The 72,089-nt window shown below is 36.5% G+C and overlaps 1 long non-coding RNA gene across 1 annotated transcript, besides 3 other annotated features; it reads right to left on the bottom strand.

Annotated features, from left to right (window-relative positions):
* Positions 1-20,109: 20,109 nt before the first annotated feature.
* Positions 20,110-22,147, bottom strand: LOC124903240 (uncharacterized). The gene is made up of 2 exons (XR_007063926.1): positions 21,741-22,147; positions 20,110-20,609 (listed from the first exon to the last, which is right to left on the bottom strand). It is a non-coding gene; the product is annotated as an uncharacterized LOC124903240 (long non-coding RNA).
* Positions 25,663-25,832: an enhancer, noted in NCBI's record as "experimental_33432 CRE fragment used in MPRA reporter constructs". NCBI's record gives its function as "activates a minimal promoter by MPRAs in K562 erythroleukemia cells, with activity observed for the introgressed 13:81140534 or rs9593469 variant allele {active_cell/tissue: K562}" and the evidence as "EXISTENCE:reporter gene assay evidence [ECO:0000049][PMID:34662402]".
* Position 25,747: a transcriptional cis regulatory region, noted in NCBI's record as "Neanderthal adaptively introgressed variant 13:81140534 (GRCh37/hg19 assembly coordinates) or rs9593469 in the experimental_33432 CRE". NCBI's record gives its function as "modulates activity of the experimental_33432 enhancer by MPRAs in K562 erythroleukemia cells {active_cell/tissue: K562}" and the evidence as "EXISTENCE:reporter gene assay evidence [ECO:0000049][PMID:34662402]".
* Positions 43,918-44,212: a silencer, noted in NCBI's record as "tiled region #14274; HepG2 Repressive non-DNase unmatched - State 24:Quies". NCBI's record gives its function as "represses a minimal TATA promoter and a strong SV40 promoter by Sharpr-MPRA in HepG2 cells {active_cell/tissue: HepG2}" and the evidence as "EXISTENCE:reporter gene assay evidence [ECO:0000049][PMID:27701403]".

The raw sequence follows: 72,089 nt of genomic DNA, 5'->3' as shown, positions 1-72,089 counted from the left end.
GGGAACATGGTTTGAAATGATCACTTCAATTTATTATCAAATTTATTTTTGAAAGCCACTTCCTCAGTAGAGCATATCTCTTTATCTGTGTTAAGTACAAGCTTTGGTAAACACAGAAACACATAATTGGAGATTTAAAATGGTACTTTTCCACAACTCTCCTGGTAAATCATCTTCTAACAGCTAGAATGTTTATTTTGTCTTAGTGCCTGTTATTTAAAATTAAATTGAAAACAAACTGGACACTACCTTTTCATGGTATTAATAAACTAAGGCAGCAGGAAGTTCTATAACATTATTCCTTTTTAAGGAAGTTAAATAGAACACTCATTTCAACAATCATATCAATCTATATACCATTTGTAAAATTTATTCTTACCTTATCAGCCTCAACTATATATATTTTTTAATGCACACATATATTATGTGTTATTATCTAGTATGGGCTTATTATATATGATTTCCATATACATTTTCCTCTGTCATCGTCTTAATATTCTATTCTATTTTCCCTATTAGTAGTTTTTTTAATCTTATTATGTTACATGTATTTTTGTAAGCCACTTCAATTTGGAGCTAAGAGGACTCCAAATAAATAAGCTAAAAGGACTTAACATCATACAAAAAAAAAAAAAAACATATTGCCTTGTTTTTCAAATACACATACACACACATACACACAATCTTTGTTGCTTTGTGAAATCAGTAATTGTTGTTTTGAGGTCCAAAGTATTAGTTTATAATTACAGTCTGTAATTATATAGACTAGCCATAATGTTCAAAAGAGTTTCAGGGGAAGAAATTACCATGTGCATTTTATATTCCTGTTAGTTTTTAAAAATTGTTTAGACTACACCGTGTTCCACAACAGGATAAGATTTTATTACGTATTAACATAGAATTCATATGTAAATTGTGTCCCTTTGCAGGTAAGTGTGTCTGTCTAGGGAGTCTATATTAGAAAAATAGTTCAGGGTTTTCTCAAATCAATAGTAATAAAGCACTTTAAAAAGGTGTCTTTAAAACTATACTCAGCCAGTATCTATTCATTTAAGATTATTGTGATTTTTAATAAATAACCTCTAAATGTTGTCAAAGTCCACTTAGCAATGTAAACTGGCACATTTTTGCATAACTGAAGTATAGAAACTCTTCTGTGCTGGGCAAAATAATGGCATCCTAATGTTCATATCCTAATCCCCCAAATCTGTTACCTTACATGGGAAATTGATTTTTTCAGATGTGATTAAATTAAAGATTCTGAGATGGGAAGATAATCCTAGATTGTTTAGGTGGGTCTGATGTAATAACGAAAGTCTTTATGAAACCAGAATCAGAAAAGGAGATGTGACAGTGGAGGAAGAGGTCAGAGGAATGCAATTGCTGGTTTTGCAGATGGCAGAGGGCTGTGAACTAAGGAACCTAGGCAGCCTCTAGAAGGTGGAAAAAGCAAAGAACAGATCGTCCCCTAAGTTCTCCTGAAGGAGCGAGGCCCTGCCAACATTTTAACCCAGTGAGACTCCTGAGCTCTAAAATAAACAGCAAGGTAATAAATTTGTATTATTTAAGCCATTCCATTTGTAAAAATTTGTTCCAGCATCAATAGGAAACTAATACACTTGCTGAAATAGTTGGTCTATATTTGACATTTCCATTTTCTTTCCTCCTATTCTCTCTTAACCTCCACTCCAACTAGTCATTCATCCTCACTACCACACTGAAAATGTTCCTATCAATGTCAACAATGACCTCAACATTGCCAAACCTGTGAGTCTATATTCATGGCTCACCTTCTCAACATCTCACCATCTTGCACAATTGATCACACTGTCTTTGAAACATCTTTCTCTGGCTTCCAGAACAAGATTCTTTCTGGGTTTCCCTCCTCTTGCTTCTCAATCTCCTATGCAGGATCCTCTTTCTCTTCCAAAGTCTGAGCATCAGTATGCCTCAGGGCTCAGTCTTCAAATTTCCTATCTATACATTCTTCCCAGGCATTCTCATCAGTGCCAAAAATTTGAATATTTCTGAACCACCACTGGACTGCTAAAAAATTAGAATACTATCTGTGGCATGGTAACTAATAAACTTGGAGCTTTAGATATTTGAAATCTCTTGTTTCTTTTAGGTACCTGAAACCTAACATGTCTATAACCATAGTGTTAATTATTTTTCTATTTCCCCTTTTCTTCCCCATGAGGTGAATCTCAATAAAGGGAACCATCTTTCACTGAGTTACTCAGGTAAACATCTTGTGGCCTGCCTTTTACCTTTCTTCTTGCACATCCCATATAAGAAGATCCCTTTAGCTCTTACTTTTGCAAGGGAGGGTTAATTGCTCATCAAAATTTGTTTTTTTTTTTTTGACTACAGAAACTAGAACAAGGCATCTAAGATCTGTAGAATATTTTCAAGTAGTGTAATATACATATAATTATGATTTCAGAATGAGAAGAACAGAAAAAAATAACAGAACAGAAAAAAAATTGAAGAGATAATATATGAGAACTTTTCAAAACTGATGAAAGATATCAACCCACATGTCCACAAATTTCAATGAAATACAAAAAGTATAAATACAACAAAAGCACACACAACCAAACAAAATCAAAGATTGTAAAAAATGTTAAAAGCAGTAATATGGTTTGGCTGTGTCCTCACCCAAATCTCATCCTGAATTGTACTTCCCATAATCCCCATGTGTCATGGGAAGGACCAGGTGGAGATAATTGAATCATGGGGGTGGTTTCCCCCACCCTGTTTTCATGATAGTAAGTTAGTTCTCACCAGATCTAATGGTTTTATAAGGGGCTTCCTCCTTCACTGGGCATTCATTCTCTCTCCTGCCACTCTGTGAAGTGGTACCTTCTGCCATGATTGTAAGTTTCCTGAGGTTTCCCTAGCCATGTGGAACTGTGAGTCAATTAAACCTCTTTTCTCTATAAATTATCTAGTCTTGGGCATTTCTTCATAGCAGTATAAGAATGGACTAATACAAGCAGATTTAGCCAGCATCACACCATAAATGAAGAAAATACAAATTATGGCTAACTTCTTACTAGAAACAATAGAAGCCAGAGACAATGAAATAACATCCTTAGAGTACTAAAGTTAAAAATAAATTAACCTACGCTCCTATATGCAGAAGAAATATCGTTTTCTATTTATATTTTTTACATTTTTTAATTGACTCAATTGTACATATTTGTGGGGTATGTAGTGATGTTATGATACCTATAATGTATAGTGATCAGATCAGAGTAATTAGCATACTCATGATCTCAAACATTTATCATTTTTTCTTTTGATAAATATCAAAATAGCTTTTGACATTTAGCTCTAGAAATTACAATATGCATCTCTCAGTTATTCCTTTTTACGTATACTCACAGTCCTACCTATAAGCACTCAAGTGAACACAAACAATGTAAGAACTTTAAAAGCACAATTATAATTTTATTCACCCGTCTCTTGCTTTTTGTACTCTTGTTAATCTGTATGGATTTGAGAACCCAAACTGTTAATATTAATGAATAAAAAATACATTTCCACTTTGTTTGTGGCCATCACATGTTTTGGGTTCCACTTGTCACCACAGCTCACTCCAGCCTATATATGAAATACAACCGTCAAAATATAATAATAATTGTGACTGTGACCAAGTCAAAAGATAACAATACAACCATCAAAACATAATAATTCTGACTGTGACCAAGCCTCACCTTCTTCATCTGTATTAGGGCTCCCCAGAGGGTCAGAACTAATAGGATATATGTACATATGAAAGGGAGTTCACTGGTGTAAGTGAACTCCAAGAGTCCAAAGACTGAAGAACCTGGAGTCTGATGTTCAAGGACAGGAAGCACCCAGCATGAAAAAAAGATGAAAGCCAGAAGATTCAGCAAACCAGCTTATCCCACCTTCTTCCGCCTGCATTTCCTAGCCACATCAGCAGCTGATTGGATGGTGCCCACCCACATTGAGGGTGGGCTTTCCTCTCCCAGTCCACTGACTCAAATGTTAATCTCCTCTGGCAACACCCTCACAGACACACCCAGAAACAATAGTTTGCGTCCTTCAATCCAATCAAGTTGACGCCGTCATGCCATCTCTACCACCCTGGCCTAATGTGCTGTCAACTCTTGCCTGAACTTCTATGATAGCCTTCTAAATGATGTCTCTGCTTTGATTCCTTCCATGCCTTTAGTATATTCTGATATTTTAAATTAGTAAATCAGATTGTGTGACATATACTCCCTGCCCATTATCCAAAACCCTCCAGTAACTTTCCATCACAGTTTATTAAAATAGAGACCTGAATCCTCACTGTCAGTGGTTAAATTAAAAACATATAGCAAGTAACTTGATAGTATCAATCATCCCACCTGCTACTGATAAATCAATTCTGAGAAAGAGATCAGGGCATCTGCTGAGGCAGGGAGATAATAAAAGGCTCCAGACAGCTGATGTTTACTCAGTGGTGTGGACATGTTTCACTATTTAAATAATAAGTTTGGTTGTACCAGTGCAAGTAGACTGAACTTACCATGGCTTGCTAGGCCTTCTATATTCTTGCCCCAGATTTACTTTTTAAACTAATTATAACACTATTTTTCCTCTCCCAGTGCTTAAGCTATATTGGTCTTCTCAGCAAACATGCAATGAACATGTCACCTCAGGGCCTTTGCACTTGCTGTTTCCTCTACTGGGAAGCGTACATTATACACTTCCTCATTTCATAAATTCTATACTCAGCTGTTACCTCCTCAAAGAGAACCCCCTTGATTACATGTTATAGGCAGGTCTTCTCCGCTCTACCCCCTTACCATGCTTATTTTTATTCATAGCCCTTATCACATCCTGATATTATTTACTGCTCCTGTTTTTGCTTCCTCTCCCACTGAAATATAAAGGCAGAGACTTGGCTTGCCTTACTTGCCAAGGACTCACTAGCACCTAGAGTAGTTCCTGTGTACATCTGATATGAAATCTACCTAGATCTGATATGAACACTAGAAACACTGAGAGGGTGATCTTCTGATTAACATGTTATGAGGGCAATAGACATAATGCCTTGTAAACTCAGGGGAGGGTGATTCCTTGGAGACTAAGTTTTGTGCAAGATATACTGAAATAGTTCAGAGCCACAAAGAATCAGCCACTAAGTTCCAAAACCCAAGGCATTTATGATGAGGTCAACTGTACAAATATAATACATTTCTTAAAAATTTAGCAGCAAACATCTCCTAGGAACACTTCTGAAACAGACGTTTTCAAGTCCTTATTGCAGATAAAGGCATAAAAGTTATTTACAAACAATGAAGAATATGCAATGTACAGGGTTGCAAAATAATAGATTTAGGACAAAATTTCCTAGCATATGTTCAACACAGACATTTTTAGATTTGCCTTTTTAGAATTTCTTACTCTGGTATTAATTTTAGAAAAGAATAAAACTGGGACTCAAAATATAAAGCAGAAGACATTTAAACACAATATGGCATAGCCTTGTAAATTTGCTAAACAATTTCCCCAGCCTGCCTATATATACCCCAACTTTCCTAAGAAAGCATGATTGCAAAACCATGATTTTTTTTAAAAAAAGATCACTGTATGACTCACCTAGCATGAACTAATACTGAAAATTAACAAACGTATTTCCAGTTTAGACACATCTTGTAGAAAACTGCTAAATGATGTAAGATATTAAGCAGGCAGTATTGATTATCATTTAAATTTTCTAGCGTTTCCAGAGGTTTTAGTCATTGTATATCTGCATGCTTAAATCTAATCAGTTTGAGACAATAAACCATTAAGAGTAATAGCAAAGTTGATTCGCTTCAAAGTGTTGGTTTTGGGCTGGGCGCGGTTGCTCATGCCTGTAATCCCAGCACTTTGGGAGGTCGAGGCGGTGGATCACGAGGTCAGGAGATCGAGACAAGCCTGGCCAACATGGTGAAACCCCATCTCTACTAAAAATACAAAAATTAGCTGGGCTCAGTGGCGTGTACCTGTAGTCTCAGCTACTCGGGAGGCTGAGGCAGGAGATAGCTTGAACCCGGGAGAAGAAGGCTGCACGGTGAGCCAAGATCATGCCACTGCACTCCAGCCTATACTACAGAGCCAGACTGTGTCTTAAAAAAAAAAAGTGTTGGTTTTTCCAGTATCACTACTAAATTTATGAATGCCACACTTACTTGAGAAACTGACAGAAAAAAAATGCAATATGAAAAGAGAAATTTGCTAAAATTTATGAGAAAAAAAGCATTTCTTCATTTCACAAACGGGTGTAGTATTAAAAACTGTAGGAGAAAAAGAGAGCAAAGATTATCTGCAAATTAGCTCAAGTCATGGGGCAGAATGGTGTGAGTTTGGGGGTTGGGGAGACAGTGGCCAAGGAAGGCTGTCCACCTATTCCTCATTGTTGAGTAAAAGGTGGAATGGAAGGTCCTTTCAAAACACTACATCCCTTGCCTAAAGAATGCCAGCCAATTTCCCATGCTAATGAGAGACATCACAACTCCCTAGTATTCTGAAAACTATTTCTCAGAGAAACAGGGAGGATGCAGGCCCCAAATTTAATTTTTTAAATACATAAAAATTTGTAACAATGAGAAGTAAAATGACTAGTAAAATAATTTTTTAAATACATAAAAATTTGCAACAATGAGAAGTAAAATTGCTAGAAAGTAAAATCATAAAGAGGCTACTTCTGATTTTGTGTATATGTGTATACTCTTTGTAATCTTCTTATATTTTACTTATTTTATATTAAAATGAATATTATTTCAAACAAGTGCTGTAGCTGAAGATACACAAAACTAAGACAATCTATACTTTTTTTAAGGTGCTTAAATGAATTTTTCCTGTATTGTTTAGTCTTTCTTTCTACCCTAACTTGTTACTTTGGGAAGGTATGTTGGAAACTTGGAAAAACATTATTTCTATTATCGCATGTAAACTTTCCAAATTTTAATTTATCTTCTCTGTAAGACTTCCTTTACTTTTACCCCTACGGCCCCCTGGTTAGTTTAAGTCTTTTGAATCATATTGTTTTACTTAGTGCTACACATTGTGCACATTCCTGGAAATAACTGATGCTTTTGTCTCATAAAATACTGTGTTTTCCCTTATGCAGGTGGCATTGTGCTTGTGCCAGGCATCCCTGTGTGGCCATCTTGCCTATTTAAATGTAAATTATGTATGTATGTATGAGAATAGAACTGCAGGCACTGTTATAACAACTCACATTAAATAATGCCCTGGTGTCTAGAAACCTACTGCAGGAATTTTTCATTGTTCTGGAATTAAAGTAAGCATTAGGGTGGGCAGAATGTCATTAATGGGTGTCATAAACTGGCCATGACATACAAGCAAAGCAGAACAACAGACTGAAGACAAATTCAGGTTGGGATGTTTACAGCTAGAGCTCCAAAGCACAGATGGAAAAATTAGCTGATCCACAGAGGATAGTGGCATCCTTTTATGCCCTTCTTTCTCCAATTTATATCCTACAATGTGTAAGTGAAATAAGTTCCCCTCTGCTTCCATTGAGTCAAAGCTCTATAGAGTTGTATTTTCCTAAAGTTCACCAAACCACTATTGCAATTTACCTGCTCAGTTCTATTGTCTCCCTCCATCCTCCATCACCATCCCTGTAACCTGCTGAAAGTCTGATGCCTTCTGAGCTACATATGGGATCTCCTCATAAATGAATATCCCAGAGGAGGCACCCAAGGCAATGTTACCTTAACTCCTTTTGGTTCTTTTCCTCAAGATCATGAAAAATCACTGCTCACCAGCCTTCCACCTTGACTTACTGTATATCTAGTTGTTCAGGTTGGCTATCAGCACATTTCCAACTGGATAATATTCAAACAAAAGGGATATATGGAAAGCTCATATTTAGTTTATTATTATAATAAAATATAAGAGAGAGTAAGGAGAAAACATGGAGAGATATTAGAGAAATGATAAATATATGTACCATCATATATTATGTGTTGGGAACTGAGTCTCAAATATAATTTGTTATAAATTAATGATAAAATAAATGAAGAACATACAGAAAGCAGTTTCTTTTTTGTTATAAAATGTCTCTTTCTATAGAAATGTAGATTTGTTTGAACCAATTTTGCAGCTTTCATGAACAACTGTGATCTATTGATGTTGATGGTTAGACAGCGGATGCTGCTTTTCTCCTGGGAAAGTGGGGTTACTGAATAACTTTTACATTGTTTGTATTTCTTCTTTTTTTAAAACTTAACATTTTTTTCCATAAGTTATTGGGGTATAGGTGGTATTTGGTTACATGAGTTAAGTTCTTTAGTGGTGATTTGTGAGATTTTGGTGCACCCATCACCTAAGCACTGCACCATATTTGTAGTCTTCTATCCCTCACCCCCCTCCAACTCTTCCCCCAAAGTCCCCAAAGTCCATTGTATCACTCTTATGCCTTTGTGTCCTTAGAGCTTACCTCCCACATATCAATGAGACCACACGATGTTTGGCTTTCCCTTCCTGAGTTACTTCATTTAGAATAGTAGTCTCCAATCTCATCCAGGTCATTGCAAATGCTGTTAATTCATTCCTTTTTAGGGCTGAGTAGTATTCCATCATATATATATATATATATATATATGATGGAATATATATATATATATAATGGAATATATATACATAATGGAATATATATATATAATGGAATATATATATATAATGGAATATATATATATGATGGAATATACATATATAATGGAATATATATATGATGGAATATATATATGATGGAATATATATATGATGGAATATATATAATGGAATATATATATATGATGGAATATATATATGATGGAATATATATATGATGGAATATATATATATGATGGAATATATATATGATGGAATATATATATATGATGGAATATATATATAATGGAATATATATATATGATGGAATATATATATATATGATGGAATATATATATACCACAGTTTGTGTATATATATATATATATACCACAGTTTGTATATATATATATATATACACACACACACTACAGTTTCTTTATCTACCTATTGATAGGCATTTGAGTTGGTTCCATGATTTTGCAATTGTGAATTGTGCTGCTATAAATATGCATGCGCAAGTATCCTTTTCATATAATGACTTTTTTCCTCTGGGTAGATACCCAGTAATGGGATTGCTGTATCAAATGGTATTTCTACTTTTAGTTCTTTAAGGTATCTCCACACTGTTTTCCATAGTTGCTGTACTAGTTTATATTCCCACCAGCAGTGTAGAAGTATTCCCTATTGACTGCATCCACGCCAACATCTACTGTTTTTTGATTTTTGATTATGGCCATTACTGCAGGAGTAAGGTGGTATTGCATTGTGGTTTTGATTTGCATTTTCCTGATCTTTAGTGATGTTGAGCATTTTTTCATATGTTTCTTGGCCATTTGAATATCTTCATTTGAGAATTGTCTATTCATGGCCTTAGCCCACTTTTTGATGGGATCGTTTGTTTTTGTCGGGATCGTTTGTTTTTGTCTTACTGATTTGTTTGAGTTTGTTGTAGATTCTGGATATTAGTCCTTTGTCAGACGTATAGATTGTGAAGATTTTCTCCCACTCTGTGGGTTGTCTGTTTACTCTGCTGACTGTTCCTTTTGCCATGCAAAAGCTCTTTAGTTTAATTATGTCCCAGCTATTTAACTTTGTTTTTATTGCATTTGTGCCTATTTTTATACCAGTACCATGCTGCTTTGTTCACTGTGGCCTTATAGTATAGTTTGAAATCAGGTTGTGTGATGCCTCCAGATTTGTTCTTTTTGCTTAGGCTTGCTTTGGCTATGTAGGCTCTTTTTTGGTTTCATATGAATTTTAGAATTTTTTTTCTAATTCTGTGAAGAATGATGGTCATATTTTGATGAAAATTGCATTGAATTTGTTGATCACTTTTGGCAGTATGGTTGATTCTACCCATCCATGAGCATGGGATGTGCTTCCATTTGTTCGTGTTGTCTATTATCTCTTTCAATAGTGCTTTGTAGTTTTCCTTGTAGAGATCTTTCGACTCCTTAGTTAGGTATATTCCTAAGTATTTTATTTTATTTGCAACTATTGTATTGATTTGAGTCTGCTTGGTTGCTGTTGGTGTATAGAAGAGCTACTGATTTGTGTACATTAACCTTGAATCTAGAAACTTTGCTGAATTATTTTATCAGTTTTAGGAGCTTTCTGGAGGAGTCTTTAGGGTTTTCAAAGTAAACGATCATATCGTCAGCACACAGTGACAGTTTGACTTCCTCTTTACCAATTTGGATGCCCTTTATTTCTTTCTCTTGTCTGATTGCTCTGGCTAGGAATTCCAGTACTATCTTCAAGAGGAGTGATCAGCATGGGCATCTTTGTCTTGTTCCAGTTCACAGAGGCAATGCTTTCAACTCTTCCCCATTCAGTATTATGTTTGCTGTGGGTTTGTCATAGTTGGCTTTTATTACACTGAAGTATGTCCCTTGTATGCCACTTTTGCTCAGAGTTTTAATCATAAAGCAATGCTGGATTTTGTCAAATGCTTTTTCTGCATCTATTGAGATGATCATGTGATTTTTGTTTTTAATTCTGTTTATGTGGTGTATCACATTTATTGACTTGCATATGTTAAACCATCTCTTTATCCCTGGTATGAAACCCACTTGATCATGGTGGATTATCTTTCTGATATGTTGTTGGATTCAATTAACTAGCATGTTGTTAAGAATTTTAGCATCTATGTTCGTCAAGAATATCGGTCTGTAGTTTTCTTTTTTGGTTATGTCCCTTCCTGGTTTTCGTGCTGACTTCATAAAATGAATTAAGGAGGGTTCCCTCTTTCTCTATCTTGTGGAATAGTGTCAAAAGGATTGGTACCAATTCTTCTTTGAATGTCTGGTAGAATTCTGCTGTGAATTCATCTGGTCCTGGACCTTTTTTGTTGGTAATTTTTAAATTACCATTTCTATCTCGCTTCTTGTTATTGGTCTGTTCAGGGTACCTAATTCCTGATTTAAGCTAGGAGGGTTGTCTTTTTCCAGGAATTTATCCATCTCTTCTAGGTTTTCTAGTTTATGTGCATGAAGGTGTTCAAAGTAGCCCTGAATGATCTTTCATATTTCAGTGGTATCAGTTGTAATATCTTCTTTTTGTTTCTTAGTGATGTTATTTGGATTTTCTCTCTTCTTTTTTTGGTTAATCTTGCCAATGGTCTATCAATTTTATTTATCTTTCCAAGAACAAGCTTTTTGTCTCATTTATCTTTTGTATTATTTCAATTTCATTTATTTCTGCTCTGATCTTTGTTATTTCCTTTCTTCTGCTGAGTTTGGGTTTGGTTTGTCCTTGTTTCTCTAGTTCCTTGAAGTATGACCTTAGAATGTCAGTTTGTGCTCTGTCAGTCTTTTTGATGTAGGCATTTAGGGCTATGAACTTTCCTCTTAGCACTGCCTTTGCTGTATCCCAGAGGTTTTGGTAGGTTGTGTCATTATTGTCATTCAGTTCGAAGAATTTTTTAGTTTCCATCTTGATTTCATTTTTGACCCAGTGCTCATTCAGGAGCAGGTTATTTAATTTCCATGGTTTTGAAGGTTCCTTTTGGAATTGATTTCCAGTTTTTTTCACCTGTGGTCTGAGAGAGTGCTTGATACAATTTCAATTTTCTTAAATTTATTGAGGCTCATTTTATGGCCTATCATATGGTCTATGTTGGAGAAAGTTCCATGTGCTGTTGAATAGAATGTGTATTTTGAGTTGTTGGATGAAACGTTTTGTATATATCTGTTAAGTCCGTTTGTTCCAATATATAGTTTAATCCATTGTTTCTTTGTTGACTTTCTTTCTTGATGACCTGTCTAGTGCAGTAAGTGGAGTATTGAAGTCCCCCACTATTATTGTGTTACTCTTTCTCATTTCTTAGGTCTGTTAGTAATTGTTTTATAAATTTGGGGTCTCCAGTAGTGGGTGCATATATGTTCAGGATTGTGATGTTTTCCTGTCGGACAAGGCCTTTTATCATTATATAATGTCCCTCTTCATCTCTTTTAACTGCTGTTGCTTTAAAGTTTGTTTTGTCTCATGTAAGAATAGCTACCCCTGCTTGCTTTTAGTGTCCTTTTTCATGAAATGCCTTTTTCTACCCTTTTAAGTTTATGTGAGTCCTTATGTGTTAGGTGAGTCTCCTGAAGGCAGCAGATAGTTAGTTGGTGAGTCCTTATCCATTCTGCAGTTCTGTATCTTTTAAAGGCATCATTTAGGCCATTTACATTCAGTGTTAGTATTGAAATGTGAGGTGCCGTTGCATTCATCATGCTATTTGTTACCTGTGTACTTTCATTTTTTTGTTTTTTGTTTTTGCTTTTTAACTTGTATTTCTGTCTCATAGGTTCTGTGTGATTTATGCTTTAAAGAGGTTCTTTTTTGATGTGTTTCCAGGATTTGTTTCAAGATTTAAAGCTCCTTTTAGCAGTTTTTTTTAGTGCTGACTACGTAGTGGCAAACTCTCTCAGTATTTGTTTGTCTGAAAAAGGCTGTATCTTTCCTTCATGTGCGATGCTTAGTTTCACTTGATACAAAATTCTTGGCTGATAATTGTTTTGTTTGAGGAGACTGAAGATAGGGCCTCAATCCCTTCTAGCTTGTATGATTTCTGCTGAGAAATCTGCTGTTAATCTGATAGGTTTTCCTTTATAGGTTACCTGGTGCTTCTGTCTCACAGCTCTTAAGATTTTTTCCTTCGTCTTAACTTTAGATAACATGAAAATGTGCCTAGGCAATGATGTTTTTGCAATGAATTCCCCAGGAGTTCTTTGTGCTTCTTTGATTTGGATGTCTAGGTCTTTAGCAAGGCTGGGGAAGTTTTCCTCCATTTTTCTTCCAAATATGTTTGCCAAACTTTTAGATGTATTTTCTTCCTCTTTCTGCCGCTTATTCTTAGGTTTGGTTATTTAACATAATCTCAGACTACTTGGAGGCTTTGTTCATATATTTTTACTCTTTCTTGTCTTTGTTGGATTGGGTTAATTCAAAGACCTTGTCTTTGAGCTCTGAATTTCTTTTTTCTACTCATCCAATTCTATTGCTGAGACTTTCCAGAGCATTTTGCATTTCTATAAGTGTGTCCAATGTTTCCTGAATTTTTGATTGTTTTTCCTTTAAGCTATCTATTTTCTTGAATATTCCTCCCTTCACTTACTGTATTGTTTTTTGGATTTCCTTGCATTGAGATTCACCTTTCTCTGATGCCTCCCTGATTAGCTTAATAACAACCTCCTGAATTCTTTTTCAGGTAAATCAGAGATTTCTTCTTGGTTTGGATCTATTGCTAGTGAACTAGGGTGATTTTTTGGGGGGTGTTGAAGAGCTTTGTTTTGTCATATTACCAGGGTTGGTTTTCTGGTTCTTTCTCATTTGGGTAGGCTCTGTCAGAGGGAAGGTCTAGTGCTGAAGTCTGTTGTTCAGATTCTTTTGTCCCAAGGGGTGTTCCCTTGATGTAGTAATTTCCCCCTTTTCCTACGGATGTGGCTTCCTGTGAGCGGAACTGCAGTGATTGTTATCTCTCTTCTGGGTCTAGCCACCCAACAAGTATGCCCAGCTCTGGACTGGTACTGGGGATTGTCTGCACAGAGTCCTGGGATGTAGACTGTCTATGGGTCTCTCAGCCGCGGACACCAGCGCCTGTTCCGGTGGAGGTGGAGGGGGGTGCAATGGACTCCATGAGGGTGCTTAGCTTTGGCGGTTTAATGCTCTATTTTTGTGCTGGTTGGCCTTCTGCCAGGAGGTGGTGCCTTTCAGAGAGCATCAGCTGCAGTAGTATGGAGAGGGACTGGTGGTGGGTGGGGCCCTAGAACTCCCAAGATTATATGCCCTTTGACTTCTGTTACCAGGGTGGGTAGGGAAGGACCATCTGGTTGGGGGCAGGGGTAGGCGTATCTGAGCTCAGACTCTCCTTGGGCGTGTCTTGCTGCTGCTGCTGCTGCTGTGGGGGATGGGGTGGGATTCCCAGGTCACTGGATTTGTGTACCCAGGAGGATTATAGCTGCCTCTGCTGAGTCATGTAGGTTGTCAGGGAAATGTGGGAAAACCAGCAGTCACAGGCCTTACCCAGTTTCCATGCAAACCAAAGGCCAGTCTCATTCCCACCGTGGCCCCCTCAACAGCCCTGAGTCTGTTTCCTGGAGGTAGGCAAGCCAGGCTTGAAAACTTGCCCCCAGCTACCTGCCTTCCAGCTGTGAAAGAAAAGGGTTTGGTTCTTCCCCACACTGTGGAGTCTGCACACTGGATTTGTGCCCTCCCCAAGTTCTGGGCAGGAGGCTTCTCATCCTATTCAAATTGTTACACAGTTAAGCTAGAGATGTCCTTCTTCCTGTGGAGTTTTACACCCTGCTCCTCTGGCCACCCTCCCAATCAATTCCTCTAGTGCCAGGCAGGAATGGGCTGCTTCGGGACCCAGCGAGCTCCTGGGGCCTTTCTGCTGCTTCTTCTACCCCTGTATTTCACTCGGCTCTCTAAATTGACTCAGCTCCAGGTAAGGTCGCAGCTCCAGGTAAGATCGGAGCTCCAGATAAGGTTGGAAACTTCTCCTGCAAGCAGAACTTCAGTTTCTCCAGTAGGGGATGTACTGGGGGAGGAGGCTCTCCCCTTCCCACTTGTGCAGTTGGGGCACTCACAGTATTTGGGGTGTCTCCCAGGTCCTGCAGTAGCAGTCTGCTTCCTTTAGAGGGTCTGTGGCTCCTCTTAGGATTGCTGGTTGTTCCTGTATTTCTTTCTTTAGTAAATTTTCTGTATTGTTTCTCAAAGATTCCTGGTTTCCCAAATGTGAAGTTTAAAATGGATAGGTATTGTGACTTCTTGGTGTGACAATATTTCCTCCTCTGATAGTTCAATGATCTAGTCCTAGGGTATTGTGGCTCCTTTAGCAAGATAATAATATGTTTGGTAACTGTGAAGTCCAGCTGGGTGAATAAAGAATACTGGCACAAATTATGAGAAATCTGAATCCAAAACCATTTAAACTTCAGTGGCTATGGTGCCACAAAAAAATGATATTAAGATGATGAATTAAAAGTGATATTTTATGTGAAAAACGTTTTTTCTCAGTTGGAAGACTGAAACAAAATGTTTATCCTTGTATGCTATAGTATGAAGCATGGGGTTTGAGAACAACAATTTAATCAATTTGGCTCAATTTCACTAAAATCCTCATATCCTGACCCTAACTATAAATTGACTGCAAATGTTCCCCACACTAGTCTGCACATTAGAATAATGATGATCGTAATGATTCATCTAACTTTTTGGAGCCTTGATAACAATCTTTATCTAGAAAGATTCTGTCAATGTTTAGTTTTCCTTGAACCTTGGAAAATAGACAGTGGTTGTTTTCAAGAGTTTCCCTATTCAAGAAGGTTAAACACCATTTTGTCAAAACCTATCTCTCCCATTCTATAACCTAAAGATAAATGCGTAAGTACTAAGCTATTACATATAATGTATGGATTGTTTTTGTTTTAATGTATATAGCACAGAGAGGGAAAATTCAAAAGCTTTCCACATCATTTATATAAATGACCAATTGTATTAAACCAATTTTGTACATATACTTCAGGCAATCAGGATAGTTACATAGAATTAAAAACAAACCTCTAGGATTCACGTTAATGAAATATAATGAACATCTGCACTTGGGTATTTTGTTTGATAGTCACTATTAATGCACCATCATGTCCAGATGGTTGGCATCCCTAACCATGTAACTTACAACCAGTTCTTGATGATTTACCCTGCTTTATAGCACGATGATATATATGCCCTTGAGTTTCATTCCCTGAAATGTGCCCCCTGTACTTCATATCCCCCACTTCACCTATTTCCATTTCAACATCTAGCACATTTCCCTGAGGCAATATGAAACTTGGCCATGATTCGTTGCTAAAACTAATATGTGGTGGCAGCAAAAAGTCATTAGCTGGTACAAATTTGGCTGGAGATCAGCAGTGTTGGTTATAATCCATACCTTGGTTACAACTTGGATTCTGTTAAGAATTACAAGAGCCCAAAGTCAACTGGAGTGGCTTGTCCCATAAACAAAAATCAGGGAGATTTGATTGGTGCAAAGTACCTTCCCATTCTAACCCTCCACCTATTTAGAAAGTGAATTGTTCAATCTTGTATTGCCCACGGCTACAGGTAGCAGGTCAAATTTAATAAAGCGCCCACTTCCAATTGGTAATGCCCTCTTTATGAAGCAAAATAGTGCCATGGAAAGAACACTAGGCAGGAGGTAATAAAATCTAGGACCACTTCCAGACATTCCAAGCCCACAATCGTTTACTGGGTGCAGACCACATGAAGATATGCTTGTGTAGAAAGGCAGGCTATACTAAGATATCACCTTTGACCTGAAGATGCTTACAACTTATTACTAAAAACTAATGTAGTTTTAGTTAACCTCTCAGTGCCTCAGTTTCCAACTTGAAATGGAACTAATTATATCCGCTCAATATATTTCACATACATATTGTGACATTCATCAAGCTAATAAATGAGGGGGAAAAAAATCTGGTCTAGAGACATTACATCCCACAACAATAAAATCCCAGATGATGCCAACATGTATTTTAGTCCACATATTCTTTTGATCCTCAAATTTCAGAAAAATCACAACTAAAATAGTGAGCCATTGACTGATGCTTACTACATTTTTTTACAAATAACTTCTCAGTCACTTACATTTGTTTGCAATAAATTTATTTTCATAAAAACTCATTAGACAACTATTATGCAAAAGTATAGTAAGGAGAAGTGGGAGGATAATATGAAAGACACAATGAAGAATACTGTAAGGCCAAGCTCACTTTAGAATAGGTAGATTATTTAGGAAATAAATATTATAAAATTAAAAAGGGGGAAATTAGGGGAAATTAGAGAGGAAATAAGTGAAGAAAGGAATTCATTAAAAGTAACTCTTAGGGATTAAAGTACTTTAAGAACTTTATTATAATACCTATTTTTCTCCCTGAAGCATAGAGCATTAAGCCATTATCACTGATGTAAGCCTGTATAAGATTAGCCAAACAGCCTCGTACAGAGGCTAACAGGAAGTGGACAGCAAACAGATTTGGCAGTGGAGAGAGATTTGGGGAGGTGGTATCTGAATGGGAAAAATCTTAGCGGAGTCACTCAATAAAGGAGCTATACCATCAAAGAGCACCATGAGAAAACTGAGACCTGGGCTGTAAAATGCCAGATTTAAAGAGAAATTATGAAGAAATGGATGAGGAAACTTGTCAAGATACCACCTCACAAAATTCCTTCAATGTTTAGCTTGAAAAAAGTAGTTCTGCTCTTTAAAGTCTCCTATGCAGGATTGCAAAACTTTCTATAAGATTTCTTGAGAAAGTGACATTCTTACGTAGCAGTTTATTTTGCACAAAGACATACTCATTTGTTTATTTAGTCATTGATTTGGCACCTTTTATTGAGTGCCTAAGACAAAGGGCTTTTGTCATGTTCTAAAGATAAAACAATAAGTAAATAGTGAGTGAGTTCTCACGAGATCCGGTGGTTTTATAAGGGACGATTCCCCTCCTTTGCTCTGCACTTCTCTTTGCTGCTGCCATGTGAAGAAGGATGTGTTTGCTTCCCCTTTTTCCATGATTTTAAGTTTCTTGAGGCCTCACTAGCCCTGTGAAACTGTAAGCCAATTAAACTTCTTTCCTTTATAAATTACCCAGTCTCGAGTATGTGTTTATTAGCAGCATGAGAATGGACTAACACAGTCATAAAACTTAGTCTTGGGCCAAAGCCAGAGTATTCAAAATATTGGCTAATGAGTTTGAACATGACAGCCCTTGGAGATGAGCTTAAAGCCAGAAGATGAAGCATGTAATAATAAACCGAGATGCCAAAATTGGAAGTGGGGCAAACACAAATGCAATGAGGAGGTAAAAAGTCAGAGCCTGAGCAGTGCAGGAAAAAGTAATGTCTGTGGGCAATGTAGCTTGGTTCAGAACAAATTTTGCAAACCCAGCTATTTAGCTGCTACATTCATTTTGCCTGTGGTTAGGTGAGTTCCAGCTAGGTCCAGACAGGACATTCACAAGGGCATGCATGGATATAGGATGGATGATTCTCTCTAGCAATCTCTGGAGATTAGCTAGAGAATAGCTAACAGCCCTGGAGCAAGAACAATGAAATCAGATAGATGGAATAACTCAAGGTTCGATATCAGCTGGAAAAGAATGTTGGAAAATCAACTAACACAATGATTCAGGCAGATAGAAAAAGTATTATTGGTAGAAGTCCACTGATAAACCAGAGAATGGGGGACTGGATAGCTTATGGAAGAGCTAAGTGGAAGAGAAGGAGTGGAAAAGATGGTTGTATCTACTGAAAAGGCAACCTCATATCTAAATATAGTTTTTCAAATCAATTCTGGAAATGGCTGATTGACATGTGACCCACAATTGAAGGCTCCGTTATATGAGTAGTTAAAATGATGAAAAGGATGGAGAAAGAGAGAATATGATGCTAGTTCTTATGTTTTCCAGTTCATTAAAAAGGAAAAGAATGTCAGGCTATGAGGAAGATGAAATTATGTGTATTTTCAATGAGTATCAGGAAGAGTAGATATAAAGCAGACAGTGAAAGAGTTTCATAAATAAAATAGAGACTTTTCCCATTTAGGTGCTTTTACATGAATGGCTGCCTTTTGTCATCAGCCCTTTAGGTACTACAAACCTGAGAAAACAAATCAGAAATTAACTTGTTTTCGTAGTATTGCACTGTTTGCAATACACTTTGCTTTTTACTGTGTCGCTTTCTCAGGGCAACCCTGTGAGAGAAAAATAATGACACGTCTCCCATTCGCATTTTACAGAAGCAGAAACTAGCACTAAGCAGATCCCTCGAGCAGATGTATTTCTGCCTCTAAAGCCTGAGCTTCTTTCCATATGCCACGCAGTGTGAATAAGACAAGCTTCACATCTCATCTCAAGACTGGGAAAAACAGAGTCTCTGCAAGGCAGAAATATCAGCTGCTAAAGTCAGACCTATTATGAATAAGTGGTTAGAATAATGCTTTGGTTTCTTGGTGTCCTACATGAAGAAACCTATGCTCTTGGATAGGTTATGAAACCATATTGCTATTATGAGAAATGTTGTCTTTTATCACTCAGTAATTTGTATAAGCATAAATCTATATACTTGGCAGAATTCATAATGACTCCATATACCCACAACTAAGGCTCAAGCGCTATTTATTACTTGTGAGAGATTCCTTGCTGGTTTTCTATTACATTATTTAAAATATTGATCTCAAATTATTACCCATATGATCATGAATCAAGTCCTGTGTGCTTACATACTGCAGCTGAAGACACTGATCCAACAGTATCATTATATGGAATTTAAAGTATCACAACTCCCTAAGGAAATTGGCTGAAACCAGTTGGATACACTCTGAAATATTTGTTTAGTTAATTATCGATGGCTCCAAAGTGGGCCACTGTAAAAAGCTTTCTCGGTAAATTGCTTTCAAAGCCTCCAGCAGTTTGTAGGCGTATGCTTCTTTTACACTCCATACAAGGTTCTCTTTGTATATTTGCCTGTGTGTTACATGTATCTTTGCAGTTTTCACTAATGGTTTGTATGCAGCCCTGGTTCATTGTCAGGCTACCCTGACAACTTAAACAGTCTTCCAGTCCTCTCAGATGGGGGTTGAATTTGAACTTAATATCTTTACCATCATCATAATAAATATGCCCATCAGATCACTCTGGATAAGGAAGTTAAACATGTAAGTCTCCAAGTCTTTATTACCCAATATCTTTTGTAAAGCTTCCAGGTCCCAGACTCACAATTATCACATCATATGGTTGCTGCTTCCCTTCTTATCTTATTATCTTCTCTTAATATTCTAGCAATTAAGATCATATCCAGTGTGTCTGGAGGAAGGGTAGCCTGGATGAGACTTCCTAAGATGTTATCTGATACAGGCACTGAAGCTGTGATGAGAAGACTGATGAACACATAGTATTCAGAAAAAAGATACTGTCTTTACTCCAGGGAGAAGAAGAGATTGTATCGATTTTTATTTCATTTTTTATTTTGACATATGCAAGGTGATATGCACTGTGTAAGCTCATTTAAGTTACAAACATGATTCTCAGAATCCACTTTTTAGCATAATTCCAAATTCCTGTGGGCTGCAAGAGATACTTTAGATGACATTTGAAAAGTGGAAGAGAAGCAGCAACAGTCATATCCTTTTATACTGGGAAGGTCAATGCAATTACAATGCAAGACATCGGGTGCCATTGCAAATCAGGCACATTGTTTCTGATGGGCTGGCTCACCTTGTCTAAGTGGAGCAGGGCCAGCTGACAGTCACTCCAGCAACAGCTGGATCTCCTCCTTCAGTTTCTCAAAATCCTAGACCAGTGTGTGCAGCGTCTGCAGCAGCAGCAGGACTTGCTCGTCCAACTCCTCTTGGGTCTCTTCCTTTATCTTCTGTGACTCTTGGGCCAGTGCTGTGGTTAGCTTCACAGGAAAGGGCACCAGTTTCACATCTAGCCAGAAATAGCACTGATGTTGGGAGCTGGAGCTGACAAGAGACCTGCATGTGTTCCAGCTCACTCTTATGTGCTCCAATGTGTCCTGTTCCTTCCCCACTTCACCATCTTTCCTTCCCAATGGCCTGCCTTCCTGACTTCAGTCTCAGTGTCTAATGTAGAAAAAAGCAGGTTTATATAGTTTAACCAACTCCTACAAATGTGTAAGTTGGAATCCCTATAGTAAATCCCCTAGTCATTATCATTCCTAGGAGCTTTGTCTCTCTAATTCAAACTTGTCTAGTAAAATACGTATATTTAGTATATTCAGGGGGATACTATTTAATAAATTTTTTCCAACAACTTATTTCATGTAATCCATTGAAATTTGGAGTGATAAAGGAGGAAATTCTACATTTAATGCTTTAGGTTAATATTTTGTCAACTTCTATGTTTTTCAAATGATTTTATTTTAAATAGTGTTCTATGGGTAAAATGTAAGTAATATTAAATTATTAGAAACTTAAGATTCCCTCCACTAGATTAATCTTAATGCTGCATTCATGGTGAAATTAATTCAGTCATAAGAGAACAATGTTCTTAATTAGGACATGGAAGAGTTTTGTAATCCTAACCATTGGAACCATTTTCTAATTTTGACATCATGAAGAATTAATTCTTCTCACACTTGGGAAATAAGAGAATTCATGAAAATTATTTCAAGACACGGATATTGTCTTCACAGTGAAGACATTTAACTATAGGTATGTGAAACCAGAAAATGAGATAATAAAATTACTTATGAATATAAATGTATTCCCCTAATATGTTTCTCCATACAAGCTATTGATCTAATTTATATCACATCTAATTCTCTTTCACTTTTCTCTACCTCACAGAGAAGAGAACACGCTGGTGTAAATTCATAGAGGGGTACGACCATAATTGCTAGAATACATACAAGTATAAAACGCAGAGCTAAAAGTTTAATGTGCTCCATAGTTCTCTAGTTTTGTTTCTCTAGTTTTGTGTATTACTCATATGTGTTGGGGCAATGATAGCTCCATGCCACTTGGCAATTCAAGTGTAGATGAAGTACAATTGCTGAAGCTGAAGAAGATACAAGGATGAGAAAGACCAAGCTCCTACCTGCAATTCAGTAAAATATGTAAGAAGGATGTCAGCCTGTGCCAAGGCTTCAGAACAGAGAACTTACTCTAAAGAAGGCAATGGGAGGGGTAGGTGGTGTTGCTGTTTTGTGCCTGTAAAAGAACAAAAGAAGCAGAGAAGAAATGATGTTGAAGTGAAGAGTTCACAAGATAGACAAAAGGTTCTACGGTAACATTGCTACCTCTGGAGTCCACAAAAGCAGTGTGCATTTCCCATAAAACCCCTAACTAAAGCTGATGTGTGATCTTTAATAAAGCCCCCGTTTGTGGCAAATATTGTTTGCAAGTGGATTCTACAGGAGAAATTTTGAAAAACTGTTTCCCATTGGATTACATAAAGCCTATGTAACTCGCTGGGTGCAGGGGCTCACACCTGTAATCCCAGCACTTTGGGAGGCCGAGGGGGGGACTGCTTGAGGCCAGTTAGCCAGGAGTGGTGGCACATGCCTGTAATCCCAGCTACTTGGGAGGCTGAGGCACGAGAATTGCTTGAACCTGTGAGGCGGAGGTTGCAGTGAGCTGTGATTGTGCCACTACACTCCAGCCTGGGCAACAGAGTGAGACCGTCTCAAAAGAGAAAAGAAAAGAAAAAAAGGCTATGTAACTCTATTCCAAGTAAGTGTAATTTTTTAAGATAAAGAGGGTTCTATGTAATGTCTGGTTAAAAAATTACATTCATAGATGGGTTAGCATAAATACCGCAGTGATCACAATATGAGACAGACTATATCTTTGTACAAAGATGAAATTATTTCAATAGAGAGATGAAGAAAAAAATTTGCAAAGACCTGGTTATTTATGAGTCTTGAAAGGTGAAGGAGATTTCAAAATGTAAAAATGGAATTACAGATATGGGCAACAGAAGGAGAAAGGTACCAAACTAGGAAAACTCAGGGTCTCTTAAAGGAAGAAATGGAAGCATCTAAAGTATGACACTCACATATGGGGGAAAAATAAGAGCTTGGGAAATAGGTTGTAGTACATTTTGGACTAGAGAGCCCTAAATGCCAAGCAGATTTTTTTTGCCATACTTAATTGGAATAATGACCCCAAGAAGGTGTCTTCATAAAACAGTGCTATGGAGATAACTGTTAATTCAGAAGGTTAATCCAGCAGTAGGTTGTAGGTTGAAACAAGGACAATAAAGCTGAGAGTTGTAGACACCAGTTCAAAAATAATATGGCAGACTCTAAATAATAAGGGCCTAGAAATTCAGCTTAGGAATTAAGTCCAATTATTTTATTACAAAAAAAATGGAGTGGAAAGAGAAATAATAAATGCAGCTGTAGGCACATTTTCATTCATTTTCATGAAATAGATAAGGGCATTTTTTTGAGAAAAATGGACAGATGGTTAGATTATAATTTTAAGAAAGTAGAAAAGGGTAATGCCTCAATTAATTATGGTAGTATTGTCCATCACTCTCAAAATTCCACTAACTGTCCATTCCGTGCCACTTGATACAACTTGTTTCGTCCAAATCATTCTGTTGGAACTGCCCAACTATTGTCCTAAATAGCCTGCTTGGCCACAGTTGATTAGCACAGAACTGAGCACTGGACTCAAGTGTAACCAATGAGAGTGTTCACTAGAATTTCTGAACCTGTGCTGTAAAAGTCAGTCTCTCTCTAGTAACCCAGATTTCAGGATGGAAACCCTAGTGCCAGGTCTTACTGTCCTTCCATTGTGTTTCCCATGTGCTCCTTCCCATATGGAACACAGAGCAGACGTGATCTGCACAGAAAAAACTAAAGTTTGAAATAGATTCCTAATGAAAATAATAAATACAAAATGAAGGAAGGTGGAATTTAGTCTCCTGGTTCCAGTTGTTACTGAGGATCAGTCCTCTTCCCATCCTTCGATTCACGAGACATCCCAGAAAAATTTTAATATATTCCCTTTACATATTTTTGCTTAAGCGGATTCAAGTTGCTTTTCTGACATTTGCAATAAAAAGGTTATAATTAATAAAAAACTGTGTGTCTCTGTGGAGAATTAACAACAGTGCTCACTAGGGAGGTACCCAAGCATTCCCCAAAACCATTATGGCATCCAAGTGAGGTTTGGGGAAGTAAATGGTAAAAATGCTCATCTGCCAGGTGTATGAATTTCTGAAAAAGCCTTTAGTAGCGCAGAGATGGATGAAGAGAAGGTAGGCTATTGAACTGATTAAAAATTATGGTTTTAATTGTAAAGAAATACAAACTATGGGCAATAGAATGTGAATGTTTGCAAAACTGACAAAAGTGTGCTTGAAGCTCAGGGTGAAGTGAGTCTTGAAGGCAATCATGTAATCCATTTGCAATATCTGCACTGACCAGAGGAATCGGAGGCACAACATAATTTCTATGTTCCCTTCCTCCTCTTTAGGATCTAAATGTACACTCCATCATTCTTTTCAGAAAATCAGATTAATGTAACTGCCCAAATCAAGATGATGGTAAATGAACTGATATAAAATCACCAAACAAAATGAAAAGATGTTTTGTTTGTTTTTGTTTTAATAGAAAACTAGATGCCCAGGAGACCAAATAAGGTAGTATGTATCACAAGGATAAGAAACAAGAAATAGACACACAGAAGAAATAAAAATTATGATCTTATGGTAGTAAAAATACTAAAATTAGGCTAAAAAAGACTTGTGTACATATCATTGTAAAATAACATGGTGGCTAAACTTCACCATTTTCGAGTTTCCATTCATATACTTGCTGTTCTTGGAGTAAGATTTTGAAGTGGGATATTATCACTGTTGCTGCCCCACTCAAACCCCTCACACTTACTTTAATGCCTGTTCTCTGGATTTCCAACTGGCTACACCTGCATTTTGTTGCGTATGTGTTTTTCTCTGGCTACCAAAGCCACTGAATCCTAGAAATGTCTGAGAATTACCACCCCTTGAGAACATCCCTCAACCAATGACTTAAGGGAGTTTGCTGTGTGAACGTCCCAGCTTGCTCTCCCCACCTTGGGGGTATTTTTGAAGCACAGCCAGATTTCCTCTGCGAGAACAAAATCTAGCTATTCTCAGTAGCAACCTGCTTGCTAATGAATTTGTTATTGGCTGCCTTTCCTTTTCTTCTACACTTTCCCATTCCCTACTGGCATTTTCTGAAATTAACTGTCAAATAAGTAACTTGAACTTGAATATTTTTCTCAGGGTTTGATTCTGAGGAAACACAAACCACCCAAAAGATTTGGAGTATAGTTAGGAGAATAGTGTTACATTATCATTCTGGGACCCCTTTTCTGAGAGTTCAAGATTTAGAGAGTTTTATTTCCTGGGTGAAAAGAAATGGCAGTTCTTTAATTTTGTGTAGTACAGAGGTGTGCAAGAGCTTTGAGATATCAATTAAGGATTATATAAAATTAAACAGAATGTGAAAAGGGCTAAAAGTTGATATTTTATTAAGAAATAATTTTTTAAATCTATAAATACAGGTTTCTGATAATTGAAGTGACACTACCTATATGTTAAATTAAAGGGTACTGTGGTATGTTAAGGCTAAAATATTGTGTAACAGCTACCAACAGTAAAATATTATATCTTTGGATTCTATTATTTGTAACAAGTCAAGACATAGCTGAGAAAATATACTAGAGTAATATAAGTTGCTGTAATAACTGCTACTATCGAAAGGATTATCATAATTAGAATTTAATTTTACTCTTTTAATTTTGCTCTCCAATGCAGATGGTCCAAGTGCAGTTCAACAGGAGAATCTCCCCCACATAATCAGTCAGGAGCCCAGCTTCTAAGCCTTCTACGGTCCTCCCAGGGGTTTTCTCTAATCCGACCATCCAGAAGAGGAAAAAGGCAAAAGGAGTGCCTCATGGAAGGTCCTTATGGGCAAGTCTGGAAGAGGAGCTCATTTTTCTCTCCTTTAATTGATTACAATATGGCTGTACTTAACTACAGGTGGGGCTGGGAAAGATTCCCACTGGGACACTAGACAGGTATTTTTTTCAGCGACACCTCTCCACTTGAAAGAGAGAATACTGATTTTTGGGAAATAAACGGCCATCACTTCCACAACAAATATTTCTGTGCCTTTTGCAAAATGAATATGCCAAGCAAGTTAATAATATTAAGAAATTATAATTGAATGTTAAGTAAATTAAATCATATTCAAGAATTGGAGAAAGATGTATGCACATAGCAATTCATATACTTATTAAGAAATCATTGGCTGGGTGCAGTGGCTCATGCCCGTAATCCCAGCACTTCAGGATGCTGAGGCAGGTGGATCACCTGAGGTCAGTAGTTAGAGACTAACCTGGCCAACATGGTGAAACCCCATCTCTACTAAAAATAAAAAAATTAGCCAGGCTTGGTGGCAGGTGCCTGTAATCCCAGCTACTCAAGAGGCTGAAGCAGGAGAATCGCTTGAACCCAGGAGGCAGAGGTTTCAGTGAGCCAAGATTGTGCCATTGCACTCCAGCCTGGGCAACAAGAGTGAAACTCCATCTAAAAAAAAAAAAAAATTATTATCTATTTATTAAACTTTCTTTGTAACTTCTGCCAAAAACGTATTTAAGAATTCAATTTTCTGTCCAGGTGCGGTGGCTCATGCCTGTAATCCCAGCACTTTGGGAGGCTGAGGCAGGCGAATCACAACATTAGGAGATCGAGACCATCCTGGCTAACATGATGAAATCCCATCTCTACTAAAAATACAAAAAAAAAAAATTAGCTGGGTGTGGTGGCAGGTGCCTGTAGTCCCAGCTACTCGGGAGGCTGAGGCAGGAGAATGCGTGAACCCAGGAGGCGGAGCTTGCAGTGAGCCGAGATTGTGCTACTGCACTCCAGTCTGGGTGACAGAGCGAGACTCTGTCTCAAAAAAAAAAAAAAAGAAAGAAAAAATTCAGTTTTCTGAAATAAGATTGAAATAAAAACTCTTATGCTTCAATCCTTTAAAAAAATCTATAATTAAGATATATCATTTGTTCATATTAATTTTCCCCCATGCCACTTAACTAAACTCAAATACTTTATGTACAATGACATCTGAATAATAACTGTCACCTCACCACTGTCACACATTTTTATATTCTTCACGGGCAATATTAAAACCATTTCACAGATACTTTTTTCTACATAAAACTGTATCTATTTCCTCTGGCTTGAGTAGATACATGCAAGGAGGCAGAGATCACAGAAATTTTAAAGATCAAAATTTAGATTGAAGATAGTACATAGTCATTCTAATGGGCAATGGAAGAAATGGTTTACAAAATCAAGATTTGTGTTATGAAGTTCACTGATCTTTCCAATACAAATTTCCTCTTTATTGATTTAGCAACAATCATTGGCATTAACATAATATCTTTATTACATATATTCACATGCAGTGTGTAAAAACAGAAAACTAAATATAAAATATATGAATATTTCCATGTCTTTAAATAAAATCCAACATCTCTAATTTCAACTACTTTGGATAATATACCAACTTTATAAAGTCAGATTGGTTGCATGTCTAAGTGATGTTAGAACATTATGGTGTACAAATATTTAAAGACAAGAAAACAGGTGCAACACTATATTCCTGACTGACATTTTGAGGTTTTGTAATGGATATGTTGACTAGCAGCAGTCAGGTGATGGTTGTTTTCATGATCACTAACATTGAACGAATATTTAACAGATTATGTTCCAGTTGCTGTGCCAAGTGCTTTATTTAGTATCTCATACCATTATTATTCCCAATTTACAGATGAGGAAGCTGAGACCTAAAGAAATTTAGCATCTTACCACAGGGAGCAGAAGAGCTGAGATACAAACACAGATCTGCCTGACTACAGATTCCACACTTTTGACAGCTACCCTGTGTGACCTTCATCAAAGGAGAATTGCATCAGTTGAAGTTCATCCCTGCATCCTGTTCTGTGATAAGCGCAGGTTTAAAAACAAAGAGCCAAAAATGAAAATGAGCACTGACTAACTAGTATAAGAATAGAGGACAGAAGATACTAAAAGGACAGAAGATAATAAAAGATAATAAAAATAAATACTTTCAAATCAATAATCCCATTTGATTTTAACATGACACCTCTTTGAGAGGGATAACATTTTCCTATTTATGTGAGACAACTGAGACTTAAAAGTGTCCAGCAATATCACACAAGTAAGGGGCAGAGCCAAGACTCACACCCAGGCCTCTTGCATTTATATCAATATTCCTTGTGCTGCACTATGGGAGCCTTCTGGATCACAAGTTCTTCTCATTACATATTTTTGTTTTCTTTCTCAGTACCTAAATTTTACTAGCTCTAACTATTGCAATACCTTAAATATGATTTGTTCATTTCCTTCTGAAGTGAGATAACCAATCAGATTTAGTGTTACTCTCCTAGCAAACAATGAAGATGCTAGTCAAAATTCAAGTTTGTGTCTTGGGAGTGATGACTTTTATCAATATGATTTTTTAAGGTAGAGAGGGGGAATGAGAGTTCGGAGAGGGAGAAAGAAGGTAAATGCAGCCATGGAAGTTCATTTCTCAACTCTGATTTATGATAGAAATTGTCATCCTGTTTTCAAAGAAGGTAATAAAAATATGAAAAATGAAACTTTGGACAGGAAATAGATACAAAGACTGCAAAAACCGTTAACAAGGTGAGGGTTAGGCAACTAGGTCTAACAGTGATTCTACGTACATGGGCTCCTAGAAGAACACGCACTCAAAGTGTGATTGGGATAGACTGCAGGGAGACCAAATAGTGCTGTGGTCTGAGGAACAAGTAGGAATGTTGTGCAGATCGTCCAAGAGTGACAAGAAACATGTGAAGAAAAATATTTGGAATGAGAGAAGAGGGGGAGAAGAATCTGTAACTATGAGGAGAATTTTCAGAAGATGTAGAGCCCCAAGTGACTGAAAATAGTAGAAAAGTAAAAAAGCATCTTTAACTAATTAGAAGAGAGCTTAAAAGCTGAGAGTAAGGGAACTGCTAAGTAAAAACTTAAATAGATTTCATTTTTATAAGATGATGAAAAATCACAACATAGGAAATAATATATAAAAGTGAATGAGACAAAACAGTGGTTTTAGAAAGTTTTGTGGTGATTCTAATTTTCTAATTTGAAATTAGGCATTAAGAACAATTCTATACACAAATATTGTTTAAAAGATATAAAACTATATAATACAACCACGTATTTATCTCCTCAACTACATTGTTTAATATGATAACCAAATGTAAAGCTAATAATGGACTCACTCTACCACAAATTAGAGAAAAATTAGATAACCAGAATGATGCTATAAAAGACTACATTTTTAAGGTTGTATGTAACATTTTCTAGCAATGTACAAACATAAAACTTATAAAAATGTATTTTTGGTCATACTTGCTTTGTTCTTTTTCCAGACAACTGGGCAACAGAAATGTCATTTGATCCATGCTTAGGTTCTTGAGAGAACCAGAAACATAATGGGCTGCAAAACACCTTAAATTGCTGGCATCATGAATGCTTCCTGCCTAATTCTGTTGGACAACAGAGACAAAGTAAGCCCTGTAATTACATCCCAGCCTGATCTATGCTTACAGTCATGTAATTAATACTTCCTCTGTAAAGCAATGGAATAATTTAAAGAGCAGATATTTTTCAACCATGGTCTGAAAAAAAATCCCTGAGAGGGGAATACATGTGCATTTTAGCTACATGCAGACACTTCTGGGATTCCATTTGCTAAGAGAAACTGTAACCAGATTCTCAGAGCTTTCATTGTAGTGAGAGATGAAAATGATACTTCCTTCCTGCTAAAGACTAGAGTGGGTGGCAAAAGAAACGGTGACAGGCGCCTATATTTATTCCATGAGGATTTATGAAAATGGTAAACATAATCTCACTTCCTGGCTACCTGAGCCACTCAAGTATGGTGCCAACCACATTTACAGAGCCTCGGCCAGGAAATCAGTGCAGAAATCTGGCACCGAAGGTTAGACTTTAACTTACGCGATAGAAATAAAACACTGTACTCTAGCAAATGTATACTGACTTCCCAATTCCATTCATAGTTTCTAATGTCTGCTTGTATAGAGGCATTTACTATAGTAAAATGGATCCTACAGAACTCAGAGACACATATCAAATTGTTTTGCAACATAAAAGTAGGGAACAGAGTCACAGTAAGAATAGAAACTAACAATATAGATTGTATTGCCAAGAAGCTACATTTTCAACAATTGTTTCAATTTAAAATACCTCACCATTATTTTCCTTTAAAGAATTTCTATACATGCCTCGTGAAATTCTATATTTTCAGTCTCTCTCCACTCCCAGCCAAATTCTAAGCAAATGTCAACTTTGTCTATTCCTTTCCATTGTTTCTATTTAATATTTAGAATACACAAAGAGTAATTCTAGGATACACACAGGCCCAGTGAGATGGCTGTTCCCTCTTCCTGAAACACTCCCTCCATTTACTTTTCACAACATTAACTACACTACTTGATCCTTGACATATTCAACATGAAGTTACCCTGATCACTCTTCTATTTCTCTACCATTACTCTATTAATATCCCATGCAATACCTAACAGTGTTGAACATTTTGTTTATTGATTTGTCTGCATTTGATATATGAAGGTTGCCATAAAATTGTGAAAATAAAGTGACAGTGAAAGAGCTAAGAGATTATCATATAGTTGTCTTAGTCTGCTTGAACTAATAATTTTTTTGTTTTCTCACAGGTCTGGAGGCTGCAAAGTCCAAGGCCTAGGTGCTGACCAATTCAATTTTGGGTGAGGGCTCTCTGCCTGGCTTGCACACTGCCTGCTCTCTTCTCACTATGTCCTCACATGGCAGCTTTCTCTTTACTTCTTATGAAACCACTAATCCCATCCTGAAGGTCTTATTCTCATGACCTAATATAACCTTATTACCTCCCCTAGACCCCCATCATCAAATAGCATCATATTGGGGGTTAGGGCTTCAACATATGAATTTTGGGGGGACAGAAACATTCAGTTGATAACACCAGTATTCCAAATTTCATTCCCTTCAACACAGTAGAAACAACAGCAAAAATAAAATTGCTTGATTATTTGATTGAATTACTTTATGACTTTCATAGAGGGAATCTATTTTGTTCTAGCATAAGGATACAGTTCTCAACTACTAGTAAATAACATTCATTTCCAGAAAAACTTGACTTATGCATCTTCACTCTAGTGACTTCACTGGTTCCATTTTATATTCATAAACTCAGTTGGTTTGCTTATAAATTATGGAAACACTTAATTTCAATCTCAGAATGATGCCAACAAAAACATGAACTGTTTAAGATAATATATGATTCTGCATGAATATTTAAAGGCAATAAGCCAGATTTATATTCCGTGAAACACAAAATAAAAATCTTAACAAAAGAACTCAATGATTAATAGGACACATCAAAACACACCACCTTTTTGGCACAATGATTCTGAGCTCACATATAAATAGTCTCCTGTTCTGCAGGCAAACCCACAGAAGAGGGAGTCCCTCTCTGTTGGAGATCACTCCATTTTTCCATTAGAAAAGAGTAAATAGGGGGTTTTAATAGACTTTTGGCTTATGAACTATGAAACTCAATATATGTTCCAATTTGCAAAAACTGGAAACACAAAATAGGCCAATGGCCCAAGTCCAAGTGGACTCAGTTTTACAGAGTCAAAAACTAAAAAGCACAAAAAACAGTAAGAAAACTCTCATTAAAATTACCAAAAGCAAGAGATATTAGAATTGAATGTTTTACTCATTGAACTCATCATTTTTCACTTCCTTTAATTGTCAATCTCACCTCAAAGACTGAATCCACTTTAAAATGATCAAAAACGATTTGTTGGAAATGTATAAGACTGAATAGTGGTCTTGCCCACATGTATATTGTAAAAACATTCATTGCAATCAGCCTCATAAGAGCAATGTTAACAGACCAATAAACACAGAAGTCAATAGCTACATTTTTCATGCATTTGACATTTTCTGGGTGGATACAAGCTATGCACAAAATATTGTGCTTACAAACTATGTTCAAATACTATTTACAAAACCAGTAGCTACGAGTTAAAGTGGGAATGTTGGGTTAAATGTTTACCTAAATATATTATTTGAGGACTCAAAAGTTAAGTTATTCAACTTCAAGCAAAGACCGTCTTCTCAAATATAGAAAGCAAACGCTCTCTAGTTAAAGAAAGGGACATGTGAAAGTTTCATTGAGATCACAGCAGAAGACAGAAGCAAGCACTGTAAATGCACAGACAGAGGAAAGCTCTTAACACAGCGTGCCCTGTGTCCTGCCTTCAGGACCTCTGCTGCCAATAGTATGCAGAGGTGGGTTTGCATCACAGGGCAGTACCAGCGTGGTGAAGATTCTCTACCAATGCACTATGTAAATCATCTTGTTCTGAATCTCTCATATGAATTGGTCAAATCACAGGGCTACTGCATGAAGTCTACTTATACTATCTCCTACAGTATTTAATATTTTTTCTTCTTTAAATTTCCATGGCACTATTCTTTTGTATGCCTTTCCAGTTCTTTTTTTTTTTTTTTTTTCCTGAGACGGAGTCTCGCTCTGTCGCCCAGGCTGGAGTGCTGGAGTGCAGTGGTGCGATCTCGGCTCACCACAAGTTCTGCCTCCCGGGTTCACGCCATTCTCCTGCCTCAGCCTCCCGAGTAGCTGGGACTACAGGTGCCCGCCACCACGCCTGGCTAATTTTTTGTATTTTTTTTTAGTAGAGATGGGGTTTCATCATGTTAGCCAGAATGGTCTCGATTTCCTGACCTCATGATCTGCCCGCCTCGGCCTCCCAAAGTGCTGGGATTACAAGTGTGAGCCACCGCGCCCAGCCCACCTTTCTAGTTCTTGAATGACTACTTTTCCATCTCCCCTATAGCATGTTCTTGTACTTCACTCTTTAAATAAGAGGTCCTGCACCTCTAAGAATTCTATTATCTAGGCCAGATCTCCAGGCTCAATCTCTGTCCCAAGTTCCAGATCCAAATATCTAACTCTTTACTACACAACACCTTTTGGATGTCCCACAGGTACCAAAAATCAAATAGGACAAAAACCAAAGTCATCACCCACACCTTCAGAACCTGCTATCTCCTCGATGTCCCCTGCTTTGTCTATAATGCACCAACCGCTCAGAATTGCTAATCTAAAGTCTGAGGGGAGATCTGAGCTTCTTCCTTTCCTCTGTCTTCCAAAGAGAAGTCAAATGATTATAATGCTTCCTTCATCACGCAGCAGCCTTGGTTAAAACTTTCACTGTTGGCAGGGCCCGGTGGCTCACGCCTATAATCCCAGCACTTAGGGAGGCCTAGGCGGGTGGATCACGAGGTCAGGAGATCGAGACCATCCTGGCTAACATGGTGAAACCCCGTCTCTACTAAAAATACAAAAAAAATCAGCCGGGCGTGGTGTGGGCGCCTGTAGTCCCAGCTACTCGGGAGGCTGAGGCAGGAGAATGGTGTGAACCCGGGAGGCGGAGATTGCAGTGAGCCGAGATTGCGCCACTGCACTCCAGCCTGGGCGACAGAGCGAGACGCCATCTCAAAAAAAAAAAAAAAAAAAAAAAAACACCAAAAAAAAAAAACAAAAAAACTTTCACTGTTTTGTTTCTTTTCTATTTATGGAAATAATTTTTTGCCATCAGTTATTTGTCAGATATTTGCTAACTGAACAGTTATGAACTCTTTAAAAAGTGTCTATATTGGGAAAAACAGACAGGCAAATGTGAAATATTATAACCTTACTTTCAAGTGGTTTCTCTCTCAAACTTTCCCTAGCCTTCTATTCTATCCTTGACATTGTCAATATTCTTACCATGACCCTCCCCAATCTATTGAAAACTCTCAAATTATTCCTTATAATCTGTAAACCAGCTATAGATTCCTGAAAGGAATGTAAACAAATTTAAATAAAATACATTTAAATTTCTAAAAATGAATTTACGTTTTTTTAAAGTAAGAGACAAGTGAATTGCAAATTGCAATTTGAGACTCAAGCCCTGAAAAGAGAGGAACAGGGATGCCAAAACTCCGTGTAAATCAATGTTAGAAACAGGGGAATGGAGTGTGTCATCGCCCAGAAGCCATGAACAAAGGTCAACAGAAAAAAAGCCAAGTCAGAGCAAAAGTGAGCAAGCAAAGTAGCAAAGCAGAGCTCCAGTGGCAGAGACAGAGCTGTGGCATTTAATAGAGAAATAAGTCAAAGCAACTGGGGCATGATTTTGAGTGCCTGGAGTGGCATCATCAACATCCGGTAGGTACTAATGGGGGTTCCTTTGGAAGACTGGCCATTTTGCCAATATTTGTGGTCCTCAGTCTGTCTTAAAGGGGCCCTGATTTGCAAACTTCACAAAACATTCTACATAGCCACTATCTTTAAAAACAAAAACAAAGCCGGGTGTGGTGACTTATGGCTGTAATCCTAGCACTTTGGGAGGCCGAGGCGGGCAGATCATCTGAGGTCACGCATTCAAGACCAGCCTGGCCAACATGGTGAATCCCCGACTCTACGAGAAATACAAAAATTAGCCAGGCCTGGTGGCGTGTGCCTGTAGTCCCAGCTACTCGAGAGGCTGACGCATCAGAATCACCTGAACCCGGGAGGTTAAGGTTGCAGTGAACTAAGATGTGCCACTGCACTCCAGCCTGGGTGACAGAGTGAGACTCTGCCTCAAAACAAAATCAAAAACAAGGAAGCAAACAAAAACCTTGAAATGTAGAATTACAAGCATGGCTTGCTAGGCCCAATAGATTTTATTTTCCAGTTTGCTGGCTGGTAGTTAAAGCCAAGAAAATGGTGATAACCTCCAACAAGGCAAGCTCAGTTCATTTGTATTCTTAGCATCCTTAAACCCTTATAGTAAGTGACTGTACCTTCTATATGTCATGCAGTATTATACTGACATATTTTACTTACCTCTTTCATTAAATATAAGTTGCAGTATGTCAAGGACTATTTCTTTACATCAACACAGAATTGAAGAATTGAGAACATTACGAAAGTATTAAAATGAGAATAAGCTTAGAGGTAGATAATAAGAGTTTTTATTATAGATAATACTAAACTGAATTTATGTAGATAAATGGGAAAATTTCATTTTAGACAACTTGGTGATTCCATAAATCACTGAGATTTATTTAGGACACTAAAAATCACTCAGATTATTTAGGTCTATGCAAGGTACACCAAATAAGCACACCTCATAGGCAAACTTATTTTACTGACTGTTTTTCTAACTCATTAAAGACAGCCTGAGTCTCAAAGCCTAAAAATCTTCTAAGTATCTCTCAATAGATTCAACAATTTTTATTTTGCTATTTGCTTTATTTAAAAGTTAGTCATAATAGGTATTAAATAGTTTTATGAGGTTCTCTGCATTTGGACATAGGCCATATGTGGAAACTTGCCTTTATTCAAATGGACCTCTCTCTAAATAAGATCTATAAAAATGAAGATATTATTTACATTCACTAAAAATATTTTGATGGCAGTGAGAGATACTCAATACAAACAAACTTTAAGATGGCCCTTTTACTGGAAGGATATTGAGTATCTTGCAGAGCACCCAAGCTATAGGCAAATCAGGCAACCAATAAGTCCAGTAATTCCAATATCATCAGGATGATCATCTCTCTTCTCATCTCCACCTATGGGTCACCTTAACACCTCTCTCTCTCTCTCTTTCTCCTCACATCCACCTTTTCATTCTTTGCCTGGCATTCTCTCTCTCTCTCTCTCTCTCTTATTCTTTCTGTCTCCCTACTCCCACCTCCAGCAAGCCTAGGATCTGCTCACAAATGCTCAACTCTAAATATTAAAACTTTAGCCACAATAAATACATACAATAAGAAGAAAATACTAGAGAAAGAATGCGTCAACCAATCTGGGCCACGTGCCAATAACTAGACCAATTGATCTGAGGCCAAAAGAGTGGGATACTGTAATTTGTCCAGTTATAAACTAATCAACTATTGTGTAGTAAAATGGCATCTCTAGGGCAATGGAGTGGGGTAAGATACAGGGCCCAGAAGAAAAGTTAGGGCCGCTGAGCAGACAAACGAAAGTTCTGTATTTCCAGGAAGAAATTAGCATGTAACTTAATGGGTTTTTTAAAGCAGATTTTTTAAGCATTAAATGTGACATCCACATGTGCAGATCTTTTATAAATTGGTATTTAGTTACTTGAGCATAAATGTCAATAGTACAGGCTGAATAAAGTCCAGGCTGCTTAAAAGGCCTTCTGTCCTGTTCTATTTCCACTGCTATTTATTTAATATTCCCAGAATGGTAATAAAGCAAACAGTGGTATTTATCTTCTTTGTGTGAAATGAATTTTTGTCTGTTTTAAATATGTAGTGGTTTTCTTTAAAGTGGGATGTTCACACCATCACATTTGAATTGACCTTTATGAGTACGAATGATTGTTTCCTTCTATTGTTTAAAGCTATGCTTCAAAGAAATGGCAATATAGCAGCTACATGTTTAATATGATAATGACCTCATTTAGAATAATTTTTAGTGTGTAGTCTTGTTAAAATTCCATCCAAATTATGTAATATTTGTAGAAACCATTTTATGAAAATTTTAATAAGATAGTATACATTAAAAAAACTTTAAAAATCTATACAAAGGAAAATCACATTTCTCTACTATACTAACATGGATTTTAGTATGATCACTATAGTCCCAAAATATTCAAAAATAAACGATCACCACAAAAACAAGGGTTATAAAAAAATTAAATACGGAGTTAAAAATAATATTTTCTATTGTGCCCATAGAGCCCACACTTAAGAAATTATAGTGCTTCCAGCCTTTCCCCTTAATTATCCTGGAGAAGAGAGAAGCCACTATTTGATTTGGTTCCATGGACCCCTACGTGGACTTTTTGATAAAAAAAAAGTTATGAAACTATTTGATTTGATTTTAGGAGAAAACCCCAGTCTCCAACCTCAGCTTGCCTACCCAAGAAGGAAAAAGGGGGCTCAGAATGGGGCAGGAATTTCCTGTCCAGGTCCGTCTTTCACTACCTTTGAAACAGAGTTCAGCTCCAGGTCTGTTAGCTGATGACCCCTGATATAATACCCTGAGGCAAGATGTCCTTGTCGGCTGTGCACCTCACCTTCTGTAGGCTATGAGGCACCTTTGCTTAATAAACTTGTAAAACACTGACAAACCAAAGGCTTTTTCCAGAAACTAAAATATTAGTTCAAAGAGTTTTAACCTCTCAATCTTCTTTATCAAACTGTGTAAGCCATAGGAGGCAGGGGAAAATGGAAAGAAGTGCGCAGAAGAAAATCTCATTGCACCATCAAAACTATGTCAGAAGCTATCATTGACATCCTTGAGATAAGAGGCAGAAAACAAGATAAATAAGTTGTCAAAACAGACAAACAAAAGGAAATTGAAAGGGAAGACAAAGGGCAAAGAAGAAAGGAGTGAAAACAAAAGAGCAAAAAAGCTTATCAATCATAAGAAAGCTCATCCCTCTCAACAAAGGGAGGAGGCATGATGCAAGTTAAGGAAAACTAATATTAATCATACTAAGCCAGTGCATGGCATACTTATTATCCATGTCATTTATGCCATGGGGAAAGAATAAGAGTAAATAGTATACAAGTTAACTCATTATTGATAAAGCATGAAAAGTATTGGCTTTTGAAAATAAATTATATTGTCCATCTCTTGTGGGCTTTTAAAAATATTCCTCTATTTAAAAAATGGTTTCAGTTCAGTTTTTAGTATCCAGTGAGCCCTCTGTAGCTAGCTCAACTTATAAAGTTTAAACTATTATCTTGTCAGTTATAGTTTCTGTCATTGTCATGCACATAGGACTGTGGAATAAAAAGAAAAACTAAAATGAGTTAAGTTTAAATGTGAACATGAACTATCATTTTCTTTTTTCAAGTAGAATCTTGATGAGTAACTCACTGTCAAAACAATGCATAGAAACATGAGGAAACTGTCAAATTAAAAGAAAATTAGTATAATAAATGCATAAAAATAGACTATGATGTGAATAATTCTGTGGAGAATAAAAAGCAATAAAGATAAGTTTCAATACAGTATCCAGTTAATTTTTAAGAGCAGAAGGAAAAACAGGTTAGAAAACACGCATAGGAATAAGGACATTCTTTTTAAGCCTTCCATAATAGCTCTCCTGAGAAATAGTTTTTAATTATCATATATGATACAAATGAGCATTGACCATCCACTGGAGAGCAGAATCCTCATCCATAAATATAAATTAGTTTTAACAGGCAACTACATTTTGCTACTATCACAAAAGACTATTTTCTAATTATGTATTTGTGCTAGTCAATTTGTCATAGATGACTGTGGACTTCAACCTAAGAGAGTATTTTTTTATTAATAGATTATCTTAAGCATTAGCTGAAGTGTTTGTTAGTTTTCCATTTTAAAATATTTCTCCCTGTTGATATCTTTTTTTGCCCCCTTTGATAGAAAAAGTGGTTATACTTAAGGCCTGGAATAATTATAAGGGAATGGAAAGAAATTGGACACCTCATATTTTTCTAAAAAATTTGTTTAATAATTTAACACATGTGTTTTTTGAGATTTCTAAATTGCTATGGTTAAAAAAGTAATAGAAATAACTTAATTATATAATGGTCCTCCACTATGGTAGGTCTTTGGATATGCATGACTGTAAACGTCTGCAGTAAAGAGACAATTAATTGGAGAATTAGTAATTCTCCACAGAATTATTCACACATGGTAGTGTAGTGAGTTACCATGATGAATCTGGACTGAGAACGCAGTAAAAATTCCCAGATAAGCCCAATTGCCTAAATAAGCCTTTGAAAAGTATTGTTTGTTTTAAAGCATCAGCCTGAGCAATGTCAAATTCTCACAGATAACAGAATATATACTTTAAGTGAATGAACATATAACCATACACAAAAATAAGATAAGAAACCCTTCATGTATCAGAAACCATGGAGAATTCCTGAGATGGTACAACGATGGGAACAAAAGAAAGAAGGAGAGTGTAACAAAGGAAATACCAGGGATAATGCCACCCAAAAGACTGAGGGCTCCACCATGACCCTCCAGGCCTGAGAGAAGGGGAGCCTGTGCACCGGGGACATCCCAGGAACAACAGAGAAGTCCACCACCCTGCAGCTGCCCGCTTCCAGGGAGCAAGGTAGGACGTGGAAGGAGACAGTATGGGAGTTTATGTTAAAGAGATCACACAGCTGCAGGGGGCTGTCCATCTCTGGAGACAACAAGAAAAACAATCTCTAAGCAAACACATGTTTCCTTAAATTTAACTAAAGACACAGTAGAGTACAAAATAAGCCTTAGTAAAAGTTCCCAACATTTCTGCCAAGCAGGTTGTGCAAATGAATGCAGCAGAAATTCTAACAAGTAATCTTAGATACAAATATACACACTCATGAATCACATCACCAAAGAAATAAAGCAACACAATGAAAGAGAAATAAATTCAACCAACAAAACAATTTACATGTGAGGTAATAGTGTTGATAAAAACAATCTAAAAGAGACTTTTAAATATTCCCAGAAAAATAAGGGAAATAAGTTTACTTATAAAATGAAAATAGGCTGTCATTAAAAAAAAAGAATCAATCAGCCTTACTTCCCAAGGGGAACAAATCCAAGCACTAACTCTAAATCAGTTCATAACTGATTCCTTTAAACTTACATGTTAGTTTTAGTCCAGGAAGTTTCCTAAATTTTCACAGGCTTGATGTCTCCCTCCTTCCTCCCTTCCTTCTTCCCTCCCTCCCTCCCACCCTCCTTCCTTTCTTTCTCTTTCTTTTTCTTTCTTTCCTTCCTTCCTTCTTTCCTTCTTTTCTTCTTTCCTTCTTTTCTTTTTTTCTTTCTCTCTCTTTCTTTTCCCTCCATCCCTCTCTTCCTTCCCTCCTTCCTTCTCTCCTTCTTTCCTTTCTTTCATTAGTCTCCCTCTTTAAAATGTCATATAGCTTCCCACTATCATCTTCAATAATAGCATAGCATTACATCCCTGGTGTCATACCTACTTTTTTTATTACCAGCAGCCAAATGCTTAACACTTCACCTACACAGATGGTCAAATGAGTCACTCTATTTGTAAAGGTCTAAAAGCATATACATAAAATACTAAGTCTTGATTGCTTATCTCAGGCTGAATTTCTATTTCATTTTTTTATAGATGAGAGACATACAAAATATTTTTCAATAACTATTTTCTGAGAAAACAGCCATACCCAGCCCTTAGCCAAATCATTTCCTCTATTATGAAGAAATGCTAAAGGCAATGCAGTCCAGCTCAGCAATTCTACTTTTCATAGGAGTCAACATTCTGAATGTATTTGTTACATTAAGAAAGGAAACAGAGACTATCAATCAGACTTTCAGATCCTGTTTTAATCAGAACCCATTCAGGAAACAGTCTGAAAAGCCAGAACTTTCAATGCCCCTGTTCAAGAAGGTTTTTTTCTAACTGATTTGCAGCCCACAGAGGAAGAACAAATACTGTCGATGCTTTCTATTTAATTTGGTATAAGTTCATAAAACAAATTGCCCAGATAATTGGACATGTCTTCAATTCTACACTACATTTTCCATAGATGTAAACCAGATTTATAACTTAGAAGTGCAGCAATAAAAGTGCATAGCTTGTAACAGACTTGTGCCAAGTCTTATGTCAAAGTGAAATAAAAAATGAGACAGACCACTTTGAGTAATCAAATCTGTCAGCTCAGTTAACTCCTTTTAAAGTAATGATGATAAACTCTAAAGTCTGCAAAACAAAACAAGTTTAATTATTTCTATTAGTACAAATATAGGTATGCAGGAAATAGATATTTTAAATAGATTTCCCAAAAATAAACTTATCACCCTAAATCCTTCAAATAATTTTTTCTTGCAGTTTTTTCTATTATTCCTTTTTTTTTTTTTTCCTTTGGAGAATTTAAAACCCACTCACACATGGAAACTACTATCTTGAGGCTAAATTCCCATTTTCCTCTGAGTTTTTCCACCCTTGCTGAAGTCAGAGTTGGCAATTATGCTTTTCTAGACTGGACCGTCTGGTCACCATTTGTCTGGTCCCTGGTCCAAAAAGGAAAAAAAAAAAGATCAACAATATTATGTTGGAAAACATAAGGTGGCTTTTAGGCACATCTGTTAGTCCTGTGATAACTAAATAAATCCAGTTATTATAAGCAAAGCTTAAACCTAAAGACGTCTTCTAATTGAATTCTTCCTTTTTGTGGTCAAGAAAAGGGAAGAACATTAATGGTAATAAAATAGGGAAAGCAGAATTTCCATCTGCAAAGACTTTCCTAAATCTATGTACTTCTTCAGGCTATTTGCCAAAGGCAACATTCCAGAGAAACTGAATTTAAATAATACCCCATTCCAGGAATGAGGAAAGCAGATACACGAATATGTGGAGATCAATTGGTATTAGTAACACATTTCCAGAATTTGAATTTTAAAAAGCCTTATTTATTTTAGAGAAATAAACCACTTTTCCCCCAAAAAAATCCCTCCTTGTATTAAAGTAAATTATTTTACTATTTATTGCTAAGGTATCTAATACTTCCCTCTGCTTCTTTTCTTCCTTCCTTATTTCAGTAATAGAAACATCCACCATTTGGCCAAACTAGAAACCAAGGTTATCATTCTTGAATCAAATTAAAGATAAATACTTCATAGCTCTAACTTTTAAATATTTCTCAAAATAATTATTTTCTCTCTTATTACAATTACTGCTTACTTCCCTGTCTGCCTAAATGCTCTATTTCTTTTACCACAACACTTAACATCTCATCTCTATAAAAACATCGCATGGCAGTTCTATTGTTATATGTTCTTGAATATGCCTTCTCCAAGTTTGAGCTCTTGAAGGAGGAGGATCATGTGTTTTTCATCTGCAATGTCCTAACACCCAGCTGATAAAAAAAAAACACTAAGTTATTATTTGTAAAAACACTAAGTAATTATTTGTAAAAATTATTGATGAACAAATCAATGAATGAATGATAGACACATTACTGACTTAAGTAGTGAAATCTCTGTTTCAACTGTGGTCAACATATGTAATTTTTACCTTATTAGGTCAAATGGAATTGAACAATTGGACCAATTTTGACAAATTTGCTAAAATGCATTCAGTGTCTCTTGAAGTTGAGTTCACGTGTAGGCACAATAAAAGAGTCCCATTGTTTTTTTTAATTGGCATAGATTTTTTTTTTCTTATAGTTCGTTCTGCATTGCACTGTTTTCTTAGATTTTTGTGTAACCCTTTTTGAATATTTTTAATTGTTTTGTCTTGTTTTTTCTCTTGGTTTTAAAATTCAGAACTGAATGTAACTGTAAATATATCTTTCATTTTCTTTATAATTTATCTAGTGGATTTACATGCCATTGAGCACTTAATAAATTTATATGCTAATTTTAGAGCATATATTTGGAAATAGAACCAAAGACAAGTTGCATAAAATGCCACTTTCTACAAAGACAAATGGCATAAAAAATATATGGACTTTTTTGGGGGGAAGTATTCATGTAAATTTTTTAAGGAAATTAATGCAATCTGCTCATTAGGGGAAAGCCTATTTGAAATAAATTTTTTTTTCTCTAACCTCATATTTAGTTTTGTGTGTGTGTGTGTGTGTGTTTCAGTGAGCCCTTATTTGGGCACATATCCCATTAACTGAAATAAGGGTGGTTAGCCCTCAGGGGAGCTCTGTTGCCTTCTTCAATTTCTTCTGCCATATAGAAGTCCTCTATAAAAACCACTCCATGACGTGGACTATTTTAACTCTTACATACAAGTTATGCAAACCTTAAACTGCATCTTACAAGAATGGAGGCAGCTCTTCAATCCTAATTTACATGTTGTTTACTCTTTTCTACTATCATATTGCTTTGGAACCATATTTATATCACTAGATACAGATTTTCTCATCTTCTTTGCCTGGGTTTTAACATTTACTATTATGTTCACTTCTTTAACTCAGCATTTATTTTTTGAAATTATGAAATATTTAAACAAACTCTGGAAAATGAGCAGCAGTCATGTTTCAGAAGCTTGCTCTTTTCTCTTTTTTGTTAGTATTTCCACTACAGAATGAGCAACTCACTCCAACTAACTCTCCTCACAACTAGTGCTCTGTTTCTAATCTGAATTCACATTAGAACTCCAAATCCACTCTTATTGGTGGCAAGACTGATTCCTTTACTCTCTCACCTCACATATGAAGGTTGTTACAAAGTTGATGAGGATAATCAAGTCATACTGGAAAGAATGTTTTGGACTGTGAATATGCAGCTGCAATGAGGATATATTTTGGCACTTCCAGCATTATAAAAGCTAGAATGATTAATAAGAAGTATGGAATTGATCTACTGAGAATACTGTAATCCCTTCATGGTTATTAAGAGATGTGTGAAGCACATAAAAACAAATGTAGATTGTTACTAAAAGGATTCATGATTTAATTTTATCCCCTTTAAAAATATATTTTTTGAAATTTTACAAAAAATTCTAAAGTTGTGACTTCCACGCTTAGATCAGTGTTTTTAAATAATGCCATATCTTAATAGGTTGCAACAAAAATTATATATTCCAAGTACTCTAAATTGTACAGTAGAATCAACACACACAGTTACTTCTGTTTCCTCCTGACACCTCCCTAAAATAATAAAGTGGATTTTTAAGGCATTAAACCACAAATACAAGCGTCATGTTAGAAAAGACAACAGCAGTGCACATTCGGAAGCTAGAAAGCAAGCAAATAGACAAATAGCAACTTAGCCTTGAAAAAGGTGAATCCCAAGATAGCCGTGGAGACAGTCTAGAAGCAGAAGAAAAATGATTTACACTGCAAAACTCAGAAATCCCCCAGAACTGACAGCACCAGATATTCACAAACCTGAAAATAAATTATGGTTAAAATTTATCAGGATTGTTGAACATCTGCAAACATCTGCAAACAGAGAATAAGATGCCTAACTACACCACAGCTAGGCAACTTCTTCTGCAGAAGGCTGAAGTTTACCTTCCATAGAGGATGAGTTAGAGGGATGCTGAACTACAGAACAAAGGGCATACGAAGGGCACATTAATTTTAATCAGCTACATGCGGAACCATGAGAGCTCTCCGATCCTTCCTCTTACATAATGTTAAGAATACTAGCAGTCAGCATCAGACCCTCCTGGTAGGAGGTTAGATAATTCTTCAACGGGAAGTCTAACCAGACTAAGAGAAAACATGTGAAAAACACTAGCAGTTAGGAGTTCACAGCAAACAGCAGGGCCAGATCACCTAACAGAGAGGCATACCAGTTGACAACCCTAGAGCTTCTAATCAGATATTTAATGACTCATTCTTAAGTGTTTATGGGTGGCCAAGGATCTTAGTACATTTCAGGAAAGCCTCTAACATGAAGGACACAGACCAAACAGAAATAACAAATTTGGATAAAATAGAGTAATGAAAGCTGAAGGCTTTACACATGTGTATATGTTGTGTGTTTAGCTTCTGGCCATCTAGAGATAAGAAATTTTACTTCAATGAAAAAGAACACCATGATATTAAAAAATCAAGACCCAGATCAGTAAACCTTTTGGAAATCAGAAATATCATGGCAGAAATGAAAAAAAAAAAACTAGAAAATTTTGAATGCTTGAGATATCTAAGAAATTAGAATAAAAAGTCTAAATGTAGAAAATTCAACATGAAGAAAAAAATAGAGCATCAATCCAAAAGGTTCATTCTCTGAATAATAGGAAAACACAAAGAACAGAGGAAATTATGTTAAGGAAATTACCAAGCACATGATTCAACAAATGTTCCAACTGGAACAAGTTCAGAATGAAAAGCCCATGAAATGCCCAACACGGTGGGGAAAAAAATCTTTTTAGGCCTACAACAAAGCATATCACTTTAAAATTTAGAGCACAGGGACAAAACTTGCAAAATGAAAATATCAGAATGGGCTCAAACTTGTAAGCAGCAACACTAGATGCAAAATTTTTTTTAAAAAAGTAATTAAAACTATGACTTCAAAATTAGGAGTAAATATTACTGCCATTCTATACGTTTATAGCAGCCAAACTGGGAATCGAATGTGAGAGTAAAGACATTTTCATATGTACAAATTAACACAAAATTGATCTCCCAAACACTCTTTCTCAGGAAAATAACAGAAGGCTTGCCACCAAAATGAGTGTATAAACCAAGAAAATGAAAGACATGGAATTTTTTGGATGCCAGTTTAGAGAGATTACGAAACAACAATAGCTCTGCAAAGGACCAAGCAATAAGTCCAGAGGAGACCAGGAAGAAAAACTTTCCTAGAAGGATTTCGTCAAGAAGATGGAACTAATAAGAATGTAAATAAGTTTAAAATATCGAGAAAACATGTATACTTTAGCAGACAGTTTGGGGATTAGTTATTGCTAGGTATATAGAAAACAGAGCAACCAAAACACATACACACACAATTTTTTAACTCAAAAATAAAACTAAAGAAAATATCTAAGAAAGGAAATATAAACATAACTTATGTGAGTTATCTGTGAACAAAATATTTATATTCTCATTATATAATAACATAAAAAGAAATTATAAATCAAACAAAAAAATAAACATATTTGGAAAATGAGAGGACAAAGTGAAGGAAATTGGCCAGGCATGGTGGCTCATGCCTGTAATCTTAGCACTCTGGGAGGACGAAGCAGGCAGATCATTTTAGGTCAGGTGTTCCAGACCAGCCTGGGCAACATGGTGAATCCCCATGTCCACCAAAAAATACAAAATAAAATTTAGCTGAACATGGTGGTGTATGCCTGTAGTTCCAGCTACCTGGGAGGCTGAGGCAAGAGAATCACTCGAAGCTGGGAGGCAGAGGTTGCAGTGAGCCAAAATTGTGCCACTGCACCCTGGGCGACAAGAGCAAAACTCCGTCAAAAAAAAAAAAAAAAGTGAAGAAAATTAGAGATATAAAAGATTTATATATTCATTTTTCATTGTAGCAAGTCAAGACATAATGTCTTAAACTAGAAAACTACAACTACATCACTAAAATATACAGGGAAAATATCAAAACAATGGATGAAAGCTTTTAAATTTTTGAGGAGAGGTGGATAAAGGAGAGGAAAATAGACATTATTTTTATAAAAAGTCTTGTAGAAATATTGGAATATAAATTTCTATAAAAAAATTACACATTTACTTAATTCTATATTTCTTTATTTTAAAAGCAACTTTAAGCAATAATTGTATTAAACTTATAAAGGTTTTTTTGAGAAATGATATGCTATATTGAAACAAGCTTGGAGAAAATTCTGTGCTTCGAGAAAGAAACTCCATCTTAATATTAACTAGGTTCGTGGCTGTTGAGTGTTGAGGTTGATGAAATAATTGGCAATGGTAGTAACTGAAACCAGAATCAATGCTGATGATTTTTTCAGAGGGATATTTTCTGGTGCCAAAAAAAATTTTGGAAAAAAATTGCAAGATTCAAGTACTAAGAAAATTTTAAGGTTTGCAGGAAATAGATAAATTACCATTAATGATGTTATGTGTGGTGAACAGCTCTGCACGTATCTTCTCAAGTAATGTTCTCAGAAATTGCTAAGGTAAAGATGTTCAGATTTTAAGTAAGAGAGTTTGCATCCACTCATATCATGTCTCCTTAATACTACAGGAAGCTGTCTTCTTTTTTTTCCCCCTCAAAGTTAACTTTTACTTTGATCCAACAGTTACATCCTCCTTCTGTATAATTTATCCCTCCTGCTTTTGGCTCCGAATTTATAGGCTATAAACACGCTCAAAATGGCTCTCCCATTTTAAAGATTAATGAATTAATCTAGAAAATCAGACCCTATCTCATCTCCATCGATTCCTACTGCATACATTAGACTAGCTCTCCCCTTCGCAATTAAGCCTTCAAAAGAATGGCTGAAATTGCTATCTCCATTTTCTCACATTTACTTCTTCAAATGACATAATAAGTTTCGATCCTTCCCATGGCCCTGTAAATGCTCCAGTAAATGTCACTATTTTCTAATGGGTTGTTTTCAGCCCTTATCTCATTTGACCTATGTGCGCTCCTCGTCATTGTTAACATCTTTGCTTCTCTCTCTCGGTTCTCTCCCTACCTCTCTATCCCTCAGTCCTTTCTGCTTGGCTATCTCTTAAAGCTTAAGCAGAATTTTAGAACTTTGTTTTTGGTTTTCTCCTCTTTTCTCCAGCCATTCTCTGACAGTTTGATCCATACCTTTAGCTGAATTAGATGCCCAACATGTACTGTACTTCCCTGATTGGGAACTCTTAAAATGACTAAAATTGTACACAGAATTTCTCCCAAATTAGTTTGTCCTTCTGAGCTCCCTTTTTTCTTGAAAAGTATCATGATTCACATAGAAACAGATGACCAAACAGGGGATTAATCCTAGTCTCCTCCTTCATCCTTATTTCCACACCAGTCATCTACACTTGTATATTGTTAATCCTTCTCTTTTTGCTTGCCTGATCTATTCTCTCCATCCATTGCTCTTTTCAAAGCATTATCTCAACAGCACTTTCACAGACAATGGGAACACTCCCATTCCCAGTACCATTCCTCAGGCCTCCTGCATCTCCAATACCTCTTATATACTGCAATCATGGTGATCTGTTTTAAAATGAAAATATTATTTTGTGTTTTAATTGAAACACAATATTTGTATATATTTAGGAGACATTTTAATCAATGGCTTCAATCCTTTCAATAGCTTCTCCTTACAGGTAAAGTCCAGACCCATTAGCACATGGTTTTCCACGATCTGGACACTATTATCTGTTGCTGTATCACATTTACATTCCACACTCTAACCATAATACACTTCTTCCAGCTCTCAGATTATACATCTGTACATCTGTTCATATTGCATTATCATTCCTGAATTGAATTCTCCTCTCCTTCCCCATTTCTACACCCAGCTGGGAATATCTCCAATTAAGTCTCTTCTTCAAGGTCAACTTCTGTGAAGCTTTCCTGGACTCTCCAACAAAATTTACCTACTTCTTCATTGTGCCGCCACTTATCTCTCTGTATGGCTATATTTTGAAAGAAGAAGAATTTTTGCATTTCTATGTTGTACTGTGAGCTCTTTTAGGAAACAGCCTATGTCCTATTTGTTTTATAATACTGGTGTTTTAAAGAGTTCCTGAATAGTAGTCAGTGTTGGCCTTAGGAAATGCATAAAGTTCTAAATGTACTAAACATAACCAAAAATTTACTTAAGAAAGCAATTCTAGATAGCTCTTTGCATGGAAGTTTCTATGCTTTGGGTTATGTGAACATGAATTCTGTATCACAGTCAAATGGACCAATGATCAGCCATCTCTAGATTAGACACAAAGGATGCTGTCTCCTTAAGTGGCAGTCTGCAGAACACCAACTAGAAAAGCTGTTCTGTATTGGATATAAGCTATATCATCTAGTTATCTCTCAATGTTAAGCATAAGACAAAAGCAACAGAAGCAGACATAGTTATTTTAGTAACAGTGGAAGCAGTAGAGAGCATGTCTTGAGTGTAGTGGAATGGCTAGAAGAGAAGAACCTTCTGAGGAATTGTTCTAATGGGATGCTGTTGAATAAGTAATATTATTGTGCTTAAAAGAGCTGCCGTGCACAATATACTAAACAGGGTGAATGCTGTTCCACATCTCCATGGGGCCTCACTATGCTGCAGTTGAGATGGCACCACATGGCATATTTTGAAAATATTCTATGATCACTGATAGCTATATAAATTTCACAGACTGGACTTACATAATAGATTATACAATTCAACTTTATAGCATTTAAACTACTTCGTTATCAGGAGTTAATTTGTATATTAGTAGTACAAAATCTATGTGATGAAAAAATACATATATATAAAATTCCCAGCTCTTATATTTCTACATTAGCTCCAGCTTAAGTTTTCCAAATGAGGACAACATTTACTTCTCACTTTTAGGTTGATTTTATACTTCAATATTGAACTTGGAGCCTTGCTTCTCCAGTGTCTAGTTTATATTCCCTACAAATACAAACTTAGGGCTTCTCCTGTTTCTCTACATCCATAAATATGTGGTCAGAGATACAGCTGATCACAAATCCAACATACATAAGAGACACATAACATGAAAAATGGAATAACACCTACAAAAATCCTAGAGAGACAATTGGAGTCTAGATAGAAGTGATACATGATGAAGGAAGAATTTGGTGGGCTCCATTAGATAAAAGAGTGTCTACTCAGGATATGCAGCATATATAGAAATACCCCAGAGTAAAGGGAAGACTTGATATACAGTATGGCAACCACTTGCACAATGTTGAGTATGAGTTTTTAATACAAAAACTAGAGTTAAAGAGTAGTCGATGAATAGAAGACCTCTGAGGTCATCTGGTTAACATTTCCTGTAAAAATGAATTTTACAAAATTCCATTGTTTTACAAGTTTCAAAACCAAGCCTCAGAGAGTTTCAGTTGCAAAATGTCAGACAGCTCCCTTGATAAATAAATTGGGATATAATTAGAAGTATATGGAATTTCTCCCAGCACAATGCTTGAGCTCTGCTAAGGGACAGACTGCCTTCGCAAGTGGGACACTGACACCTGTGCCTCCTGACTGGGAGACACTTCCCAGCAGGGGTCGATGGACACCTCATACAGGAGAGCTCCAGCTGGCATCTGGTGGGTGCCCCCTAAGACCAAGCTAGAGAAAAAAGAATGAAAAAAAAGTCTCCAAGAAATATGGGACTATGTAAAAAGACCAAACCTACATTTGATAGGTGTACCTGAAAGTGATGGGGAGAATGGAACCAAGTTGGAAAACACTCTTAAGGATATTATCTAGGAGAACTTCCCCAACCTATCAAGACAGGCCAACATTCAAATTCAGGAAATACGAAGAACACCACAAAAATACTCCTCAAGAAAAGCAACCCCAAGACACATAATTGTCATATTCGCCAAGGTTGAAATGAAGGAAAAAATGTTATGGGCAGCCAGAGAGAAAGGTCGGGTTACCCACAAAGGGAAGCCCATCAGACTAACAGCAGATCTCTCAGCAGAAACCCTACAAGCCAGAAGAGAGTGGGGGCCAATATTCAATGTTCTCAAAGAAAAGAATTTTCAACCGAGAATTTCATGTCCAGCCAAATTAAGCTTCATAAGCGAAGGAGAAATAAAATCCTTTACAGACAAGCAAATACTGAGGGATTTTGTCACCACCCGGCCTGCCTTACAAGAGCTCTGGAAGAAAGCACTAAATGTGGAAAGTAACAACCAGTACGAGCCACTGCAAAAACATACCAAATTGTAAAGAACATCGACCCTATGAAGAAACTGCATTAACTAACAGGCAAAACAACCAGCTAGCATTATAATGACAGGATCAAATTCACATATAACAATATTAACCTTAAATGTAAATGGGCTAAATGCCCCAATTAAAAGACACAAACTGGCAAATTGGATAAAGAGTCAAGACCCATCAGTGTGCTGTATTCAGGAGACCCATCTCACATGCAAAGACACACATAGGCTCAAAATAAAAGGATGGAGGAAGATCTACCAAGCAAATGGAAAGTAAAACAAAGCAGGAGTTGCAATCCTAGTCTCTGATAAAACAGACTTTAAACCAACAAAGATGAAAAGAGACAAAGAAGGCCATTACATAATGGTAAAGCAATCAATGCAGCAAGAAGAGCTAACTATCCTAAATATATATGCACCCAATACAGGAGCACCCACATTCATAAAACAAGTTCTTAGAGACCTACAAAAAGACTTAGACTCCCACACAATAATAGTGGGAGACTTGAACACCCCATTGTCAATATTAGACAGATCAATGAGACAGAAAATTAACAAGGATATTTAGGACTTGATCTCAGCTCTGGACCAAGCAGACATAATAGACATCTACAGAACTCTCTACCTCAAATCAACAGAATATACATTCTTCTCAGCATCACATGGCACATATTCTAAAATTGACCACATAATTGGAAGTAAAACATTCCTCAGCAAATGCAAAACAATGGAAATCATAACAAATAGTCTCTCAGACCACAGTGCAATCAAATTACAACTCATGATTAAGAAACTCACTCAAAACCACACAAGTACATGAAAACTGAACAACCTGCTCCTGAATGACTACTGGGTAAATAACAGAATTAAGGCAGAAATAAATAAGTTCTTTGAAACCAATAAGAAAAAAGATACAACATACAAGAATCTCTGGGAGATAGCTAAAGCAGTGTGTAGAGGGAAATTTATAGCACTTAATGCCCAAAGGAGAAAGTGGGAAAGAGCTAAAATCAACACCCTAACATCAAAATTAAAAGAACTAGGGAAGCAAGGGCAAATAAATTCAAAAGTTAGCAGAAGACAAGAAATAACTAAGATCAGAGCAGAACTGAAGGAGATAGAGACACAAAAAGCCCTTCAAAAAAATCAATGAATCCAGGAGATCGTTTTTTGAAAAGATTAACAAAATAGATAGACTGCTAGCAAGACTAATAAGAAGAAAAGAGAGAAGAATCAAATAGACATAATAGAAAAATGATACAGGGGTCATCACCACTGATCCAACAAAAATACAAACTACTATCAGGGAATACTATAAACACCTCTATGCAAATAAACTAGAAATTCTAGAAGAAATAGACAAATTCCTGGACACATACCCACTCCCAAGACTAAGCTAGGACGAAGTCAAATCCCTGAATAGACCAATAACAAGTTCTGAAATTGAGGTAGTAATTAATAGCCTACAACCAAAAAAAGCCCAGGACCAGACGGATTCATAGCCAAATTCTACCAGTGGTAGAAAGAGGAGCTAGTACCATTCCTTCTGAAACTATTCCAACAATAGAAAAAGAGGGACCCTTCCCTAACTCACTTTATGAGGCCAGCATCATCCTGATACCAAAACCTGGCAAAGACACAACAAAAAAAGAAAATTTCAGGTCAATATCCCTAAAAAACATTGATGCAAAAATCCTCAATAAAATACTGGCAAACTAAATCCAGCAGCACATCAAAAAGCTTATCCACCGTGATCAAGTTGTCTTCATTCCTGGGATGCAAGGCTGTTTCAGCATATGCAAACCAATAAATGTAATGCATCACATAAACAGAACCAATGACAAAAACAACATGATTATCTCAATAGATGCAGAAAAGGCCTTTGATAAAATTCAACACCCTTCATGATTTAAAAAAAAAAAAGCTCTCAATAAACTAGGTATTGATGGAATGTGTCTCAAAATAATAAGAGCTATTTATGACAAACTCATGGCCAATATCATACTGAATGGGCAAAAGCTGGAAGCATTCCTTTAGAAAACCAGCACAAGACAAGGATGCCCTCTCTCACCACTCCTATTCAACACAGTATTGGAAGTTCTGGCCAGGGCAATCAAGCAGGAGAAAGAAATAAAGGGTATTCAAATAGTAAGAGAGGAAATCAAACTGTCTCTGTTTGCAGATGACATGATTGTATATTTAGAAAACCCCATCATCGACTGTAAACTAGGTCAACCATTGTGGAAGTCAGTGTGGCGATTCCTCAGGGATCTAGAACTAGAAATACCATTTGACCCAGCAATCCCATTACTGGGTATATACCCAAAGGATTATAAAACATGCTGCTATAAAGACACATGCACACGTATGTTTATTGCGGCACTATTCACAATAGCAAAGACTTGGAACCAACCCAAATGTCCAAAAATGATAGACTGGATTAAGAAAATGTGGAACATATACACCATGGAATACTATGCAGCCATAAAAAATGATGAGTTCATGTCTTTTGTAGGGACATGGATGAAGCTGGAAACCATCATTCTCAGCAAACTATTGCAAGGACAAAAACCAAACACCGCACTTTCTCACTCATAGGTGGGAATTGAACAATAAGAACACATGGACACAGGAAGGGGAACATCACAATCCAGGACCTGTTGTGGGGTTGGGGGAGGGGAGAGGGATAGCATTAGAAGATATACCCAATGTTAAATGACGAGTTAATGGGTGCAGCACACCAACATGGCATATGTATACATATGTAACTAACCTGCACATTGTGCACATGTACCCTAAAACTTAAAGTATAATAAAAAAAAGAAAAACCCATCGTCTCAGCCCAAAATCTCCTTAAGCTGATAAGCAACTTCAGCAAAATCTCAGCATACAAAATCAATGTGCAAAAATCACAAGCATTCCTATACACCAATAGTAGACAGAGAGCCAAATCATGAGTGAGCTCCCATTCACAATTGCTTCAAAGACAATAACATACCTAGGAATACAACTTACAAGTGATATGAAGGACCTCTTCAAGGAGAACTACAAACCAATGCTCAAGGAAATAAAAGAGGACACAAACAAATGGAAAATCATTCCATGCTCATGGATAGGAAGAATCAATATCATGAAAATGGCCGTAATGCCCAAAGTAATTTATAGATTCAATGCTATTCCCATCAAGCTACCATTAACTTTCTTCACAGAATTAGAAAAAAACTACTTCAAATTTCATATGGAACCAAAAAAGAGACTGTACATTCAAGACAATCCAAAGCAAAAAGAACAAAGCTGGAGGCATCACGCTACCTGAATTCAAACTAAACTACAAGGTTACAGTAACCAAACAGATATATAGACCAATGGAACAAAACAGAGGCCTCAGAAATAATGCCACACATCTACAACCATTCATCTTTGACAAACCTGACAAAAACAAGCAATGGGAAAAGGATTCCCTATTTAATAAATGGTGTTGGGATAAATGGTGCTAGCCATATGCACAAAACTGAAACTAGACCCCTTCCTACACCTTATACAAAAATTAACTCAAGATGGATTAAAGACTTAAACATAAGACCTAAAATCATAAAATCCCTAGAAGAAAATCTAGGCAATACTATTCAGGGCATAGGCCTGGGCAAAGACTTTATGACTAAAGCACCAAAAGCAATTGCAACAATAGCCAAAATTAACAAATGAGATCTAATTAAACTAAAGAGCTTCTGCACAGCAAAAGAAACTATCATCAGAGTGAACAGGCAACCTACAGAATGGCAGAAAATTTTTGCAATCTATCCATCTGACAAAGGGCTAATATCCAGAATCTACATGGACCTTAAACAAGTTTACATGAGAAAAACAACCCTATCACAAAGTGGGTGAAGGATATGAACAGGCACTTCTCAAAAGAAGACATTTACGCAGCCAACAAACATTTGAAAAAACGCTCATCATCACTGGTCATTAGAGAAATGCAAATCAAAACCACAATGAGATATCATTTCACACCAGTTAGAATGGTGATCATTAAAAAGTCAGGAAACAACAGATGCTGGAGAGGATGTGGAGAAATAGGAATGCTTTTGCACTGTTGGTGGGAGTGTAAATTAGTTCAACCATTGTGGAAGACAGTGTGGCAATTCCTCAAGGATCTAGAACCAGAAATACCATTTGACCCAGCAAATCCATTACTGGGTATATACCCAAAGGATTATAAATTATTCTACTCTAAAGACACACGCAGACATATGTTTATTCCAGCACTATTCACAATAGCAAAGACTTAGAGCCAACCCAAATGCCCATCAATGATAGACTGGATGAAGAAAATGTGGCACATATACACCATGGAATACTACGCAGCCATAAAAAAGAATGAGTTCATGTGCTTTGCAGGGACGTGGATGAAGCTGGAAACCATCATTCTCAGCAGACTAACACAGGAACAGAAACCCAAACACCGCATGTTCTCACTTATAAGTGGGAGTTGAACAATGAGAACACATGGACACAGGGAGGGCAACATCACACACCGTGGCCTGTCTGGGGGTGGGGAGCTAGGGGAGGGATAGCATTAGGAGAAATATCTAATGTAGATGATGGGTTGATGGGTGTAGCAAACCACCATGGCACATGTATACCTATATAACAAACCTGCAAGTTCTGCACTTGTATCCCAGAACTTAAAGTATAATAATAATAAAAAAAGATATTCATGAGGAAGACTCAAGAAAACTTCCACATGCAGAGGGAGGGGGCTTTATGTGCTTCTCCCAAAGTAGACATGGGAAAATGTTTTAGAAGGACAAAAAGTTGAAGGCATGGTCTTAGAAACAAACTTCAGGGAAAACAATACAGGGAATCAAATAAAGAAAACATAGGATTGTTGTCTGGTATGGTAGTCATTGGACCCATTTGGTTATAGAGGCACTAAAGAGATGACTAGTCCAAATTGAAGTATGCTGCATGTAAAATCTGTACATAACAAATCTAAACTCAGTATAAAAACACATATAAAATGTCTCATTCATAATATAAAGATATGTTGAAATATCATTTGGATATATTGGGTTAAATAAAGTATATAATTTAAACTAATATCACCAGTTTCTTTTGATTTTCAAAACATGGCTACCAGAAAATTTAAAATTACATCTTAAGTGGATCATATTTGCGGTTCATATTATATTTCTATAGGACAGAACTGCTGTACAGGATATGTGGAAAAGGGTACACAATAAATATTATTTGAATATCCTATAAAGTTTGGACATATTTCATGTATGTTCTTTTATCTTAGATTCACAACAATTAAAGGTAATTTCACTAGCTATTATTCTTATGTCTGCTAGTTCTAGAAGCCTTGATGTTCTCTATTAAACAAAATTCTAAAGTACGGGGTAAAATAAGTTAAATATAAGTTATATTCATATTGTAAATCCTATTATAAACATTTAATATTTGTCTGAGATAGGGAAATAAAATTTAAGACCTTCTAAGTGACAAATATTGTACTATTAGTTGTTTTAGCATAGAAAATGTTAAAAATAAAACTATCTTAAAAGCTGAACTAAGTGGTAAAAGAGAAAACTGGTATTGTTACCCTACTCTGCTAATTTACATTGAGATAACCTGTAACAGACTATGTCCCACCCTTCCTGGCTATTTTTAATGGCTGTGCCCTCCGTCTTTCAGTAATGTATCTTATTTCTTTCATTATCTATAAAAGAAGCAAGTGTTCTTTCACCTTGAAAACTGACATACCTCTTCCTGATATAATCAGATGCTTTCCAACCCCTTATTAAAGGAAAGGAAATTGCTTCTCTGGCTTCCAGCCACCATGCAGCTGAGAATATGTTGTTTCGGAAAGGTAAGGCACCCTAATGAATGACTTACTTTTGAAAGAGAGACAATCCCTACAGTCATTCAATACAAGCCGCTGTTATTTAGGCACTTAGGGAATAAATAAAAGTAGATAAATAACAACTTCCCATTTGTAGCTATCAGAGGTGACAGGAAGATAGAAAGTCATTTCCAACCAATCAAAATGTTGAATTTTGTAACTTAAAGTGGACAAAAACTTGTTTTTTCAATCATTCTATTCTATACTTTTACATGTGATTAGCCCATCCACTAGAAGGAAGAAAAGGAGGAATGAATGAATCAAATCGAATTAAAAGTTTAATCATGGACACACCTGTTTGAAATATTATATTTCACTGAGAAGTGAGTTTTCATTTTCTCCTCATGATAGAAGACCATGGGTTTTGTACAGTATATTGTCACATTTTGCATTAGCTGTAATTTAATAGTTGTTTCCTCAGTTTGTGTTTTTCTTAGTTACAATAAATATGGAGTTCTGTAGGAGCCACGTTATCACTCCTATACTCCTTGTTTTGCTTTATTTGGTATTATTTATTTTACTCTAAAATAGAAGGCCAAGAACATATAAATTGAACTGCCTTTAAATTTGGCAAGGCTAAATTTACATTTTCTTCTTGCCATTGCTTTATACCAACCTACTATTATTCTGTTTTACTAGTGGTTCTAACTGGAGCTAGTAGTAGGATGGTGGTTTCGCCAAATTTCTAGGGGAAAGACAGAGTCTCAGAGACCTTGAGTAACAGCACCAAGGCTTCAAGCAATCCATTGACTTGCATAAGGCCATACATTAAAATATCAAATTAGAACAGAGCTACTTTTCAAAAACACACTAGGAGTGACTAAACCTTATCTGCCTAATTTTGAAAAGTTCTCTCCAGACATATGAGGTAAAATTAATTCAGTCAGTGACAGCTATTATGTAACCAATACATTGCACTGTGGAGATAAACACATAGGCACATGGGCACGCACACACACACACACACACACACACACACACACACACACACACATTGCATTGGACATGACTCCTGCCTTAAAAGACAATGTGATGTCAAGGGGAAGAAAAGCCAGTTCTAGTCATCTATTGCTGCAGAAAAATCCACTCCGAAACTTAGTGGCTTAGAACAACAGCCATTTCATTACTCACAATTCTGCAGGCCAGGAATCTAAGCAAGGCTCATAGAAGACAGCTCAGCTCTTGCTTTATATAGGGTTGGCTAGGGTGGCTTGACTGGAGCTGCAGGGTTCAAGATGGTGGGTCCCATATGTGGGACTCTGATACTGTCAGTGTCTCCCCACTTGAAAGTCTTAATCTGCTCTTATCATTTGATGGTCCAGGCTGAGCATCTTTCCAAAGGTGAAAATGGAAGCCTCAAGACCGCTTAAGACTTAGGGCCAGAAGCAATATCCGTTGCATTCCATTACACACAGCAGATCACAGGATCAGCGCGAATCAAAGGGAATGGAAAGAGATTTCATCTCTTGATGAACAGAAAGAGGGGAACAATAGCCACTGGGGCCTACTTGAGGGTGGAGCATGAGAAGAGGGAGAGGTTCAGAGAAAAAGACTATTGGGTACTATGCTTTACCTCAGTGATGAAATAATCTGCACATCAACGTCCCCCCCAAGTCATGAGTTTACCTATATAACAAACTTGCATATGTACCCCTGAACCTGAAAATTAAAATATTAAAAAAAAAGACTGATAAAGCCACATTACTAAGAGGTGGTAGAATAGGAGGATTTTTTATAGAGCTCTTTGGAAATAATCTGCAAAATACTTCTGAAACAAAAAATAAAGGAACAGATATGAAAGTTTCTGAAGTGTATAGAAAATTATGCCATAGAAGAATTCAAGAGCCACTTAGAAAGATCTAAGATGAGCTGTTCAATTTTTTTTTGAAAAAGGACTAATATCCATTTTCTTAAAGACTTGAAATCACCAGGACACAAGACTGCTAATAACAATGTCCCCCAAAAGTAAGGTGGAGGCGAAATAAGTAGGTACGTGTGTGCTATGAGCAAAAAGCCAAAACAAGGAGGCACACTGACAACTTTCTCCACTGTTGTACCACTGTTGCCAAAAAAACAAAAAAAAAACAAAAAAAAAAACACTTAAGATAACTAAATTCAGTAAAATAAGAGCTTATTGGCCAAAGTTTAAATTGTTAAAAAAGAATGCTTTTCCGTTTTTGTCTCCCTATCTCTTTCTCAGACACACACACAAACACAATCACACATAGAAACAGTCACACACACACACATACCCTACCTCATCATAATTCTGGGTCACAGAAAAAAATCAATATTACAATACAGCAATTAAAACTACTTTAAAAATAACCAAGTGCAAATGCTATCTACCTGCGAGGATTATTTTTCAAGTACTACTCAGAAAAAAATGCATAATCATGAATTGCTTCCTTTTTAAGTAAGAAATAATAAAAAGTATAGTCAGGATTAAACTAAAATTATGAACATAAGAACAAAATACCTTAAAAGCAGGAGAAAATAATAATACAAAAATTAACAAGCTATAGAACAGAGAAACAGTAGAATTAGAAGTAAAATCAGGAGCTGGTTATTGGAGCCGGGTACAGTGGCTCACACCTGTAATCCTAGAACTTTGGGAGACTGAGGCATGAGAACCACTTGAGCCCAGGAGTTCCAAGACCAGCCTGGGCAACATAGTGAGACCCTATCTTTTTTAAAAAATGTTTTAAATTAGCCAGGCATGGTGCCATGTGCCTGCAGTCCCAGCTACTTGGGAGCCTAAGGTGAGAGGATCACTTGGTGGAGTTCAAGGCTGCAGTGAGTTGTGACAGTGCCACTGCACTCCAGCCTGGGTGACAGAGTGAAACATTGTTTCAAGAAAAGGAAGAAAGAGCTTGTTCTTTAAAAAGGCTAATAAAATACACAAACTTCTAAAAAGTTTAAGAAAATGTAAGTAACAAATATTAGGCCTTGAAAAGAGGATATAACTGCAAGAGTTTTTTCTTAATTATAAAATAATAATAGAGTTCTCTGTTGATAAATTTGATATTAATGATATTAATTATTTTCAAAGAAAGTTACTGAAGATCAGAATTTATTCAGAAAGTATTAGAAAATTAAAATAACACTATAACCAATGAAGCATCTGCAATGTTTTCAAAGTGCCTTTGGCAAATACCTTTGTTCTTCTCACACACGTTTAGCAGCAAGTTAAATAAGTTAAATGTATGAACAATTTACAGTGCTATTTCAATTGTGCAGGCACATAAAAATAAATGAAATAACCTAATTTCTTTTTCATGAAGAACTTGGTACAATTAAAGTTATTCCCCACAAGGAAAATAACACACTAGTGTTTCCCAAGTGTGTTGTACAGAGTTCTAGCTATCTAGGATTATATTAAATATTCCTTGAGAAAATTGAGGTTTCTAGTTAAATATATCAAAGAAAACCAGAGCAAATGTACAGACTCTCAGTTACATGTAAATTCCTTTCCAAAAGTTTGTGCATTGTTTCTTTGGTAGGAAAATAAAAGTTTTCCAAATAAACCATCAACACAGAATGATACGTTAAATTTTCTGAGATTTAAATCATTTGCAAATAACTATATTGACTGATTTAAACCTCACAACAACCTTGTGAGGCACTGCAACAGAAAACTAAATGACCCTACTGGCCATTCTTACCTTCCCCAGTCTCAAAGCTGGACACATGGTTGCTCAGCTAAAGAATGTATTTCTCAGCCCGTCTTAAAGCAAGTGGGGACCTTTTGTAAAATGAGGAAGATGTCATGTGTGTACAATTCCCAGGTATTTCCTGGAAAACAATTGTCATAGGATTTCCCCAACTTTTTCTCCTTTCTACCACCTGCACATGATGAAAACTGAAGTAGCCATTTTGAATACACAAGTTGCAGCAATGTATAAGGATCATAGAGCCACTTTTCTCCTCTAAATACTTCCCTAGTTTTGGACTATTATGTGAGTGAGAAATAATTCCTGTAATTTTTAATTCACTGTAGTTGAAAATTGTGTTATATAGAGATTACCCTATACCCTAACTTGTACACATAGGCACTATCACTATCACCATTTTAAATACATTTATATGGGAAATTAAACAACTTAGCCAAAGCAACAACTATTAGGCTGTAAAAACTAAAGTCAAACCAAACATGACTCCAGACCCCATAATACTGACCACCATGCAATTGCTGCCTTAGTAGCTAAAGTTTATAAAAGCCATTCTACAATTGTAACAGTGTGATTCTAAGAAACTTCCAAAAGATTTTGACAATGTTTATCAAAGGGAATTGGCATTTACAAAAGGAGTAAGGGTAGGGGTAGTTACATCTGAATGAAACAACTGTTCCAATTTTATTGAAAATTAGAATTGATTTTTTATTTTAAAGGGAAAAATTGAAGAGCTTGAAACATCACATTGATCCATGCCACTCTTGAATGGATCACAGAGTTGGTGAACTGCACTGACTATAGATAGGTATCAATGTCTAATAGTATGGTGGGTCTTGGTATAGATCACTAATGGCTTGACAGATAGGATCCATTCAAACACAATCTCTGGCCCCTTATTACAGGGCAACATTATACTCTTTGACTTTCAATTAGAAGTTTTGAGAAACTAAGATTTTTGTTTTCTTCTTTTACAAGATAATGTCTATCTGCCTCACATAGTAGTATGTGTAGAACACATACATTGAAGATTTTTAAGTTAACAGAGAAGAAAGGATGAGAAAAACAAAGGTTCAGAAAGAAATTTCACTAATTTTATTTTCCACTTACAAGGCATGAACACCAGGATAAAAAGACAAATCAGAAGTTCTTAGTATCCATAGCAATTTACAGATTAAATGCAATGCTTATCAAAATGCCAATGGCATTTTTCACAGAGATAGAAAAAACACTTCTGAAATTCTGATGGAATCACCAAAGACCCCAAACACCCAAAGTGAGCTTGAGAAGCAATAACAAAGCATCAAACTTCCTTATTTCAAACTACATTACAAAGCTATAGTAATCAAGACAGTGTGGCATTAGCATAAAAATAAACATTTAAACCAATGGAATAGAAGAGAAAGTCCAGAAATAAACCCATGCCTCTATGGTCAACTAATCTCTGACAAGAGCACCAAGAATATACAATGGAGAAAGGAAAGTCTCTTCAGTGGTGTCGGGAAAACTGGTTATTCACCTGCAAAGCAATGAAATTTGACCATTTTCTTATATCCTAAACAAAAACTAACTTGAAATGGATAAAAAAACTTACATTTAAGATCAGAAACTGCAAAATTGTTAGAAGAAAATATAGAGGGAAATCTCCTTGACATTGATCTTGGCAATGATTTTTTGATATAACACCAAAAGCAGAGGCAACAAAAGAAAAAAATCAACTAGCAAGACTACATAAAATTAATCCTTTTTCTGTTTAAAAAAAAGGTATAACTCACTTCCAGCACTCACCTAATTTTAAATAACCATGCTCTTTGAGGTTGAAGCAAATCTGACTAATTTTCAATGTGAAAATAAAATATAAAAACTGTTCTTGGAGTTATTTTTAAACAGAGCTAACATTGGAATTGTCTGAATCATCTGAATCATCTATTTTGGAAAAATCAGATTCATCAAATAAATCTGCCAACAACTGTTAGAGAACAATGTTAACAACGTATAGGAATGCTGCATTTTCTAGGATTTGACATTTTCAGCAATCAAGATTCACTATATTTTGTAAATGGAAATACCACTACTAAAACCAGAATGCTATAAATAGAACAATGTATTTTGTTTCCAAAGTCGATACACTAGAGAGATGTGAAATAGTAATAAAAGCCAGATATTTCATGGCAAAGTTATCTCGGGGTAAATGATGCAGACATAAGTGCTGCTGGCAAGTATTCTCAGGGATAAATGGGAAAAGCGTTAAAAAGCTTTTGCACAGCAAAAGAAACAACCAACAAAATGAAAAGGAAACCTGTGGAATGGGAGAAACTATTTGCAAACCATATATCAGATAAGGGATTAATATCCAAAGTATATAAGGAATGCACCCAACTCAACAGCAAATAGATAAATAACGCAATTTTAAAATGGGCAAAACCTGAATAAACATTTCTCCAAAGATGTACAAATGTCCAACAAATACGTGAAAAAATGTTCAACAAAGTGAATCATCAAAGAAAAACAAATCAAAACTACAATGAGACATCACTGCACACCTCTTAGAATGGCTATTATCAAAAAGGCAAGCGATAAGTGTTGGTAAGGATAAGAAGAAAAGGGAACCTTTTAACAAAGTTGATAGGAATGTAAATTAGTACAACCATTATGAAAAACAGTATGCAGTGTCCTCAAAAAATTAAAAATAGAACTACAGTATGACATAACCATTCCACTTTTGGGAATATAACAAAAGGAAATGAGATCAGGATGTTGAGGAGATATCTGTATTGCCATGCTTCATAGCAGCACTTTTATAATAGCCAAGATATGGAATCAACCTAAGTGTCTATTAACAAAGGAATAGATTAAATAAATGTGATACATATATACAATGGAATATCATTTAGCCTTTAAAAAGAAGGAAGTCCTGCCATTTGAAACAGCATGAATGAATCTGGAGGACATTACGCTAAGTTAAATAAGCCAGGCACAGAAAGACAAATATCTCATGATCTCATTTACATGTGGAATTTCAAAAAGCTGAACTTGTAGAAGCAGAAATAAGAATGGTGGTTACCAGGCTCTGGGGGTGGAATAAATATGGAGATGTTGGCCAAACAGTAAGAGCTTTCAGTTATAAGATGAACAAATTCTGGGCATCTAAGGTACAGAATGAATGGTGATTGATGTTTTAATTAATTTGATTGTTGTAATCATTATACAATGTGTTTGTATATCAAGTCATCACATTGTACACCTTCAATATATACAATCTTTACTTTTTATTAAAAAATTTTAAAAGTTAGTAGTATCAACTGTCCCAATTTCATAAACTTTTTACAGTCCTTACTGAACGAAATTCATAAGATGTCTGAATGAAGAATATTAGTATAGACAAGTTGTAGTAATCACACAATGGGAGGGAGTGGACAACTTTTACAAATGATCTAGGGTAACTTCATGGAACACATGGGGAGGAAATATGGTTTAAAGAATGTATAAGAATCTGACAATCAGATGATGATGCAATCTAGGAAGAAGGGCAGCATACGCAAAACCAAAAATTTAATAAAAAATAACAAATTTCTCACGCTATTGTAGTTCAGACACAATGACTAGAGTGGTTTAGCAGAAATAATTCTGGCCTCCTACTGAAGAAGAATAGATTCACTGATGTCACACAGGAAGTAGTATAATGTCTATTTGAATCAAGAAACATTTGGCTTCACAAACCATAGAAAAAAGGTGGTAGGATATATTTAAAGGTACATAAAGATCCCCCAAATTTGAGAGCAGTAATGTTATATAGCCAGGCGTTTACCGGTGGAAGAGATCCGAGTTACCCCAAGTTATAGGCGGTCTATCCTTACAAGTCCATAGCAACTTACAGTCCTTGCCTCCTCAGAAGAAAGAATTCTACCGAGGTGCATAAAGCAGAAAAAGAGACCAAGGCAAGTTCCAGAGCAGGAATGGGAGTTTATTTTAAAAGGCCTTAAAACAGGAAAGAAAGGAAGGTGAACTTGGAAGAGACCCAAGCAGGCACATGAAGGTTAAAAAGAGAAGGTCAAGTGCTCCATTTAACCCTGATCCTAAGGGTTTTATAACCTCACCTCTTTTCCATGATTCTTCCCTTAGGGTGGGCTGCCCACATGCGCAGAGCCCTCCTTACCCTTGGGAAGTGAGCACGTGCAGCATGTTTAGGGAGTTATACACATGCCCAGCTGAGGCTTTCTTACTCTTTCCAGTGGAGTGTACCCAGGAGATCATACTTCGCCATTTTTGTTTCTTAATATGCATGCCCAGAAAGTTTCTTCTCCCAGGGGTCTGTGTTCAGTTAGCATTTTGGTGTTAAAGATGTGGACCAGCAGGAAATGGCCACTCCCTGGCTCTGCTAGATTATCACTCTCAGATAGGCAATGTGATAATTGCCGAACTATCACTGGATATTTCTAGTGGGTGAGGGGAGAACCCTTTCCTGCCACACTTATGCCTAACTACCTGTAACAAGGCCTCACAAGAATTAGACCAAGAAAGCCATCAGAAACCAAAGTCTCCCTATCTCCTCTACAGAAATCACAGCTTCATAAATTTCTGGGATTTTTTTCTGCTACACTATTTCATTTGCCTGCCTCTCCTCTAGGGATCCTTTGCAGCTTCAGTTTGTGTATGTCTCTGAGTGACTATTTCAACCCCCTCTACACAGTAACAACTCTTTATACATCGTATTGATACATGTCCCTAAGGTTAACTGCTTTAGGCAGGACTGTTTCCCAATTCTAAATTCCTAAGAGGGGGATCTGATTGGCTTTCTTCCCATTTTTTTGAGCCAGGCTATGCAAGCCATAGGTTTCTGCCTTGCTGGAACTAGACTTGCTGCCTTGGGGTAGATGCACATCTTGGTCCAATAAGTAACAGCCAGATGGTGTGGTCATGTGGTACATCCCCATAACAAACCTACTCATTAGTGAGCAAGGACCTCAGCAGCTTCCCTTAGAAGGGGCTGCGGAAATAGCAGGCCATTATAAACAAGCCTAGTACAGCTTTGATAATTTTCCTCAACTGAGAAACTGTTTTCAATTCAGATACTAATCAAGAAACTATTCTTTATGCGAAATGCAGTAGAATGAAATACATTTCCAAGTCCTGCAGTAGGAAACAAAAAGGCAACTAGCCAGTAGCCAGTAGCACATAGAATACAATAGGGCAAAACACTTGAGTGGGCACAGAATTTGTAGATTGGAGAGGAGCATCGCTAACAAACAGAGAAAAGATCTCTACCAGACAGGATTCATCCATTTTGGGTAAGAGAAATTTACTCTGGCCAGCTTGAGTAAAAAGAATTCATTGGATGGATATAGGGGGAGCACCCAGACCTAAGAGGAAAGCTCACAGGCAGGTAGCTTTTAGAGAGTCTAAACTGGAAGGAGTTACTCGAGAAGTTCATCCAGGTGCTATGGCTGGAATGAAGAGGTCCAACCATTTTCAATTTATTTGTCATTCTATCAAATTCTGAGAATTCCATGAGTGCCCAATTGGGCTTGAGGGAGAGAAGAAAGCACTTATTTGAAAAATTCTGCCAAAAGGTGGTGAAAGAACTCCCCAAAAGGAAACTTTAAGTACTATTTAAAAGATAAACTGGGATGGTTGTGGGTCAGAAAAAAATTCCAATGTCCATCATAGAAACGGTTTCTTGAGCAATAAGCAATTAGTAGAGGCCATTGGAAAGATATAATGAGGAGAACAACCTCTTCAAGCATGCTGTTGAAAACACTGGTTAATAAAAGTAAAATCTGAATAAATGCAGATGAAACTAAATCAAATCTTCTACTGGAAATGATAACAGCCAGAATGTTCATGGTACTTCCTATGTGCTAGTAACTCTAGTAAACAGCTTCCTTTTTTAATCCAGTTAATATTCACTTTTACCCCCATGAACTTTTCAGCTAAATCCCATTTAGAGGGAGAAAGGTAAAAATCTACAAAGGAAGTGGCCGAGTTGGGATCCAATTCCTGGCATGTGACTCCACTCTCCACTCAGCCTAAGAACCCACTGAAACATTCTTAGCAAAGGAAAGAAAGGAAATGTGGTACAGAAAGGCCAAGGAACAGAAAGAAGAGAACCAGAATGTAGACAAAGCAAGAGGAGAAATCTAATCTTAAGATAAAACTAGATCTCCTGACTATATGTCAAGCTAAGGATTTAACTGACGTTTTAGTTAAGAGACAAATAGGAATTAATAGAAAAGTCTACTGCATATTGTTTATAGTTTCTGAAATCTGGAAGTGCTGAGGTTAACTATATAGCAGATTTATTTTTCCAAATTGTGAGGTCAGACATTTCCACCTAATCTTGTCCTACTGTCTATTCTAATTAAAGCCCTTTCACCTCGCTCCCAACAATGGCCCAGCTAGGGTTGTAATAGATAATTGAAGCAGTGACTGAAACTTGGATATTTTCAGTTTTTGTGACTACATGAAGAAAACATTTTGTATAGTTTTCCATCTTAGTTTGAAATAATCTTAAAGCAATAGAAATTCCTGCTAGCCTGATTAATGTTATTCAGGTTTATGTCTAGGAAAAGAAGAGTAAAAGAACAAGAGACCAGGGATAACCTGACTATCAGAGTCTGCATCCTCTCATGGGTCAACTGTTCAGGTTTATTTTGAAGTTGTAAGAACTTTAGTTCTTCCCCTTTCTGTTTTCCCATCAATGAGGCTCCAAATTGCAATTGTTTGTAAGTAACGGAAGATTATTTGGTTGGGAGTAAAAAAAAGGCTTGTCTACAATTTTAGATAAACTTAAATCCTGTGTATTAGAAATAGCCAAACATTAATCTGGAACTAACAAATGTATCATCTATTGGTTTTCAGCTTAAGTTTACTGCTTATAATTTTGCTAATTGCTCATTGCGGGTAGACTAAACTGTATAAAGTTGGAGAATTCCACTAACAGTACATAGTTAGCCATATGGTAAATAAAATGTGGAATTTTAATGTGTTCTGCTTCCTGATCCTCCTTCTATCTTCATACCTGAATTGCTTCAAAAAAGTGAAACAGAGGAGGTAGATCAAACCAAGGGCAACAAGGGCAAAGAGATTGGTTTTCAATGCCATTTCTCTTTGTCTTTCTACTCTCTCACATTTGTTTTCCAAATCCCTTTTTCCTCTCTAAGAAAAAATACTGAGCTAGTACAGTAAAGAAAAAAATGAGGCCTCAGAAATCAGTTTTATGAGTTGACATCAAATTTTAAAGTTAGTTTTATTTCTTTGCTTTTTTTTTTTAAGCTGTCATTGAGCACTTACTATGTGCCTGGCACAAGGCCAAGCACTTTGCATGCATTAACCTACTTGATATTCTGACAGTAATTTGATAAGCTTACTCTATTAGTCATTATTATTATTACTGTAAAAATAAGGAAATTTAAGTATCTTGCTTGTTACACACAGCTACATTGACCTTAAAGGCCTCGGTGTGAATCATTTTGAGAACAGAGCATTCTTCACCTTCCAGTCTTTATTGCTCAACAGTTAACTATGTGCCAGGCACTATTCTAGGCACTGGAGATATAATTAAGTGAACAAGTTAGGCAAAGACCATGCCCTCCTGAATTGTGCATTCTAGTACAGAAAGCAGATAATAATCATGTCATTTTAAAATATGTAATTCTGGATAGCAGCAAAAGCTGTGAATATTCCAACAGGATAATTTGCTAGAAAGTACCTGGGGGGAAATTGTGCTCAGAAAAGCCTCCCTTAAGAGCGCTGTCTGAGGAAATGACATCTGAGGCGAGACCTGAATGATAAGAAGTCACCAGCCACGTGAAGGTCTGGGTGTAAACTATTTCAGGCAGAGAAAAGGACTCATGAACATGGATGGAGGCAGGAAGATAGCAGGTGTATTAGAGAGATGGAATGACTCAGTGTGCCTGGATCATAGTAAACAAGTGAGAGAGTATAAGCAATGAGTTAGAGACACAGACAAGGACTGGATCATGAAGGGCTTTGGAAGTCAGGGAGAAGTGCATGGACTGTACCCTAGGTGAAATGGGGAGCCATTGGAGAATATTAAGCAAGGGAGTGATTAAACATACACACACACACATTATATATATATAGAGAGAGAGAAAGAGAGAGAGAGAGAAGAGATAGAATAGATACAGAATTAGAAATAGAGATATATTTCAGAACCCTGACTGCTAGGTGGCAAATGCAATAGAAGGAGCAAGAGGAGATCTAAAAAAGACTAATGATAAGGCTCTTGCAGTAGCCCAAGAAAGAGACAATGGTGACTTTGACTGAGTAAATGGCAAAAGGGAAGCAGATTTTGAATTTACATTGAATAGACAACTGACTGGATTATCTGAAGGATTAGATGTAGGTCACTAGAACAAGAGAGGAATCAAAGGTGACTCTTATATTCTGGGCCCAAGCAGTTTATTTCTTAGCAACATCCTTAACTAAGATGTGGAGAAGCAGTTCCTGGTGCCTGTAATTAACAATATAGATCATGTTCTTATTTTATTAGATATATGACCTAATGGGAATGTGGAAAAGAAAATAAAAAGGGAAGTCCATCGCTCCAGCTTTACCACTAATGGTATGACGTGAAAACATTTCACTTAGCCTTTCTGGAACTATTTCAAAATATCAAGGAGGAAGGACACCTCCTTACTCATTCTGCAAAGCCAACATCACTCTGATACCAAAACCTGGTAAGTACACAATGAAAAAAAGAAAACTACAGGCCAATAACCCTGATGAACATAGCCACAAAAATCATCAACAAAATACTAAGAAACCAAATCCAGCAGCACATCAAAAAGTTAATTCACCATAATCAAGTAGGCTTCATTCCTGGAATGCAAGGTTGCTTCAACATAGGCAAATCAATAAATGTGATTCACTACATAAACAGAATTAAGAACAAAAACCATATGATTATCTCAATAGATGCAGAAAAGGCTTTTGATAAAATTCAACATCTCTTCATGTCAAAAATCCTCAAAAAAATAGAAATTGAGGGAATATACCTAAAAATAATAAGAGCCATTTATGACAAACTCACAGCCAACATCCTAATGAGTGGGAAAAAGATGAAAGCATTCCCTTGAGAACTGGAACAATGGCCACGCTCACCACTCCTATTCAACATAGTACTGGAAGTCCTCACCAGAGCAATTAAGCAAAAGAAAGAAAGAAAAGCTTCCAAATAAGAAAAGAATAAGTCAAACTATGTCTCTTTGCTGACAATACCATTCTACACCTAGAAAATCCTAAAGACTCTACCAAAAGGCTCCTGGAACTAATAAATGAGTTCAACAAAATTTCAGGATATAAAATCAATGTACGAAAATCAGTAGCATTTCTATACACAAATAACATTCAAGCTGAGAGAAAAATCAAGAATGCAATCCTGTTTACAATAGCCGTAAAAAAAAATACCTGAGGATAATTCTTGCCAGGCAGCTAAAAGATTGATTGATCGATTGATTGATTTTTATTATACTTTAATTTCTGGGGTACATGTGCACAACGTGTAGGTTTGTTACATATGTATACCTGTGCCGTGTTGGTTTGCTGCACCCATTAACTCACCATTTACATTAGGTATTTCTCCTAATGCTATCCCTCCCCCATGCCCCCACCCCATGACAGGCCCCACTGTGTGATGTTCCCTGCCCTGTGTCCAAGTGTTCTCATTGTTCAATTCCCACATATGAGTGAGAATATGTGGTGTTTGGTTGTCTGTCCTTGTGATAGTTTGCTGAGAATGATGGTTTCCAGCTTCATCCATGTTGCTACAAAGGACATGAACTCGTCCTTTTTTATGGCTGCATAGTATTCCATGGTGTATATATGCCACAATTTCTTAATCCAGTCTATCATTGATGGACATTTGGGTTGGTTCCAAGTCTTTGCTATTGTGAATAATGTTGCAATAAACATACATGTGCATGTGTCTTTATAGTAGCATGATTTATAATCCTTTGGGTATATGCCCAGTAATGGGATGGCTGGGTCAAATGGTATTTCTAGTTCTAGATCCATGAGGAATCGCCACACTGTCTTCCACAATGGTTGAACTAATTTACACTCCCACCAACAGTGTAAAAGCATTCCTATTTCTCCACATCCTCTCCAGCACCTGTTGTTTCCTGGCTTTTTAATGATCACCATTCTAACTGGTGTGAGATGGTATCTCATTGTGGTTTGATTTTGCATTTCTCGATGACCAGTGATGATGAGCATTTTTTCATCTGTCTGTTGGCTGCATAAATGTCTTCTTTTGAAAACTGTCTGTTCATATCCTATGCCCACTTTTTGATGGGGTTGTTTGATTTTTTCTTGTAAACTTAAGTTGTTTGTAGATTATGGATATTAGTCCTTTGTCAGATGGGTACATTGCAAAAAATTTCTCCCATTCTGTAGGTTGCCTGTTCACTCTGATGAAGGTTTCTTTTACTGTGCAGAAGCTCTTTAGTTTAATTAGATCCCATTCGTCTATTCTGGCTTTTGTTGCCATTGCTTTTAGTGTTTTAGTCATGAAGTGCTTGCCCATGCCTATGTCCTGAATGATATTGCCTAGATTTTTTTCTAGGGTTTTTATGGTTTTAGGTCCAATATTTAAGTCTTTAATCCATCTTGAATTAATTTTTGTATAAGGTGTAAGGAAGGGATCCAGTTTCAGCTTTCGACATATGGCTAGCCAGTTTTCCCAGCACCATATTTTAAATAGGGAATCCTTTCCCCATTTCTTGTTTTTGTCAGGTTTGTCAAAGATCACATAGTTGTAGATGTGTGGTGTTATTTCTGAAGCCTCTGTTCTGTTCCATTTGTCTAGATCTCTGTTTCGGTACCAGTACCATGTTATTTTCATTACTGTAACCTTGTAGTATAGCTTGAAGTCAGGTAGCATGATGCCTCCAGCTTTGTTCTTTTTGCTTAGGATTGTCTTGGCAAAGCAGGCCCTTTTTTGGTTCCATATGAACTTTAAAGTAGTTTTTCCAATTCTCTGAAGAAAGTCATTGGTAGCTTGATGGGGATGGCATTGAATCTATAAATTACCTTGGGCAGTATGGGCATTTGCACGATATTGATTCTTCCTATCCATGAGCATGGAATGTTCTTCCATTTGTTTGTGTCCTCTTTTATTTCGTTGAGCAGTGGTTTATAGTTCTCCTTGAAGAGGTCCTTCACATCCCTTGTAAGTTGGATTTCTAGGTATTTTATTCCTTTGTAGCATTTATGAATGGGAGTTCATTCATGATTTGACTCTCCGTTTGTCTGTTATTGGGGTATAAGAATGCTTGTGATTTTTGCACATTGATTTTGTATCCCAAGACTTTGCTGAACTTGCTTATCAGCTTCAGGAGATTTCGGGCTTAGAAGATGGGGTTTTCTAAACATACAATCATGTCATCTGCAAAAAGGGAGAATTTGACTTCCTCTTTTCCTAATTGAATATGCTTTATTTCTTTCTCCTGCCTGATTGCCCTGGCCAGAACTTCCAACACTATGTTGAATAGCAGTGCTGAGAGAAGGCATCCTTGTCTTGTGCCAGTTTTCAAAGGGAATGCTTCCAGTTTTTGCCCATTCAGTATGATATTGGCTGTGGGTCTGTCATAAATAGCTCTTATTATTTTGAGATACATCCCATCAATACCTAATTTATTGATAGTTTTTAGCATGAAGGGCTGTTGAATTTTGTCAAAGGCCGCCTTTTCTGCATCTGTGGAGATAATCATGTGGTTTTTGTCTTAGGTTCTGTTTATGTGATGGATAACATTTATTGATTTGCATATGTTGAACCAGCCTTGCATCCCAGGGATGAAACCAACTTGATCTTGGTGGATAAGCTTTTTGATGTGCTGCTGGATTCAGTTTGCCAGGATTTTATTGAGGACTTTCACATCGATGTTCATCAGGGATATTGTTCTAAAATTCTCGTTTTTTTGGTTGTGTCTCTGCCAGGGTTTGGTATCAGGATGATGCTGGCCTCATAAAATGAGTTAGGGAGGATTCCCTCTTTTTCTATTGATTGGAATAGTTTCAGAAGGAATGGTACCAGCTCCTCTTTGTACCTCTGGTAGAATTCGGTTGTGAATCATCTGGTCCTGGACTTTTTTTGGTTGTTAGGCTATTAATTATTGCCTCAATTTCGGAGCCTGTTATTGGTCTATTCAGGGAATCAACTTCTTCCTGGTTTAGTCTTGAGATGGTGTATGTGTCGAGGAATTTATCCATTTCTTCTAGATTTTCTAGTTTATTTGCATAGAGGTGTTTATAGTATTCTCTGATGGTAGTTTGTATTTCTGTGGGATCAGTGGTGATATCCCCTTTATCATTTTTTATTGCATCTATTTGATTCTTCTCTCTTTTCTTCTTTATTAGTCTTGCTAGTGATCTATCAATCTTGTTGA

The sequence above is a fragment of the Homo sapiens genome, chromosome 13, assembly GCF_000001405.40.
Source record: "Homo sapiens chromosome 13, GRCh38.p14 Primary Assembly".
Classification (NCBI taxonomy): Eukaryota; Metazoa; Chordata; class Mammalia; order Primates; family Hominidae; genus Homo; species Homo sapiens.
This window is presented reverse-complemented; position numbering and strand designations above follow the sequence as displayed.